This window comes from Mirounga leonina, unplaced genomic scaffold (assembly GCF_011800145.1).
Source record: "Mirounga leonina isolate KUSES-001 unplaced genomic scaffold, KU_Mleo_1.0 Mir_129, whole genome shotgun sequence".
Classification (NCBI taxonomy): Eukaryota; Metazoa; Chordata; class Mammalia; order Carnivora; family Phocidae; genus Mirounga; species Mirounga leonina.
This window is the reverse complement of record NW_023270323.1, coordinates 2086168-2158256: the sequence shown is the minus strand read 5'-3', so window position 1 is coordinate 2158256 and position 72089 is coordinate 2086168.

Sequence of the window (72089 nt, the reverse complement as noted above, 5' to 3'; positions counted from 1 at the left end):
CTAATAAGAAGACCCTATTGATTCATATTTGCTAAAATGAATTTACTTGGATACTGTTGTTTTGCGTGTGTGTTCTAAAGGTGGTTACTTCACACACACACACATACACACAAATACAAACACATACTCCAGAGGTTTACCTTTTATTAACCACTTATGTTTATTGGCTACACTGAGTTTAAATGCATATTCCATAGATTTGAAGTTTTTCTGTTTTAGATTTAGTTTGTGGTTTTGCTCTAATCTACTAAAGTATTAGTCCATATCATTACTCATAGCCAAATCTATATATGTATAGATCATTTGGTTTGAGTGATTTCCAGTTTTTAAAATCAAATGACTTTTATTATTCTATGCACTTCTATACTTTTTCTCTCTATCATCAATTCAATCCAATGTTTATTTTTTCTGTACATAATAATAGTAATAATTGGGAAATTATGATTTATCATAAAGAAATGCTATCCTAAGGAACATTGAAACTTTGCTGTGGATTATCTAATATAGTCTATACATAATTTTTAAAGCTCTTTTACTTTTTTATTTATTTTTATTTTTTTTAGATATTTCATTTATTTATTTGAGAGAGACAGAAATAGTGACAGAGAGCACTAGCAGGGAAGAGAGGGAGAAGCAGCCTCCGGGCTTGATTCCAGGAGCCTGGGATCATGATCTGAACCGAAGGCAGACGCTTAACCGACTGAACCACCCAGGCGCCCCTTTAAAGCTCTTTTAAAAAACACTTGGTAATGGGCTGTTTTGCTTTATTCATCCTATATGTTTATGATAGATAGGAAATTTCATGTTTTAAATAGGTTTTCGTAGCAGAGTTATATTCATCTAAACAGTTAGCAGCCAGTTTAAAAGATGACAAAGAGAAATTTTGTGAGGGGGGGAAAAACAGGTAGTAAATAGACAAATAATATTTAAAAGCTATTGGTAATTCTTGTCATCTTATCTCCTATTTTTAGGACCTTAAGGTAAACTCACTGATACGAAACAATAGGATACAATGTCATGTTTCTTTCCCTTGGACATTTTAAACAGCAGGAGGGATCCAAATGATTGGCAGGTGGCTTTTGTTGTTGCTGAATACCAAAGAAGTAAAGAACTGTAATTTAAGCTAAATTCAGTTTCTAGAAGCCAAGTCCATTTTCTTTTGCTATACATCTAACGTCAGTATCTTCCTCCGTTGCCTCTGATTTTCTTTTCAAGCCTGGCAGATATAATGGTACTGAATTTAGAACCTCTTCATTAGGAAGCTGGTTTACCTGTATTCACAGATTCCTTCTTTGGTCATATAGCATGACACCTTTAAAAGATATCCAAACACCTGAAGGTGTTATAACATTATCCCCATTACTGAGTCAAATCAACCATCCATATGGTCATTTGTCTTGCCTTTATTTGCTTCAATTATTACCCTGAAAATATTATTTGGACATCATATCAACCAAACAAAATACATTAATGCCAAAATGTGGTCTCATTCACTTAATAGCTTTCTGATATAAACTTATCTGACCAGAGAAACAGGGAGATTTTTTTTAAAGGAAGTTTAGGGTTGTCTGGGTGGCTCAGTCAGTTGAGCATCTGCCTTTGGCTCAGGTGGTGATCCTGGAGACCTGGGATTGAGTCTGGATCAGGTTCCCTACTCCACAAGGAGCCTGCTCCTCCTTCTGCTTCTGCCTCTCTCTCTCTCTCTCATTCTCTTTCTCATGAATAAATAAATAAAAATCTTTTTTTAAAAAAGGAAGTTTAGCCCAGAATTTTAAAACTCAATCTTCCCATTTCTATGCATCACTGAAAATGGTCATTTCATTTTTCTAGGAGTAAGTTCCTTCATTTGTAAAATGACATAGTAGGACTTGATGATCCCTGACACTCCTTTCTAAAAGGCATATCAACCCAACATTCAATAGAAAATACGCATTTAAAATACATTAGAAAGATCCATTTTTACTTAGAATTTAGAACTAAAGGATTATATCAAGATGCTACTTATCAGGAAGAAACAAATAATGGCAGAATTACATTCTTAAAATATCTTTAGTTAGATGTAAACAGGTACTTTTATGGGGAATAATTTACACAATGATCATGTGTTTAAAGAGAAAGCTAATGTACAGCAATATTCCATTCATAGAGTTTAGTAGGGATCCTTTCAACTAAAAATTTAGGGGTTCCACCCAAATAACTTTATAATAAAATTTTTATTTGTATGCTGGAAATCATAGCTTTATATATTCTATTGTATAAGAAATGGGAAATAGTGTTTGTGGAAGAGTTTGACTTAAAGGGAAAACTTGAGTAATCACTTTACAAGCATGTTTGCACATTTAATTTTATCTTTTACAATATTGATACTTGATATTCTTTTTTTTTAATTTTTTTTTTTAAGATTTTATTTATTTATTTATTGGAGAGCGAGCGAGAGAGAAACAGCATGAGAGAGCAGAGGGTCAGAGGGAGAAGCAGGCTCCCCGCTGAGCTGGGAGCCCGATGCGGGACTCGATCCCGGGACTCCAGGATCATGACCTGAGCCGAAGGCAGTCGCTTAACCAACTGAGCCACCCAGGCGCCCTGATACTTGATATTCTTAATTTTAGACTCACTGCCATAATTTTTCAAGGATTGTTATTCTTGTAAAAAGAGACTACATGCATGCATGCACACACATACACACACACATATATGTACATATACACACCTGCTAAATATTCCTAATTTGTTTAGCTATAAAGAAAAACTCAACAAAACCAAAGATGCTGAGTTGCTACATAAGTGGTTTACCCATGTGACATTTTTCTTGCATCTTGTTTTGAATGGAAAAGACTCTGCCTGTAATACACTCCCCTGGGAGGGTATTGTACAAGAGTTGGGAAAGAGTCAAATGTTCTTGTACTGCTCATCTTTTACCTTGGGCTTTTCTTCAACCATTCCAGATGAACTCACACCAATAATCTAAGTGTTAATCCTCTTGAATTTCCCTTAAAAAGTTTATTCTTATAACAAAATTAAGATAAATAAGACCCAAATATTTGTTCTGAAAAATGTTCCTCCAACTTTCAAGATTCTAGAAACACTATCTCATTACACACACTATAACATAGTTCAAAGACAAGAAGAGTTTTAACATTGATTAAAACTTTTAACATAATTAAAGATTACATGTTCTGTTCTGCTTCTATTTATTTCCCAAATAATAATTTAGTTTCTATCTTTCAGGCATATTAGAATTGAAAGGTTTAAAAGAAAAACAAAAATACTATAGGTAGATTGACAAATACACGCATCTGGGGGATATTTTTACATATTTATAATATTACTAGGAAGTCTATACTGATATGTAACTTCTATATTTCTAACATATCCTTTTTTGTTGGGTATTCATTTATATTAAGAAATTGTCTCTATATTGCTATAAATAAATGTTCTGTCTATATAAATGTATGTAATGGAACTATATAAAATCAATTATTATCTAAGATAGGGATTATTTTGTTACATCTGAGAAGTAAATTATATCCCTAAGGTTACCTGCATTTTTTGTATTTGTTTATCCATTAATTCACTCATGCATTAATTTTCCATTGAACACATAGGGCCCACAAAGCACTGTCACTCCTGTTACACCAATGACTAAAGAGGGGCTGAGACAGACTGTAGGAAAGTCCAACCATGTGAGTCCTCATGAGTTACAGAAAATTCTAGAAGTTGCAGTGACCAATGACTAGAGAAATTAAGTCACAATGTCCAAGCCAAAAATACCATCTCTACTATGTCTGTGACTCCACTCGTTTTCCCTTTTGCATAGGCCATGATTTCTATTTCCTCTTTCTTTTTCCTAAACACAGATCTGCTTTCAACTTATCCATATATTCATTTCTGACTCCTAATTCTGGCCACACTGACATTGCCCTCATTGTTCTGTCCTATGTATAAAAGAAAAAAGTTTAATTAGCTCTATTTTGTATATATCAGTATTTATCAGTTTGTCACCCCATTTGTTCTGCAGTATTCCGTGCCTACTCTATTGTAAAATATACTTTAGCTGTTATATATACCCCATTATCTTTCAGAATACAGTTTGCCCTCCTATTTTTCTTCCTTGTTTCTTTATGTTTTCCTTCCCTCTCCTCTTCCCATTCCCTCCCTCTTTTGAATGTGTTTTGCTACAGAAATATCTTGCTGATAAAATGCCATATTAGAAAATGACCAACCTCGGGGCACCTGGGTGGCTCAGTCGTTAAGCGTCTGCCTTCGGCTCAGGTCATGATCTCAGGGTCCTGGGATCAAGCCCCGCAGCAGGCTCCCTGCTCTGCGGGAAGCCTGCTTCTCCTTCTCCCACTCCCCCTGCTTGTGTTCCCTCTTTCACTGTGTCTCTCTCTGTCAAATAAATAAAACCTTTAAAAAAAAAAATGACCAACAAAAATAATCACTTTTATGTTGTTGTTGTTGTTGTTGTTGTTTTTTGACAAGTTTTGGACAGAAATAAGAATTCCACAATAAAAATGGGAGGGTTAATTCCATCTATCCTGATCATTATTATACTATTATAATTATCTATCTATCTATCTATCATCTATCTATTATAATCTTATCTGCCTATTAGTTCTTTAAATTTTCAGATTTAATTTTAATGGATCTTACTAGAATTTTACAACTAAAATATATCAAATGAATCGAAAAAAATAACTTTGAAATATGTTAGAGTCTTTTCTATTCCTGGCTCCACATAAATAAAAAATCTATTCTACTTTAAAAGAACCTGTTAATAAATTATATTGATATTGAGAATATTTTCATGTTAGCATTTAGGACATTAGCTACTGTATGAGTAATTTCATCTAACAAATCTGAAGAAAAATTGTAAAGAATAAAAATGGATAAGTATCAGATTTTAATCTAGTTTTGACATAATGTAGCTGTGATCTCTGAAGTCATTTAATCTCTCTGGCCTGGTTTTCCACTGTATAAAGTAACATTCTCCCATACTGAATGATTTAAATAAAATTATAAAATATCCCATTAAAAATCTTATTCTAATATTTTGACTTTTTGACCACCACCCTCATGCAAAGGAAAATAAAAGCAGGGAAGAATAAGGAAAAAAGATGCAAAAAATATTGAATACCTACTAAGTGGTTCCCAGTGTTCAAGGTATTTTATAATTATTGTTCTATTTAATTCTCATATCTGCTTTTTGTGGTAAATGTTATCTGAATTACAATGTTGATAATTTCATTGCTTGACCAGATAACTTGACTAGTAAATAATGGATTGATGCAGGTATATACTTTGTATGGCTCTCATTCAAATTTGCCATTGACTGTGCTACTCAATGTGAACAAGTTAAAAGCTTGTCCTACCTTTCTACCTTTTAGGACCGTCTCTTCTCCCTGTAAATGGACATGCAGTCCCATAAAAGCTCTTTGTAAATAACACCCTTTTGTTGACAGAAACTACGTGTTAACCATATACCATCATCCGTTATGTCCCCAAGGAATTCAGACACTTGTGTCACCTTGCCGGGAATGGCCAGCAATCCCTGTACCGACAGATGAAAGATGACTCCAAACTTTGCTGTGAAAGAGAGGAGAAGGCAAGGGTGTCAATCCTCAGAGACAAAGACCCTTTGACCTTCTTCGTTCCCACCTTTATTGGTCCTTCAGGATAATCGCAAGCATGGGATGTGTGGCAAGGGGTCTTACTGGAACTAGGAGGATCTGTTTTCAGGAAAGATACAATATGCTAATTTTGCATGTTCTACAAGTTCTGCTAAACATAGCCTAAGGGAAAATGCATACATCTCTTAGGTCACAGGGTGGCTGTTTGGGCTAAGAAAGCTTCCAGAAAGGCAGCACCCCCCCGCCCCGCCCCGCCTCGGCATTCCTACGGCAGAGTGGTCCCGCGGGCCTCGGCATAGACCTTCCAAAGGTCTATGCCCTTTCCCAAAACCTTCCATTGCCCCCAGCACCCTCTGTGTTACATTTTGGCAAGCTTGGTCTTATGGCTGATTTCATGCTCTACATTAACCCCAAATCACCTGTTCTTTAAGAATTCTGTGGTTCCAGGGCACCTGGGTGGTACAATTGGCTAACGGTCTGACTCCTGGTTTTGACTCAGTCTTGATCTCAGGGTGAGATAGAGCACTGCGTCAGGCTCAAAGCTCAATGCAGAGTGTGCTTGAAATTCTCACTCCCTCTCCCTTTGCCCCTCTCACTCATTCTCTCAAATAAATAAATCTTTAAAAAAAAAAAAAAGAATTATGTGGTTCCTCCCCCATTATTACACCTCAGATTCTAATTTTCAGATTCCTCTATTAAAAAAAAAAATCTCCTTATTGTCACACATATTTTAAAGTTGTTAATTTTGCTCAGTGGAGAGAAGGCAACAATTATCTCAGACTATTGGTAAGGTGAAAGAATATAGCAAGACCTAAATATTGTTCACGTTTATTGGCATTAAAAATGGACTTGGCGTTTAACTGTGGTTTGACTGGATCTCATTACCACTTATTTAACCTTATCTTCTTCCAAACCTGAAGTTATTTTATATCCTCCACTTGAATTGCATAAAAGCAAAGAGCGTTCATGCCAATCTTTTCAACCACGTTCCATAGAACATACAATTTGTTATCTTCTGGTTACTTTAGCAGACATTTAGATTTTGAAAAAAATTAAATTTACCAGTATCTACCAACTTTTTATTTGCAATGGTTATTATATGAGAACAAGACACATATTATCAAGAGAAATCATAGACAAAAAACTAATCTAATACAACAACAATGTAGTTAATTCTCTTTGCAAACGATGAAAGAGTGAATACAATTGACCAAAATAACAAACCATTGGCCACATTTTATAGTATGTAATATATCATAAAAATGAATGGGGGTTTGCAAATAAATGTTTGCAAATTTGTTCATGTTGTTTCAGTATTTGATGTAATAGATTATGATGATCCATTATGGAAATAAATAAAGAGATATATATATAAAAACACTTGAGAGCCATTATTCTAAAATACAGGTTGTTATGTGTCGATTAAAATAAAGTTAGAATTTTATAGAAAGTTGACATAGGGTTATTGAAATATGTACTATAATTTTTAAGATATTGTGTATCAGAGACCCTCATTTGCACTTATTCATTCTAATAGCCCATTGATCAAAACAAACAATCCAACACTAACAATGTATCATAACTGTGAGAAAGAAAAAACACTAAATAATAATATAATTATTTTGTCTACATTTGAATTGGCACGCATGGCATGCTTTTCCTATAAAATGGCTAATTGAACTTTCATAAAATGAGGATAATTCTATGATAAACTCATTGTATTCACAATCTTGTTCATTAAATAATATTTATTAATTATATCTCTGCCTTAGTAAAGAGACCAAAATATATACATTTAATTTAAGAAAAAAAAATCAATGTGTAATTTAGAGAATTGGTAAATATTTGTTGAAATAAATTTTGAATCTATTATAAACTATTTAAATGGTTCTTTATTTCTTATGAAATACATATACTAAAAACATCTAATTCAGTACATCATGGACCAGTAAATTTTAGGCTTAAACAAAATTTAATAAGAAGTTTTAATATTTGTGATTAAGCATTAAACTTTAAGAATATGACTACACAGAGTAGTCAAATGCTGTTTCCTTACAAGAGTATTTGATCCAGAACATTGAGTTTTGTATAATTCTACCTATGTAAAAAAATATAGTGACTCCAGGTTATAGCATCAGGGAAACATCCTGTATTTTAGTTTAAAAATTGCAATGCAGCAGATAGCATAAGCTAAAATAAAAACTGAACTTGATTTTTGAACTTTTTTATTTAATCAACAATACCAACTTTATTAACTAATCAACATAAAATGCATAGAAGAGCACAACTCTAATACATGAAGACACTAAAATAAATGGAAGGAAATCCAATCTGAGCCCTTGTTTAAATTATGTAACGTTGAAAATAGTCTTTGTGTATCTGTGGTTGTGTAAGTTCCCCTCATTTCACACAAATAAACTTCAAAAGTAGCAGTAGCATCACATCTCATCATTTTAGAACAGCTAGCATAATTTGACACTGCAACACAGCTATATTTCACATTATAAATAGCCAGACAAACGAAACAGAAAAGAAAGTGAAGTATTGAGATTGCAAATATTAAGTCATGAAATACCTGAGGGTAAATATAGTCCTACCTAAGCACAACATTTAGCTAATGATGTAGATCATTATTTTAATAGTTTTCTCCAAAGTCACTGAGAGTATAGAACTTAATTGAAAATGCCTAGTGCATAACCTTCTTGAGAAGCAGTAGCTACCTATGTTAACTTAATCCTTTGATGTTGTTGCAGAGAGTTCTTCACTATTTATATTTAATTTCACAGGTTTTTTAATCTTATTTATATCTGAGTTTGTGCAGTGATTTTCTGATTTAGGATTTTGGGTGATGTCTCTTAAGAGTTGGAGGTCAGATAAGAAAGGGAAATAATACAATAATTTGTACTATAGAGTTTGATGTTACTTCTGTAATTGGGTTATCTTCTGTAAGTAAGCACTGTCAACCTTAAAAATAAAATAACCAACAGATGAATGAACGGATAAAGAAGATGTGGTATATATATACCATGGAATATTATGCAGCCATCAAAAAACCACGAAATCTTGCCATTTGCAATGACGTGGATGGAACTAGAGGGTATTATGCTGAGCAAAATAAGTCAATCAGAGAAAGACACGTATCATATGATCTCACTGATATGAGGAATTCTTAATCTAAGGAAACAAACTAAGATTTGCTGGAGTGGTGGGGGTTGGGAGGGATGGGGTGGCTGGGTGATGGACATTGGGGAGGGTATGTGCTACAGTGAGTGCTGTGAATTGTGTAAGACTGTGGAATCACAGATCTGTACCTCTGAAACAAATAATACATTATATGTTAAAAAAAAAAAAAGAAGATAGTAGGAAGGGAAAAATGAAGAGGGGGAAATCAGAGGGGGAGATGAACCATGAGAGACTATGGACTCTGAGAAACAAACTGAGGGTTCTAGAGGGGAGGGGGGTGGGGGGATGGGTTAGCCTGGTGATGGGTATTAAAGAGGGCACGTATTGAATGGAGCACTGGGTGTTATACGCAAACAATGAATCATGGAACACTATATCAAAAACTAATGATGTAATGTATGGTAATTAACATAACATAATAAAATTAAGTTAAAAAAATAAAATAAAATAACCAGTTATTTTACAAACAAAATGAGATTACTAAGGAATAGCAGAGAGATTGCAATTTGATACAAGTAAATTATGGCAAACCATAGGCATATCTGAAGAGACAAAGAGAAGGGCAGCTTTTATTAGGTTTAAGGAGAAAATTGGGAAGTGTTGTTTTGAACATAAGTTCATTGAGAACAAGAATTTGAGGTTGTAGCAGTTTCTCATTGGCTGCCAGTGCTGGTTAGTGCACTGTTCCTGGGGCAGAAAGGGACCTCCCTTCTTTTTCTTAAAGCAAGAGATAAAATTCCTGTGTGAAAATATCTTCCCTTACCAAAATAATTCTTATATTCCTTCTTCCTGCCAATGATGCAGGCGGCAATCAGTGGCTTGTGGGTGAGAGCTCCCCCTTTAGGGCTTCCTGAAGCCATTTCAAATGAGGTTTCCTTTACTAATTTTCACAATATGTTACTTAAAAGTAGAGTAATGAAAGTCTATTGTTTGGTTTCACTATTGTTACCAGATACATGACCTTAGAACAAATAAATAATTGCTTTGATTCACAGATTTCTCATTTATAAAAAGGAGTTAATAGTTATAAATTTAATAGTTACCCATAAGGTCGACATGCAGATGGCAAGTAGATATACAAATGGCAAATAAAAATGTGAGAAGATGTTCAAAATCTTTTGTCATTGAGAAATATAAAATAAAACCATGAGATGTGAGAAAACGCTATTCATCAATTTGGTCAAAATGGAAAAATAAAAACTGCTATTAACAAATGCTGGTGAAGATGAGGGACAACAAGAACTCTCTTCCATTGGTGATAGAATTATGAAATGGTAGAGCAACTTTAGAAAAGAGTTTGGCAGATTTTTATAAAACCAAACAAAGACTTATTACATAACCCAGCAATCACACTGTTAGGTATTTATCCAAGAGATTTGAAAACTTATATTCACAGAAATATATATGAGAATGTTCAGAGCAGCTTTATCCATAATGGCCAAAACTTGAAGCAATCTGTATGTCCTTCAATGGGAAATTGGTAAATTGTGGAAGAGCCATGTAATGGAATATTATTTCAGGATAAAAAGAATGAGCTACTAACTCATGCAACTTCATGCATGATTATTAAATACATTTCACTAACTGGAAGAAAACAGACACAAAAATCTGCATATTGCCTGATTCCATTCATACAATATTCTATAAAAGGCAAAAATTATAAGGACAGGAAATAGGTTAATGATTGCCAGAGGCTGAGGGAGGGAAGAACAATAGACTACAAAAGAATGAAGGCATTGTTTTGCATAGTACTGGGTGTAAGATACATGACTCTCTGCCTGTTTTAAAATCCACAGATCACACACATCACAAACCATACACCACAAACTACATATCACAAAGAATGAAGGTTAATGCATGCCAGAGTTTAGTTAATAGTAATGCATTTATGGCAGTTTCTTAGTTTCTGCAAATGTACCATAAAAATGTAAGATGTTAAACTGGGTTAGAGGTGTACAGGAATTCTATGTGCTATCATTGTAATTTTTCTATACATATAGAATATAAATATAAAAAGTATGATATTATTCCAAAATAAAAAGAATAATATGTTCATCATAGGATTGTCAAAAGGATTTAACGAGTATAAATTTCATAGATCAATACCTGAGTTATAAACATGTAATGTTGGCTACGATCAGTCTTGTCTCTCTCCCTTTTTTTTTTTTTCATCCTCTTCTAAAAAGGGAACCCTTTCTTAGGGGAAATTATTAATGTACTTCACATGAGACTGACAACATCTTCACCTTTTCTCTGCTTCCAGTAAAAGGAATGAATATATATGTCACAGATACCCAATGAGATAATCCTATCCTCCAGCTTCAATAATTATTTTTGGCTAGGACAAGTAACCCAAACCAGGATTTCAGAGACCTCAGGCACTGTTGGGAAATAATTGTTTTATCCTATTGAAGTTGTTAAATTTGCAGGATATGAACATGTGGCTCTTGCTGAACCTTTTGCAACTAAGTGAATAAAGCTTTACTAAATGTAAAACGAAATAGATGTAAGCAGAAATATAGAAACTAAATAAATCCTGATTATATGGACTGTATCCATGATTCATCCCATAAATGGGGCTAGAGTCATCCTTTTGTATCCAGTAATTTATGTCAATACATTAAATTCGTTGCTTACTATGAGATTCAGTCCCTGGCAATAGGACGAATCATGACTGTTGTAGTTTTAATTGTTTGTAGTTAGACAATGTCAGCTCTATGAGATCTTGAGAAGACATTAAGTGATTCTTTGAGTAAAGAACAATGAAATCAAAGGCAGGCCCAAGCATCAATCAATAAATGATTAAAACATTAATTTAGTCAACCAATGCATATTGTGTAACCTTGTTTTAGAAATTCATATCATTTAATGTGAATACCTCGGAAGCAAGAGACAAATAACACATAGCTACAGCCTATATCTGAAAACCGGTTTTAGAAAACAAAACAAAACAAAACATGGATTGCTTATGCCCCGCCACTAGAAAAGAAATTTAGGGAAAACAACAACAACAACAATAACAACAAAACAAACAAAAAAAAACTGTGTGAAAAAGAGAACCAGTTAAAAAGACAATTGGCAAAGGTTTTGATAAAGTTGTATACATAATCAGAACAAAAGAACAAAAGTAACAGGTGATAATACTTCCTTTCCATTCATATTATAGTAAAGGAAAAAGGGCAATGAAGGGATTATTCCAGTAATGCAAGAACAATGCAGTATTAGAAAATCTGTCAATAAAATTAATTACATAAGCAATACAAGGGAGGAAATCTAAATGATTAGTTTAATTAATGCCAAGAAAAACAAATTAGGAATAGTAGAAAACTTCTTTAACTGAGCCAGAGAATATAATAAATATGACACTTAATAGTGAAACCAAAAAGCAGTTCCATTAAAGTGCAAAATCAAGGAACTGTCTACTACCACCAGTTTTTTTTTGTTTGTTTTTTTTTACATTGTAGTGGCAGGTTTAGCCAATACCATAAGACAAGACAAAGAAATGAGAGATGAAAACATTTGTAAATGATATGTGAAATTCATTATTATAGAAAATCTAATCTTCCTGTAAATCCTCACATAGTAAATAAAGCAGCAAGAACTAATATGAGAGTTCAATAAGGGTTGGATATAAGATCTCACAAAAATCAGTTGCCTTTTGAAGTATTACTTAAGAAATAGAAAATCTCATAGAAAAATATCATTATTATGCTTACTATATTTAAATACTCAAAAATAAAACTAACAGGAAGTATAAAAACTTTTTATGAAAAGTAAAAACTGATAGCCAGAAAACATTATTGAAGAACATAAAATATAATGAATAATTGAAGAACTATCCAATGTTCATGCATAAGAAGAATCAGTATTATAAAGCTGGCAGTTCCACTCAAGTTAACCTATATATTCAATGGGTTCCAAAAAGACTGACAATAGTTTAGATAATTTGATATGGGGCTTTAAAATACAAATGGAACCATGATTTGTAAAAATAACGAAAAAAGTTTTGATTAAACAAAGAAATATAGTAAACTCGATTATGACTTACTATAGCATCTTATGAAATTAGAGTAAATATAATAGTGTCATTTGGTTGAAAACAAAGAAGAGATAATTAAAATATATTAGAAAATTCAGAAAGTCACTTATAAACACACAACAAAAAATTTAGTAAATGACAAAAATATTTCAAGTTAATAAAGAAAGGATGCATTATGTTTTAATTTGTTTTTTAATTGATTCTTTGGAAAAATATATAATAAAACTTTTATTTTTTAAAAAAAGATTTTATTTATTTATTTGTCAGAGAGAGAGAGTGCACAAGCAGGTGGAGCAGCAGATAAAGGGAGAGGGAGAAGCAGACTCCCTCCTGAGCAGGAAGCCCAATGTGGGGCTCGATCCAAGGACCCTGGGATCATGACCTGAGCAGAAGGCAGACGCTTAACTGACTAAGCCACCCAGGTATCCCTATAATAAAACTTTTATATCATGCCACTTATAAAAATAAATTTCCAATGACTTAAATGTTTAAATATATTTTTAAAGTCTAGGAACATATTGACAGTATAAATATTGCCATTGGAGTAAGAAAGGTTTTCATAACAGAAAAAAAATTGTATATTATACTATCAAATTTATTATCTACATGGTAAATGGCACCATGGAATATTAAATCATAAAAAGCCAAATGATTTGTTTCCAGAATATATAAAGAATTAATATAGGGGTGCCTGGGTGGCTCAGTTGTTTAAGTGTCCAGCTCTTGGTTTCAGCTCAGGTCATGATCTCAGGATTGTGAGATCAAACCTTATGCCAGTCCTGCGCTTAGCATGGAGTCTGGGGTTTGTCCCTTTCCCTTCCTCTCTGCCCCCGCCCCAACTCTGCTTGCACCGTCTCTCTCTCAAATAAATAAATAAATCTTAAAAAAAAAATAATTAGTACAACCGAATAAAAGAAAGATAAAAGTGGGAAATTAGGAAAATGAGCAAAATTAAAGATAGTCATTTGCAGAAAATATTTATATATTGCAAATAAACATATAAATATATTTTAGCATTTTACATACTAAGACTGTGCAGCAGTTTTAAAAATGAGGGATCTCCATTTACTAATATGTAAAGACTGATAGTATAAAGATTACTTGTCTCAGAATTATGCATGGAATATGATGTATCTGTATAAAGAAAAATACACATGGAAAATTGCATTTATAGCATTATGCATTGGCAATATGGGTGGATGTGTCTGTAAATGTATTGAAAAATATCTGAAATATTATGCACCAAACTGATAAAAGCAGTTACTTCTGAGAAGGGACACAACTTGGAGATGAGACAAGACTCAAGCATAACTGCCAAAGGAAACCTTAGCTTTATTTGTATAATTTAAAGGCTTTAATTTTTCCCAGGTAAACCACTTTCATAATTAAGAACAAAAATTAAAGATATATATTATTGTTTTCTAGACTGTATGTTTCATACAATCAGATTATACACACACACATACACACACACATAATATTACCTAATTACAGGATAGGTGCTCAAGTACCTTGCAAATGAATCAATGAAAAAATTCTGAGTATAGAAAATTAAGAAGTAACAGAAAATAATACATATAAGAGCAGCCTGAGTTTTCCTTAAAAACAATAACGGAGCTTGTGCTTTTCCTTTCTCCCTTTTCTTCAGGAGCAAGGAGAGAGGACAGATACAGAGGTGACTATGGGACTGGATGAGCAGGCAAGTGGCTTTTTGGTAGATGAGTACATGCAGAAGGAATGAACACATAGTATTGAAGGTAATGGGTCCAAGTTTCTCATTATTAGAAAATGATTTATAAATGTAGAAAGAGAGAAAGAAAGAAAGAACGGAAGGCATTAAATCAGAAATAGAAGGACAGCTATTATATTATTATGAAATAAATAAAAGATATAAAATTGATTCAAATATAAATATGTATATATTTCTGTGTATCACACACATGGATGTGCACACATGCATACATACATTTCCTTAGTCTACTAAGTCACATAAGCAGTGACACTACAGGTCACACTAGACACTCAGAACTTGGTGTACAGATACCATCCTCAACAACAACAAAAAACTAGGACTCCTTGTAAAATGTCTGGTATTAGGTCTGGAGTAGGAAAAGAACAAAAAGAGCCTGGAACATTGTATTGGGCTAGAAAGTGAAGAAGTACTCCAAGAATGATGAGGAAAAACATGAAGACACAAGACTCAGCCTTAACGGGGTTTTCACTGGCCAAAATTGGGACGATTATAGCTTTAAATAAATATTGAAAATAAGGAGTTAACACTCAATAAATAAAATAGAAATCTAGGACTCCATTAATACAAATAAAATAGTATACAAATAAATAGGGGAGAAGGAAAAGCCCTTACTTAGTAAAATGCCAAATAATGAATGGAGAAGGAACGACCAAAGTAGAAAACCACCTTTTGGCAACTCTCATTTTGGTGTGTAGTTTTGGCAGAAGTCATGAATAGTGCTGGAGTTGGTGGGTAGAGATTTGATAAGAAATAGGTATTGCATTGAAAAAAATGATAAGATTTTCTTAGGAATATCTTCCCACGCAGCACTTATCAAAAGGCTATGAAATATGAAAAGAATATTCTCTACAGTTTTCAAATTCACAGAAGACAAAAGATTGATGAACTCTAGCAGTTTGAAGGGAACTAAAGAAACAGGATAACCTGTCATATTCAGGATCCTGAACCAAACAAGAAAAATATACTCATTGGAGCAGTTGGCACAATTTAACAGCAGTGTATGAACTGGATGGTAGTGTATAATTTTCTAGTTTGGATAAAGAAGAAGTGTTATAGATATACAATGGAATATTATGCAGCCATCAAAAGGAATGAAATCTTGCTGTTTGCAACGACGTGGATGGAACTGGAGGGTGTTATGCTGAGCGAAATACGTCAATCAGAGAAAGACATGTGTCATATGATCTCACTGATATGAGGAATTCTTAATCTCAGGAAACACTGAGTGTTGCTGGAGTGGGGGGTGGGGTGGAGGGATGGGGTGGCTGGGTGATAGACACTGGGGAGGGTATGTGCTATGGTGAGCACTGTGAATTGTGCAAGGCTGTGGATTCACAGATCTGTACCTCTGAAACAAATAATATATGTTAAAAAAAAAAAGAAGATAGCAGGAAGGGAAAAATGAAGGGGGGGAAATCAGAAGGGGAGATGAACCATGAGAGACTATGGACTCTGAGAAACAAACTGAGGGTTCTAAAGGGGAGGGGGGTGGGGGGATGGGTTAGCACGGTGATGGGTATTAAGGAGGACTGGGTGTTATACGCAAACAATGAATCATGGAACACTACATCAAAAACTAATGATGTAATGTATGGTGATTAACATAACATAATAAAATAAAATTTAAAAAAATGTCAAGTTTGAATAGTTGCATTGTGGTTGTTTGTGGTTAAGAGGTGGAGTGTCCTTGTTTTATTAATAAATAAACAGGGATGCTGGGGATTGTGTCTATATCATGCTCCCAACTAAGAGGGAGAGGGTGATGAAGCAAACAAGATAAAATGTTAACAACTGAGGAATCTGAGTGAATGAAAATGTGGGGATTTGTTAGTTCTTTGTACTATTCTTGCAATTTTTCTAAATGGGTAAAATTATTTAAAAATAAAATATAAATAAACCACATTTAAAATAAAAATTGATTAAAAAGATAAATTAGAATAAAATGCATAATATTTAATAAAGAGAGATGAGTGGCTTGATCCATATAATAAACTGAATAATATTTACTGTGTGCTTATGATTATGTTAAGACCTATAAGATAGCTGGAGGAAGAACAGTATATGGTTTTCAGCCCCAAAACCTTCCCTACTCTGTGGGGAAATAAAACTAAATTTGTTGTTAATTGTTATATTTTAAAATACCACAATCTTTTTTACCTACCTAATTTTTTATTTCTTGTTTTATGCCAAGTGTGTTTATAAAAGTTTATAAAAAATGTGATAAAAATAAATCAAACTGTAAATTAAAATAATAATAAAATAATATAACATACAATTATGTAATATATAAATTTTAATTAAAATAGGAATTGGATTAAAAACTAATAGCTTAACAATGTATATAAAAGATACAGTTTTGTAGTTTCTATCAAATACATCATTGTAGTTTAGAAGAGGCTAAGATAATTAAAGTCTCTGGTTAAATATTAAAGGATTCAAGTTTGAGTTTTGATTTTAAATATTTTAATGTTTAAAATACTTTTGGTTGATTGAAATTTCTGGGGGCATTTTGGGAACTAATAGGAAACAAGGTGGCCAGGTTAGAGGCCTTGACAATCAGGTTTGATTTAAAAGAGATATGGTATCACAATAATCCTGAGATATGAAAACCCAAGTCAGATTCCTGAAATGAAGCAAAGGATGCTGTTTATTCTTTAAGTCCTTTTAAGGCAGAGTTGCTTTGTATTTTTCACATCTGAGGTCCCGATTTTTTTCAGTGGGATTAGTTAACAGTTGTATGTAGCAGGCATAAGATTTTGAAAATTGGACTATTAATGAATGAGTTGTTTTCCTGTCTGGTTTTAGCAAACATAAGAGTATATATCTACAATCATTCCTTGTTGTTGTATACAAAGTGACTTCTGTGCCTATTCTTTTTGCCCCACTTCCACAAGGCAAAAAGCAAAGAACAAAGTGGACAGAATTTCCATGTGTAAAGGCTGCTTGAATTACCATTTGTGTTTAACTGTAGCATGTGTAGAAAAAGCATGTGTGTTTGCTGCACTCAGTGCCCCCTTCTAGGTTCCTAAACTATTGGAATTGTAGTGCACCTCCCCTCTGTTGTTTACATCCCATTTTTATGTGTTGCTGCTTTTATGGAGTGCTAAATTGCTTAATTAAATTTTACTGGTTTATTCTGCTTGCTAATTCATCTCCTACTTAATCCAGCCTACAACATTTTCTTTCTTAAAATGAACATATGAACCTTATCATGTATATGTAGCAGTGCATTTGGGCTGTGAGAATGGATGAGTGGTTTAGTGTGTAAGGTGCTATTTGTTGAAAAAATAACTGAATACTCCACTTCAGTACTGAAGTCATAAACAGCATGTTGGGTTTAACAAAGCTTCTGAAGGAGAAAATATTGGAATAAATATTTGCTTTCACTAGATGTTATTATGGTTTATTTGTAAGCTTTTGTTCTATCTCATACATTCAGAAAATTCTTTATTCCTGAAACTAAGAACTGTGTACAAAATCCTCCCTATAATAAGTTCCCCATTTACAGTCCATAAGAAAAGGAAGCACTACTGTTTGCTTTATTAGAATCTCTTCATAAATGTGGGGGGCTGGTACACTAGGAAGGGTTTGAAATGTTTCCACACCATTCACTTCAGTACTATTTCTCAAACTTTCCAATTCCTCTTGGAACTGTTTCTTCTCTTTTCAAATGACCTCTATCTTCACATTAAAAGACTATAAAAAAACTATAACAATTTAAAAGGAGTCCCTTCGTTGTTTCTTCTTCACATATTAAGGATTAACTGTAGCTTTGTCCAAATTAGTTTCCTTCACGCCCATCATCAATGATAATTTTTCATGGTACTGAATCATGCCTCACCTTCTGGTGAATTAGCAAGAATTAAACCCACCTTCTGGGCGCCTGGGTGGCTCAGTTGGTTAAGCGACTGCCTTCGGCTCAGGTCATGATCCTGGAGTCCTGGGATCGAGTCCCGCATCAGGCTCCCTGCTCGGCGGGGAGTCTGCTTCTCCCTCTGACCCTCCTCCCTCTCATGCTCTCTGTCTCTCATTCTCTCTCTCTCTAATAAATAAATAAAATCTTTAAAAAAAAAAAAAAACCCACCTTCTTTCTATTCCTTATAATTGTGCTTAATATTTAACATATTCATTCTTTTTATTATTGACTACTCACTTTATTATTGAAAATTCACTTCTTTGAAAGCATATATAAATGGGTTGAACAATCTTCCAGATGAGAATAGAAATAAATACACAAGTTGGGGCTTTGCCGCTGGCTGTTGGCATTTAAGTTGAAACTCTGTCATTTAAGTTTTTAACTCTCAATATAGCTCAGCTTCTCATTTGTAAAATTACAGTTCTTACTATAATTGAGTAATTGTAGCACTAAAATGAGCTAACACATGTTTAGGGCATGCCCTAATGTTGGGTATCATTTTATTAATATATTTAATGGTATTGGTAGCTGAAAGGGTTGGGTGTTCTGTAGTTTAATCAGTACTTCCCAATTGCCTTAAGTAGCATTATTCATATTTGGTGCCTTGTCAGCTGATTACCCCCTTCCAGGGCTCCCTGCACTGGGTTCCTGCAGGGCAAGGGCCAGTAGCCCATTTTCTATGAACACCTATCAATAAGAATGGACACAAGTAACTCAGAGAGTCAGGATATAGGTAACCTGTTACTGATCCAAGCTTTAACCAGTTATTAGGGTGCTTGATACTAGGGAAGTTGGAATGTGGGGTAGAGGCAGCTGACACGTAAGTTTGTGTGGTAGGGACCATCCTTTGAGGACTCAAAGCAGAAACAAATGTCCAACCAATAAGAATGTATTTCATTATTTTAAGAAGTGATCCAGGGGTTATCTGAATGACTATCATCCTCTCTTTTCCCTACTGCTAAGCCTGATCTTAATGTCCGGGCAATAACCAGATGAAGGGTCATGCCACATTGAAGTTTCTTCCTCTTTCTCATGCAATTTGAGTCAAAATCATTGTATCAGATCATTCCTCTCTCCTTCAAAATTGTAGAGATTTTTCTAATAGGAATACAAAAAAAAAGAAAGAAAGACTCTTCAACCACTCAGATTGATATCTTACTAACTTACTCCTTTTCTGGGATGGCAGAGTTTATTTTTTGTTTTTTTTTTTCTCAATATGCTCCCTGGGCCAGGTGACAGTTGAGCAATAACCAGGCAGCTCTTAGGAGTGGGGTATTCCTTTTAGTGAACTCATTCCGTTGAGTACATACGCAATTTAACAGAGCCAATAAAATGTGGAACTCTAGATCCATGGCCCAACTCTTTTCTTCATGCACATAGCTTCCAAATATTTAATTCAAGGTTTAGCATGCTGAGGCCCACTTTTATACATACACACACAGACACAAAACACAGGTATATTTGTATATTTGTCTAAGTGTATATATACACCTTTTCATCCCTTCATATGAATATCCTGTTGTTATTGCTTCAAACTCTCTATTTCCAGAGTATATTATGTATACACTTAAATGTCTTCCTGCTTTTTTTTTTTTTTTTAATCTCCGTTAGTGTATCTTTATTCTAATTATACAGGGTGGAAATTTTAAAGTCCTCTCTGATTGCTCTGTCTTTCTCCCTGTATAAAATTAGTTTTATCTTTTCAATAGTTCAATCCCTGAAATTTTTATTTTTAAAATTCTTACCTCTATGAAACCCCAAACTTCTGCTGGGGTAAGAATACACATGGCAGCCATTTACTGAGCTGAGTCAAGAAGAAGATTCAGGGCTTTAAATACTATCTAAATAGATACTCAATTTGTTTTTCTGTTTTTATCTCTACATTCACACCAATTTTCAGAAATACTATGAATTCTTAAATGTTTGAGGGTCTTCTCCAGGATAACTAGGCTGCTTCTCAGCATTCCTTGTTGTGTGTTCAGGAAGCTACATTTTCAGACGTAGGGTTATGGTCAGGTTTAAGATTAGTGTTAGGGTTGTGCCTGGTATTTTGTAGTTCAGAGACATCTCGAGGCTTAGGCATAGCATTAATGTTAGTGCTAGGGCTAGGGTTACATTTAAAGTTAGTGATTAGGGTTAGGGATTAGGGGTTGGGGTAAGGGGCTAGGAGTTCAGGTTCGGGTTAGGGTTAGGGTTGTGCTAGCATAAGGGTATGTGCCTGGTATTTGCTATTCAGAGCCCTTTCCAGATAATTGGTATTTACCTAAAGAATACAAAATATTAATTCAAAGGGATACATGCACCCCAATGTTTATAGCAGCATTACCAATAATAGCCAAACTATGGAAACTGCCCAATGGTCCATAGATTGATGAATGGATAAAGAAGATGTGATATATATATATGATGGGATATTATTTAGCAATAAAAAAGAATGAATTCTTGCCATTTGCCATGACATGGATAGAGCTAGAGAGTATTAAGCTAAATGAAATGTCAGTCCGAGAAAGACAAATACCATATAATTTCACTCACGTGTGGAACTTAAGAAACAAAACAAACAAGCAAAGGGAAAAAAGAGAGAGGCAAACCAAGAAACAGACTCAAAATTATAGAGAACAAACTGATGGCTACCAGAAGTGAGGTGGTTTGGAAGGGGTGGGTTAAATGAGTGAAGGAGGTTAAGAAGTGCACTTGTTGTGATGAGCACTGGGTGATGTATGGAATGGTTAAATTAGCATATTATACACCTAATATAATACTTTACGTTAACTAAGTGGAATTTAAAAAAAACTTTAAAAATTAAATAGAAAAAAAAGTAAACAAAATTCTTACCTCTAATCATAGTTTCAGATTCTCATTAATGTTTACTTCAACTGCTTAATATTCTTCTAACTTATTTGCATGTTCCTAGTTTATTTCTCTGTTAATGCAATACAGAGCTTTCTTGAGTCCTAGGCCTTCCGATCCTGCGTATTGCATATCATTCAAATATCTCAGAGGCAATTCAGACACATAGCAAGGCAAAACTGGAAACCTGAATTCCTCATCAAACACACAAACACACACACTCTCATATATATCTGCCAAATTTGCCTTTCCTGTAGTGTTCTCCATCTTAGTACAGAGCACCTTCACTAACCCTTTTGATCAAGGCATACAATCTGGGAGTTGCCCTTGAGTCATCATCACCAATATATAATGTCCACCAAATTTACATATCTAAGACATGTCTCATATTGGGATCTTATTAAAATGCAGATTCTGATTAAGTGGGTTTAGGGTGTGACTTATGGCTATACATTTTAATAAGATCCTGAGGAATGCCAGTGCTCATGGTTTGGAACCACGCTTTGAATAACAAGATCCTATGGTGTCCTACATAATCTGGCCCTTTTTGCAGTTTCTTAGAATTCATCACATAACACTCTTCTCTGATTCCCTCAGTCCAAGCCCCTCGGCTTCCTACCTTTCCTGAGTACATCAAGCTCTTCCACATGTGTCCATACTGTTGCATGTAGTTCGTTTGTCCAGACTGTTCTTTACCACATTTTTTTAAATTTTATTTTATTATGTTATGTCACCATACATCATTAGGTTTTTTTTTTATTTTATTATGTTATGTTAATCACCATACATTACATCATTAGTTTCTGATGTAGTGTTCCATGATTCATTGTTTGCGTGTAACACCCAGTGCTCTTTACTACTTTTTATACTACCAACTCCCCTCTTCCTTTAGACCTCAACTTCTCTTATCTGAAAAACATTTATTGGGTGAGATGGTTAATTTTATGTGTCAACTTGACTGAGTCACAGGGTAACCAGATATTTGATTCAATATTATTCTGGGTATGCTTCAGAGGTGTTTCTGGGTGAAATTAACATTTGAATCAATAAACTGAATAAAGCAGATTGCTCTCACTAATGTGAGTGGGTGAATACAACAAAAAAGGTGGAGTAAGGGAAAATTTGCTCTCTCTAACTGACTGAGCTGGGACATCACTCTTCTGCCTTTGGACTTGAACTATAACTTACATCATAGGCTTTTCTAGTTTTAAGGCATTCTGGCTAGAACTATACCATTAACTCACCCAGGTTTCCAGTTTGCTGACTACTGATCTTGCGACTTTTTATCCTCCATAATCATGTGGCCACTTCCATATTACACACACAAACATACACACACACACACCCAGACACACACAGACAGACAGACAGACACACATTATTCGTCCACTTTCTTTAAAGAATCCTGACTAATACTCTGAGTGGATATTACCTACTGATAAACACCCACATAAATATTTGGACAGATCAACAGTTAGGGCTATAAAGGAATAGAAATAGAATGCTATGAGAGAAAGAAATATATGTTATATAGTTACTCAGGGAAGGCTCCTAAAAGGAAATGACATTTTAATTGAAAATTGAAGGTATATTTAGTAGATGAAGGGTCAGGGAAAATCATCTGAGGTAGAAGGAACAAGCTTTATGAAGGTGTTGAAACAGGGAACAGCTAAGTGTGTTCAAGGCCTGAAAGGAATCATTGCATCTGGAGTAAAGTGAGCAAGAAGATTTTCACTGGATGATATTGTAAAGGAAGCAAAAGATAAACTATGTAGACTCTAAGAGCCATTGGTAGCAAATATGGATTTAATCTTAGTACAATAAGTACTCAAATATTTACTCAAGAAAGAGATATGATCTAATTTGTGTTTGTTACATGTTACTATGATGGGACCCCTGTTTCCAGTCATGATAGAATAAATGCTACCAGACTTGATGTCTTCCTGGAAACCACTATAAAACAGGGTAAAGTGTATGAGACAAAACATTCCAGGTATGGGACAATAGACAGAGGAAAACTGTGACTGTGGAGAGAAGGGAATCACACGAGGTGAGCCAGAAGATTGTGCCATGATGGCTCCAACTTTCTGCCTGGGGACATTTCTGTGCGACAAAATATGGAGGCAAATCACTGGTGATATTGCTGAGTTGAGGAGGAAGATAGCAGATTTCTAGGCTTCTGGAGCAGCCAAAATGTATAGCTCTGGGTATCTGAGAAGAAGGAGCTGTCAGAGGGGCATTCCATAAGGCTCTACAGGGAATCATCATGAGTCCTTGGAAGAGGGCTAAGTAGTTCATTTCAGATAGACGTTTGAGTCCCAGACCAGTCAGAATGCAAAGCCCACAAGCACGATGAACATTCACTGGATAGAGACTGCCCAGGTTTAGAAGTAATGACCACACCAGGGGGCAAGTGGCAAGCCCTAATACTAAATACAAAACAGAAACAGAGATCCCCTTAACACAGAATAAGATCAAGCCTATAGGACCAAGGTATAGGCAAGTAATTTAAATACCCAACGAAACAAATGCAATGCCCTTTAACAGGGGAAAAAATAACCCAAATACTCCACAGTATAGTCCACTATGTTCAGCATAAAATTAAAGAAAAAGAAAATATTAAATATGAAGAAATAGGAAAGGTCATCCCATAGACAAAATAAAGAACAGGAAAAAAATATCAATTCCAAAATGATCTGGGTGTTGTAATTAGTAGAAAATAATTTTAAAAGAGCTGTTGATCCTTTTCTTTTATTAAGTTATCAAGTAGATACTAATGTTTCAGCAGTGTAGTAGAAAGGGGAAAGTGCAGGAGCAAAAAATAACCATGCTGATATAAATAGAAAATTCCTAGGCAGATGAACATATGGACAGAGAACTCTAGTCCTTTATGATTCTGGATTTAAGTCATTAATATATTTCTATTTACCATTTCCTTTATTTTTTGTAGGAAATAATAATGTTAATTACAGTGGGTCTTAATCTTAGCAAATTAATTGAAAATTCAAATAAAAATTATCTGCTTGTTTTTAAATATGAGTCCCAATGGTAAAATTGGGCATTCTTGACTTTGAGAGTCTATGGGAACTAAAGAGTTCATTACTAATTCATTATTATTACTTCTTAGAAGAAGTAGAATGCTAAGAGAAAGAATTTATTAAATGATTTTCTATATGACAGTTGGACTACTTGAACAAGCTTTACACTCTCTAAGCTTTCATTTCCTTACACGTAAGTTTGGAATGATACAAAATTCAACATGCAGATCTCTTTTATTGTAAGGAAGGAAGTGTTCTCCTTCCAGCTCTCTCCATCCTGGAGTGGATAATGGGACCCTATTCATTTATTTTTGAAAATGCAAATGTGGTCGTATTCTAAAAACTGTTTTCCACTCTGTTATTTTTATTTATTTATACAGATAATAATATGTGACATCATCAAATATAGACCCCAGCACCCAATTATCCTGCTTTTCTCCTGATCATCTCTTTTTCTAGATCAGTTAGTCTTCTCTAGACAGAGTTCTTAGAAGACAAAGTATTTCTTGTCATGGGATAGTTTTAGCCATAGGTTTCCGAAATCTATTTTGAAATTCATAAGCCAGAAATTCATCCATTGTTTTGGCCCAACATGCCTGTTATGCCATCATTCAGAAAATGTCATACAACCCAGTGCTGGAGCTATTAGTTTGGGTTGGAGACAGGGAGGAGATATTTCATTAATGTACCAAAAGAATTGCCTTACAATTTTATGGCCATGTTGTTTATTTCATACGTAAAAGATGACAAAATTGAATTCAGAAGATCATAATCCTCACTGTTTCTTTACTTACTAGACATTAACAGTATTGCTCCTATTTCCTCACGATAAAGTGTGTGCACACACCCAGCCTGGTTCAGAGAGATGTGGTGAAAATAAAGTCAAACTAGTTATGGTATATGAAAGCATCATATGATAATAAGATAATGGAATTCATTCTATCAATCATTATAAATAATCAGTCAAATAAGTAATATTAGTTAAAATGCCAACAAAAGTTGTTTTCATAATCTTTGGATATATAAATTTTATATAACATCCAAGGCTATATGATACTCTTTGAATCATGGAATCAATTTCACTTTTACAGTTTTAGTTTCTAAAAAAAATGTCTTCTACTCATTTCATTTCCTCTAACTGCATATTCTAAAATGTACAAACATAGAAAACAATCTAAGGAGATTCATCTACCCATTAAATATTAACTAAGCATCTGCTATATAGCAGGCACTGTTGAACATACTTAGTATACGAGGAATGCAGCAAGACCAGAACAGCAAAAATAAAAACAGAAACTCTCCTTTCATGGAGCTTACATTCTGATGAGGAGATACCCAAAGACACTTCACCAATGAAATTAGTGTTAAAAAACAAAATTCAACTGAGTAAATTTGAAGATCTAATTGGCTTTATTAAGTGATTCATGAACCAGACAACCTCCCATCTAGCAAGTGGAGACATTCCAAAGAGCTATACAAAATGGAAGGTTTTTATAGGAAGGAGAATGGGGAAGTTAGAGCAAAAGAAAGGATTGCTTCAGGCCAGGACAATTTCTTTTCGTTGGGAGGAGAACAGCAGGGTTTTTATCCTACAGATTACCTCACTGGTGGTGATCAGGAAATTCCAGATTGACTGTTAAAAAGTCACATTCCTGGGATAGTTTGAAACTGTAATTAAGTCTTGGTTTGCTGTTGCTGGGGCAAATGACCCCATTTGCGGCTTGTTGTTACTCTTTTAACAGTGTGCATTTATATACTCAATACATTTCTATATCAATTGCTCGTCTTCCAAGCATGATTGTTTACCTTAAATTTCATTTCATCATGCAACAAATAAAATATATTTAGTGACATGATATTAAAGCCTGTAATGAAATTCCCAATATTGCCTAATGCAAGGAAATATATTTAAGCATTATTTTATAATCAACAAAAGCATTTATTTAGTAATATTTTAGTGTAGTGTTTTATTATTTATGGTAAAAAAAAGTCTTCGTTTTACTGAAGTTTACAATCTAAGACTAACAATAGTAACAGGGACACAATGTTAACACATTTTGCTAACAAACCATCTCTAAAATTCCTATTATGTAATATTGCTCCAGAAGCCTGTGGTCGGGTTATATGAATCAAAATGGACACAGCTAATTAGTCACCTAGAACCAAATAATTCAATATTCATAGCTTCATTGGGTGAGTTCTAGAGTTTGTTTTGTTTTGTTTTTGCATAATCAGAGCTTTGTTTTAATAGCCATTCCTTCAGTCATACTTTACTCAAATAATCATAACCCTGATGCTGATTTTTTTCAGAATTCTAAACTTCAAATAATGTAATTTTGGAACAAGAAGATCTAAGAGCTAATCTAATTCAACCCCTCCATACACGTTTAATAGAAGAAAAAGAATATGGCTGAAGTGGTTAAATATTTATTATTTTTTAAACTAATTAGTCATAGCAGAACCAGGACTTAAATCATTCCCAAATTTCCCAATTTCACACACTTATAAACTCGTAGGTTTCATTTAACCTCCTTTATTTTTTATTACCAACATTTTAAATCAGTGTAAAGGAGTCCTTTCATCTTTTAAGAAGGATTACTTTGTGGTTACCTTTGAATGGACTTTATCCTAATTCTTTATGTCACCAGGAGACTAGATGACTCTTAACATAATAGGAAGCTTTCTAGGTTGACTGATCTTTTAAATTTTAACACAAAATTGTTGGAAATAGTTTTATATATACTTTATAGCTGAAAACCACTCATGGGATTTCTAATTCATAAATACATTCAGATATTCTTATCTTTCACAATTACCTTTAGTGCTAATACAACAATGAATTTTACTTCCTTCTTGCTTATTCAACAAAACAGACAAATTTAATAAACACTTAAACAGGCAAGCAGGTATACTAAACTAGCAAATAGATAATTTCTGTTTCTCTCTGTGTATGTGTGTTTCCATGTACATGTGGGATCAATGTGGCGTTCAAAGTAAAGACATCTCGGAGATGTTTCTGTCTATTCATGAAAATCATTTAACAACTAGAAAATTAAGCTGTATTTTCATTTATTTTGGCAATGGGTTTGACCAACTTTACTAGGTAGGGGCCAATGCCTTACTTAAATTGTAAAATTTTAAGTATGCATGCCTTTGGCTTGAATCTCCTTCAGAAGCATCACATCAGTTGTCAAAAGAATATTTATCAAATGAAAGACATAAAACCTCTAAAAATAAGAGAACAGGTTGTTTAATAACAATACTTCCTATACAGAAGAATATGACATTAGGTAATAAAACAGTCTTTCATCCTGTGACTCCTCACCATGCAGTCTTGGCATGTCTGTGAGAGAAGCAGGCATTTATTACTTCATATGTCCTCTGATAATTTGGGATTATCACTTAATTAACTCGGTATAAATAGATTGAACAAGTGGTGTAAATCCCAGTGGACACAACACTTAGAATTCTATGATGGATCCTTGCAAGAAATCCTGGAAAATGAACTAACAAGAAATAGAGAAGTGACACCTGCTTCAAATCAGACTTTGAGTTTATGACAAACATTTTTTATTTTTCTGCATGTATTTGTTAAATTTGGCTGGCACATTTAGAAGTTATAAATAGGCAGACAGACATATATTCATGGAAATATTATAGGACCTTCTCCATGCTTCTCTGTTTAGAGAAATATTAAAGAGAAAAAGATTAGTTTAAATTCCAGATAAAATTTTAAATACTTGCTCTACGAGGTTGAATTCAAGAGAATTCAGTAAAACCATTAGTTGATGATAGAAACATAACTTCATGTTGTAGGAAATAAAGAACCTTTGCGTATTATTTATTGTAAAATTATAGGAGTGTAAAACTAAGGTGATTAAGGCTTATTATTCTAAAGCTATCCTCAAAAGTGAATTTAAACCCTTTAATCCAATCTCTCTGTGACTCTTAAGAATCTGATTCAACCCTTTTTAAGGGTATCATGCAGAGTATATTTTAGAAATTTGTTAGGTAATATCAAAACTAGTACCTAGATGTTTTCGCCCAAATTGCATCTAAAAGCAAGTATTGAAGAAGAAGAAGAAGAAGAAGAAGAAGAAGAAGAAGAAGAAGAAGAAGAAAACTATAATGCAATTTTAGCCAAACTATATCTTAGATGCATGCTATAGCAGTAACTTTTCCTGGACTCTGTCAGCGGACCTTTGTAAAAGGAAATAAATTTTCATATCAATTGTTATCAAAACTGCACTGGACCGGGTGCCTGGGTGGCTCAGTTGGTTAAGCAACTGCCTTCGGCTCAGGTCATGATCCTGGAGTCCCTGGATCGAGTCCCACATCGGGCTCCCTGCTCGGCAGGGAGTCTGCTTCTCCCTCTGACCCTCCTCCCCCCTCTCATGTGTTCTCTCTCATTCTCTCTCTCTCAAATAAATAAATAAATAAAATCTTTAAAAAAAAAACTGCACTGGACCTTTTATAGTTTAATACATTTTAGACCATATAAAGAGTAACAAACTGAAGTATAATTTTGTTGACCTTGCCCACAATTATTTTGGAACTTAAATAAAATACATTTGTGTTTGCATCTAAAGGTAGAAAATGAAGCTTTCAGTAAGGGACATCTCAGCTCCATGAAAGTCACTTCTAAATCCTTACAAGATGTGTCAGAAGCAGATCAGTTGAATACATCACAGTCAATTATGCAGAGATGTTTTTCCCACTGACATCAAAAAATTAAAAACAAATAATAATAATACTCAGTTTTAAAAGCTAACATGCTTAAATAAGGGAGTCTGAGTGTCTGTTTGCTTGGTCAAAAATTCTGGTATGCTAACACAAATGGACTTTGGAGATATCCATTTCAATGATCTGCATGCATTCATTCTAATGATCACAGGCTTTTATTTAAAGTGACTGTAGGAGCCATCTATGAAAAACCCACAGCAAATATCATTCTCAATGGGGAAAAACCGAGAGCTTTTCCTATAAGGTCAGCAACACGGCAAGGATGTCCACTATCACCACTGCTATTCAACATAGTACTAGAAGTCTTAGCCACAGCAATCAAACAACAAAAAGAAATAAACAGCATCTGAATCAGCAAAGAAGTCAAACTCTCACTCTTTGCAGATGATATGATACTTTATGTGGAAAACCCTAGAGTCCACCCCAAATCTGCTAGAACTCATACAGGAATTCAGTAAAGTGGCAGGATATAAAATCAATGCACAGAAATCAGTGGCATTTCTATACACCAACAAGACAGAAGAAAGAGAAATTAAGGAGTCGATCCCATTTACAATTGCACCCAAAACCATAAGATACCTAGGAATAAATCTAACCAAAGAGGCAAAGAAACTGTACTCAGAAAACTACAGAATACTCATGAAAGAAATTGAGGAAGACACAAAGAAATGACACAAGAAAAGACACAAGAAAAACATTTCATGTTAATGCATTGGAAGAACAAATATTGTGGAAATGTTAATGCTACCTAGAGCAATCTACACATTCAATGCAATCCCTATCAAAATACCACCCACTTTTTTCAAAGAAATGGAACAAATAATCCTAAAATTTGTATGGAACCAGAAAAGACCCCAAATAGCCAGAGGAATGTTGAAAAAGAAAAGCAAAGCTGGTGGCATCACAATTCCGGACTTCAAGCTCTATTACAAAGCTGTAATCATCAAGACAGTATAGTACTGGCACAGAAACAGACACATAGATCAATGGAACAGAATAGAGAGCCCAGAAATGGCCCCTCAACTCTATGGTCAACTAATCTTTGACAAAGCAGGAAAGAATGTCCAATGGAAAAAAGACAGTCTCTTCAACAAAAAAGTCTCTTTTTTTTTTGAACTGCTCTTACTTACATATGACATTTATTAAGGAAACCATCCTGAGGGACCAGGACCATCTTAATCTGCCAGCACATCAGACAGATGAAATACAATATAATAGAAACAAAAATTTTCTTTTCCATAAAATCAAAGTCTAGGGATGCTAGTAAACTTAATGCAAATATAAAGGCTGCCAGACCAATCTTCTACATAAATGCCTTCCAAATTTCCATTTCAGACACAGGGATGAAGGATTTAGGGGAGACAATCTTTGAATCAACATTTTACCTTCAATTCTTTGCTTCACTGACTTCTGACAGTTTGGCAAATTGGGGGTCATCACATTTAAAAGAAATACCAAAGCTTGACAAATGCAATCTAAAAAAGATAGTATAAATTCTAAATGCCTGTGCAATTTTCAGTAGTTCCCAGCATTCTACCTCAAAAAGTTATCAGATTTAAAACTTAAGTCATTTCCTTTAGATTGTATAATTTTAGCAAAAAGCATTTTTCAAATTATGGGATAATTAAGGTAACACTAAAATCATATACCCAAAATTCAAGTCTTACACCATTTTGTTATTCTGAGTTATTTGGTGTGTGGGTAGGAGGATGTATGCAAAGATTAACTTTGTTTTTGAAAATTCTCCAGTATAATCCTATCTCAGTTTCTTCAGTACATGTTCAGGAATCTCCCTCTTTGGAATTGGATATTTTGGGCCACCAAGACAGTCCACTTAAAAATAGGTCTCCATCCCTCATCCTCCCTAGTGCCATAGTCTAATGAATAATGTGCCACCTTCCACAGTTTGGGGCCTACTACTTCACCCAAATAATGTGGTGTTGGGAAAATTGACAGCCACATGCAGAAGAGTGAAACTGGACCATTTCCTTACACCACACACAAAAATATATTCAAAATGGATGAAAGACCTAAGTGTGAGACAGGAATCCATCAAAATCCTGGAGGAGAACACAGGCAGCAACCTCTTTGACCTCAGCCGCAGCAACTTTTTCCTAGAAACATCACCAAAGGCAAGGGAAGCAAGGGCAAAAATGAACTATTGGGACTTCATCAAGATAAAAAGCTTTTGCACAGCAAAGGAAACAGCCAACAAAACCAAAAGACAACCAACAGAATGGGAGAAGATATTTGCAAATGATATGTCAGATAAAGGGCTAGTATCCAAAATCTATAAAGAACTTATCAAACTCAACACCCAAAGAACAAATGATCCAATCAAGAAATGGGCAGAAGACATGAACAGACATGTTTCCAAAGAAGACATCCAAATGGCCAACAGACACAAGAAAAACTGTTCAACATGACTTGGCATCAGGGAAATCCAAATCAAAACCTCAATGAGATACCACCTCACACCAGTCAGAATGGCTAAAATTAACAAGTCAGGAAATGACAGATGTTGGCGAGGATGCTGAGAAAGGGGAACCCTCATACACTGTTGCTGGGAATGCAAGCTGGTGCAGCCACTCTGGAAAACAGTATGGAGGTTCCTCAAAAAGTTGAAAATAGAGCTACCCTACAACCCAGCAATTGCACTACTGGGTATTTACCCCAAAGATACAAATGTAGTGATCTGAAGGGCTACATGCACCCCAATGTTTATAGCAACAATGTCCACAATAGCCAAACTACAGAAAGAGCCAAGATGTCCATCAACAGATGAGTGGATAAAGAAGATGTGGTGTATATATACAATGGAATATTATGTAGCCATCAAAAAACATGAAATCTTGCCATTTGCAGCAAAGTGGATGGACCTAGAGGGTATTATGCTAAGCAAAATAAGTCAGTCAGAAAAAGATAAGTATCATATGATCTCACTGATATGAGGAATTTTTAATCTCAGGAAACAAACAGGGTTGCTTGAGTGGTGGGGTGGGAGGGATGAGGTGGCTCTGTGATGGACATTGGGGAGGGTATGTGCTATGGTGAGCGCTGTGAATTGTGTAAGACTGATGAATCACAGACCTGTACCTCTGAAACAAATAATACATCATATGTTAAAAAAAAAAAAAGAAGAAGAAGAAGAAGATAGTAGGAAGGGAAAAATGAAGGGGAGAAATCAGAGGGGGAGAAGAACCATGAGAGACTATGGACTCTGAGAAACAAACTGAGGGTTTTAGAGGGGAGGGGGTGGGGGGATGGGTTAGCCCAGTGATGGGTATTAAGGAGGGCATGTATTGAATGGAGCACTGGGTGTTATATGCAAACAATGAATCATGGAACACTACATCAAAAACTAATGATAGCCAGAGGACTAACATAACATAATGAAATTAAATTTAAAAAATAATAATAAAGTAAAAAAAATAAAATAAAATAAAAATAAAGTGACTGTAGGGTTATCATGAGTGATGTCACAAGATTGTTCTGGTCATATACAAAAAATGAGTAAATAGCAAGATATTGTTTCATTATTTTTCTGGATAAATATCTAATAAAATTTTTCTGCACATTCATGGATTCTGGTACTCTCTCATTTTCCCATATCCTACTTTTTGACTTATATATCTAAGTTATAAATAAGATGGACTTTATAGAGTTATTTAAATTACTAACATAGTAAACAATGTCAATTTTAATTTCTACTTTTATTAAGTGCCTCAAGGGAAGTATCTGTGGGACTACTACCTATAGAAAAAGGCACTTTTTATAAGAAATGGCATAAGGAATCAATTTAGGATTGCAAATGAGAATGAAGCCAATCCAGGAGGAAATTCTTATTTTGATTTCATTACCCAGAGGCATGTGTGTCTGGAGGAGAGAACCCAACTGCCCAGGTTGCTACTTGAATACTAACAGACAAGCTAAGGGCCTGGGCTGGCACCCAGAACATTGATAAAATCCTAAAGACATTGTGATTGAAACAGTATTTTTCATAATAGCTTTTTGGACGCTATGCCCCTGTAGTTCTTAAACTCTGACCATTAACCAAATGGATTGCTTTGTACAGATTCAGACCTGCCACAGGAGATATGTGCAGTCTTAGTTGTAGACAGCCAGTAGGTCATTTTCATGCACCTGTAGTCCTCTCTATATTGACTTCCTATGAAGTTTATTTCTCTGGTGAATATCTTTTATTTTTTCTATCCCCAATACACTGCTGGTGGCTATGCCTATTTCTGACAATATACCTGCCTGAACCTTAACAAACTGTCCACTCTCACTTTTGAATTGCCACTTAGATTATTAACTCATGACAAGATTTTGACAAATAGCAGCATAATAAGTGTCATGAGCATAAAGAGAAATAACTTCTCATAAATATCAAGAGAATAAAAAGAAGTAACTCTGTTTTTGGGGTTTTTTTTTTTAAGATTTTATTTATTTGTTCATGAGAGACGGCGGCGGGGCGGGTATGGCAGAGGCAGAGGGAAAAGCATACTCCCCGCGGACCAGAAAGCCTGATGCGGGACTCCATCCAGGACCCCAAGATCATGACCTGAGCTGAAGGCAAATGCTTAACCAACTGAGCCACCCAGGAACCCCAAAAGTAACTCTTTAATAATTCATGTAAAATTAAATATTATATTTAGTATTCTACTTTATTATCCTTGGGATGATCTACATATTTGGAATTAGTTTCTGAATTTCATTCACATACAGTCTTCACTTGAAGAACTAGCTTAGGTTTTCCTTCTACCTTTTTACTATTTGTCCTCAGCTGGTCTGTTGTGTCTTCCCAATTTTTGGTCCTATTGTTATTTATCTGTTCAACATGTTTTCGAACATGTTTTGCTTATAATATTTTGAAATGACACATTTTAACTACTAATTAAAGATGCCAACCTCTTTTATTTAAATACACAGATTCTTGGAGATCAATGGGCATAACTACTAGCCCTGCTGCTGTTAAAGGGTAAGTCCATTTTACCTCACAAAAGGTAAACATGGTTTTTCAAGGATTTCTCTATAATAAATAATAGACAACCCAGTAATTTGTTCTAAGATATAGGGGAACTATTGACCCATTCCTGAAATAGATCAATATCCTATATTTATCACTTACTGTCAAAAAGGTTATTCCCAGTTGAATTAATGGCTTTTGGTTTTTTACTGTGTTTTTCTGGACAGGCACATGGATTTTTGACTTAATTTTAACCAGGCTATTACCTTAAAGTAATAACGGTTGTTAAAAAATGAATAAAGTCTATTATTTATTTGAGTGTGTCTACTAAGCATCCATGCATTGTGTTAGGTGATTGATAAACAAGTGGGTAGATAGATACATACATACATGCATAGATGGATAGGCTAATATCTTCACAGTAATTTTATTTTTGTTGTTATTATTTTATTTTTATTACTGTTATCATTATTATTATTATCTCTACTTCTCAAATGAGGAAACAGAAAATCACTTAAGTTTAGAGACATGAAATTTCACATGAATTATAGGGAGCATTGCATTTTAGATCTATAGGACTCTCAAAGAACCAAAATTTAGGTTCCTTCTACTATCCCCAAAATTTCAAGTTAGTATTTAGCCACTTCTTAATTAAGGGTGTGGAGGCAACTCCTATGTGACAATAAATTAAGCCAAAATTGAGGCTACAAGTAAATATGCCTATAGCCACAAATGTCAAGAAAATCCACATCTATAAGAACTATTTAGTACTGGAATGGATTCTTGCCTGAAAAAAAAAAAGTTGCATTTCTGTTTTCAGCTTTGAGGAACTTGGCAACAGAAATGAGGTAAGGAGTTTTATGAGATATGGATCTACTAGTTGTTTTTCTGCAAATACAAAGAGTCTAATCAATGAACTCACAGATTACCGGTAAGTTAGTTAACTTGTTTGCTGTAATAAAGTTAATTCTTCATTATGTACACATTTCTCATTACACTTTTTTTTTTTTTAAAGATTTTATTTATTTATTTGACAGAGACAGAGACAGCGAGAGCAGGAACACAAGCAGGGGGAGTGGGAGAGGGAGAAGCAGGCTTCCTGCCGAGCGGGGAGCCCGATGTGGGGCTCGATTCCAGGACTCTGGGATCATGACCTGAGCCGAAGGCAGCCGCTTAACGACTGAGCCACCCAGGCTCCCCTCTCATTACACTTTTTATAAGTCTACATTTTAAGATAAAGATTGCGATGCCAATATACTACTATCAGAATGATTTTTTTTTGAAATGTTGGAAGTTTTGAGAGGAACTACTTACTTACACTTCTTTTATGTTTTGAACCAGTTGAGAAGTAGACATAGTAATGAAGTGAAAATTTGAATTATATATCATTTTTATTGCTGTTAAACTTGGATTGAAAAAGCAGCCTGGGTTAAGGTTTAAAATGAACGTCTACAAGTCTACCCTGTGAACTGTACTTAAACATTAAATTGCAAGTAGAGCAACTGTTGAGAGGGAAAGAAAGAAAGAAAGGAAGAAATACACAGAGAGAGAGAGGACATTCACAAGTTAGTCTCTGAATGAGTACTCTTCTTTAATGCATTAATTCCATAATAGGATGGTCAATGAATGTCATTTTTTCTTTCTTAAAGTGGAATAAGTGGGGAAAATATGCAGAATGCCTAGAAATATTATCTCATTACTGCTTCTGCTTGGAGAATGGAATGACCACCTATGCACAGAAATATGACAAAGGGAAAATAGTGTTTCCCTAACAAATTTGGTGGGAAACTAAAATAGTTCAGATCAGATCTACAGTAAGTAAGAGTTGAAGTCATATGCTGAGAATAAATAGACTGGGAGATACTGAAGATTGAGGACCAAATAAACTGAAACAGGCAATGAACATATTGATCTTCTTAATTAGTTGTGATACACAGAGATATCACAAAGGCTTAACTGAATGTTTTGTGATTCTTAGAAGTGGTAGTAGAAAGCGCTAATACCTGAGAGGTCCACAGAGCCATGAAAAGCCAGAAACATGGCAGGAAGTATTTCAAAATGACATGGAGTAAAACAGAAGGAATGTACCATGGACCATTAATATAGTAACAGGGCATACTTTCTTAAAATCACAAATCCGTGGGGCACTGGTAACAAGTAATTTTCACCTAAACATTTAATGTTAAATAAATAGCAATGACTTGTACAAATTGCAAATAGAAAAAGCTCATGATGCACAGTGATGGAGAGGGATTTTCATACCAGACCAGATGGACTTAACTCAAGAAATCTAATACTATGGCATTGCTTTAATTTCTTTTGGTCCAGACTTTGTGCTTCAGTGTCATAGACTTAGAAACTGCCATTGTCAACTCACCAAGATTATATCCATCTTTCTAAGCCTACTTAAGTTAATAAAAAAGAAAAGATTTATATAGGGAAAACATCCAATTGGCTAGTTTAAATGAGAACTATGGAGTATATAACCAGATGGCTATATCTTCCAGCCAATTCACTTTTCCTATGATGATGAAAAATCACATTATCATCAATAGGTTTGTTGTCTGGTGAGAAAGGAAGAATTAGAGGACTCAATATTTAATGGCATCAGACTGAAATTGCCTGACATATACCTCTCCTCAGGATGAAGGTAGGGGATGCAACAAGGTTTGAAGTTCAGATCTTAAATCAAGGCATGGCCTACTGTTATTTCTGTAATATCTCTCCATATAAACAAGTATACTCTCTCCCATAATGTGTTGATTTTAAAATTTAACACTGAAGATATTATCCTTTTCCTTCCTTTTTTATTTATTTTTTTGATCTGAGATCGGTATGTAGAGATTTACACACATTACTCAGAATGCTGATAAATTCTTGGCTAGACTCTTAAATAATTGATTCTCTAAGTTAAGAAAAAGATAAAGACAATGGTTCTTCTAATTCTAAATCTGAACATAAAGAACTGCTGCATGAATTGGACCTTTAACTTTCCCTTCTAGAAAAATACCCGGTACCCTACATTATATTAAATCATGCAAAAGACTTTAGTAGTAAGAACTTCTCAAAGAGAAAATGGATACAGAGTTACAATAGAGGCACTACATAATTAAATTCTTATAATTTGAAATGCTACAGAAGGGGAAATAAGAAGTCTGTGAAAATCAAACTGGCTGCTTATAAATTCATATTCTTGGGATATTTAAAACAAATAAAAGGAAAAAGGGGATTATATGTACCCTCACTGGGAAAATTTAGGGCTTAAGACAAATTGCATAGAAATTTGAATCATGGTCAGAAGAAAGATAACATCTGAAGGTAACAGAACCTCAAATGGCCAGGCTACTCTCCTTGCCAGGTTTGATTTCCCAGTCAGATATCCTAAACCCTTACAGGTAGAGAGGAATAGGTTATGAAATACAAGTATCCTGTAGGCATTTACTATTAAAATATTCAGACAGTCCAACTCATATTTGACTGGGTAACTAAACAATTCTCAAAAAACAAGGACTCAAACCCACATTTCCTAGAAACATTTGCCTGAAGATTGATCTGCCAAATGGTCAGTTAGCTTCAGCTTCCCTTGAAATAATTTTGGAGCTGTTTTTGAGACCTGTTGTTTCTGTTAATACTGTATTACTTTGAATTATTGACATCCCTGTAGAATTTTAGGAATTATTTAATCAATAAATCTAAAAGTATTTTTATACCTATTTTTTGCATTTTTCATATAAATATATCAAAACATTTTCTGATTTTTTTTTCTTATAGGTACATTTTTTTCTTTCATCTCTTCAATCTCTTTTGATGATTTTGAGACATTTTACTTCTTTAGTTAAAGATTCTCCAAAGATATTTTATTCCTAGTAATTCACACTTAAGAAACATTTATAGTAGTCTTGAGAAATTTTTTACACTGCATTTATGCCTTTGTTCTTATTGTTTTGTTCCATTGTGTGCATCTGTGTTTACTTCATGCATTAAACAAATTAGTACCTGCCAATATTCATTTCTGTTAGTGTTTCCTTAGGTATTGATATTCTGACAGGGAAAAAAAAGGGAATTGAATGAGTCAGACTGCTATCAAACTCCATTAAATCTTATTTTTCAATATAAGTTTTAAAAATGTAAATGTGAAACAAAAGGGTAATTGAACTTTGGTATCACCATTATGGCTAAAATTTCACTGTTTTTAAAATTTCTTTTAATTTAAAAGCAAGTCATGATTGCTTTGAATAGTCAACAGTTAGTTGATTATCAAGCATAATCATATATAGCACACCATTTAAGAACTGTAAATTAGCAGGGATTCCTCACTTAGTAATGCACGAATGTCAGCTGTAATTAATTTTTTTCAGTGATTAGTTGTACAAATAGACTTTGAGTTAGACCTAAGTTAAAATCCCAACCCAACCACATTAAAGGATTAACTTTATCCACCCCACCCCACCCCAACTCTCCATTTGTCCTCAGACTCACCAGGGAGTCTATTATATGTAAAACATTCAACTATTGACCTTACTACATGGGTTTGATGAGCTATTCACTTTGATACCAGACTGGTTTCCACAAAACCCACCACTTTTAATGCAGCCAATCTCCCTAAGGCTAGCAAACCAAAAGTATTAATGATACTAAGGCATATTGACAGTAGATGAGATAAAAGATGACTTTCTGGGTCAGGCCACCTAAATTTGGTTGTATTTTTAGATGTCTCAGTTGTATAAAAAGGATTCCCAGGGACTATCACCAAGAAATTATGTCAGGCTACAGGGGCGTGGGGGAGAATTGAGGTTTCATTACCCAGGCAATGAGAGCTGGGAAACAGGACACATTTAGAAACTGGATAGGAAGTACAAACATAAATAAAGCAGGAGAACCCATCCTCAAGAACGCATTTAGTTGAGCCAGTCTGGTATGAATTCAATAGCATTTTACGGTTAGAAGGCTTTATAAATCCAGAGTGTTTGGCATACACCCTGTAGATTGGTTATGACTCCAACCTTTTGTGGACTATGCCATGTTTTCCTCAGGAAAATGTACAGAAATGAAGTGAGAGCACTACGAGGCCATTATCTTCTTATCTATCACCCCTCACATGCCAAACTATACCTTAACTACATTTAGCCTTTTCTAAAATGGCAAGAAATATAACTCCTTTTCTAAACCACTTGAGTCTTCTAAATAGCACTAGCCAATCTGGACAAAGATTTCCAGAGCACAAGTTATCTTTTTTTTAAATGCATAAGAGGAAAATATGGATACATAGCTTTATAATTTCAAAGTAGTGTTCTATGAAGAGTTTGTCAAAAGTCTGAAGCTTAAAGCTAGGGAAAAATAGAAGGTGTGAAGATTGGTCATTTTGAAACTGGAGTAATAAGAATTCAACATAGCCATTGCTGAGGATGGATAATAATAATAAGTTCATAATTCATTCAACCACAACTTATTTTCAAATTGTCTAATATCTGCCAATCATATAGCCATGTTTTAGATTTTGAGTATATAGTAAAGGATAAAAACTAAGGCAGAGAGAATACATAACTTCTGATTATAATTCTTTACATCTTTGGGAACAAGGATACTGGTCTTCAGTTACAAAAGAGTATAACAAAGAGAACCTTAAATATGTGAGGAGTGGATGAAGAAGGAATTAACTAATTCAGTGTTTTGGGACTCAGGCAAATTATAACCCAGAACCTGTTAGCAATTTGACAACGAGAAAGGTATCAAAACACTACCATCCTGACTTGTAGTTTTGTGTGTGTGTTTTTTTTAAATATTTTATTATTTTTTACTTTATTTTATCTTATTATTTTTTTTAAAGATTTATTTATTTATTTTTAGAGAGATAGGGAGGGAGAGCGAGCACAAGCAGGAGGGACAGATGGAGAAGGAGAGAGAATCTCAAGCAGACTCCATGTTGAGTGCAGAGCCCGATGTGGGGCTTGACATGGGGCTCGATCCCATGACCCAAGATCATGACCTGAGCCGAAACCAAGAGTCAGTCACTTAACCGACTGTGCCACCCAGGTGCCCCATTTATTTTTTTTAGTAGGCTCCACACCCAGCATGGAACTTGACATGGGGCTTGAACTCAAGACCCTGAGATCAAGACCTGAGCTGAGATCAAGAGTCAGACGCTTAATCGACTGGGCCACCCAGGTGATTCTACCATCCTGACTTTTAATTAAGGGAAGGGAAACATATTAAAATATATATAGATAGATTAATAACTTCAACTTCACTAACTGAGCAAATATTTCCATATATATTGAGCAAAATAACACAGGAACATGCAGAGTTTACCATTTAGTGGGGACATCATTATGTTAAACGTTAATTAGACACTAAGGTGAATACTATGATGATAGTATGTGCAGTGTATACATAAGGTTAAAAAGAAACATGCCTACATCTCCTAGAAACTGCAAAGAAAGTATATTTAGTTAAGCTGACAACAACAGAATCTTAAACTAAACATGGCATAAACCCAGGACATTTCTCACATAATTTAAAAAGAATCCCAGGTGTTTCAGCAATGTTATCAAGTACTTGTGTTCCTTCCACTGGTCTGCCCAACCATGTCTCCCCTTATAGTCAAAAGATGATCCACACCTAAAACCCCTAACTGACAAAAAAGAGTTGAATTTCCATGATGGCACTGGGCCAGTTATGGTCTATTTCTTTGTATTGGGGACTAGTCTACCCCTTGAGCCTTTTACTGCCTAAAATCTAAACAAAATGTCATATCTGTTAGCCAGGAAAAGAAGGAAAATGTTGTTATGAGGCCTTCAGCAAGATCTGCCATTGGAAACTTACACAGAACTGTCAACATTCTGCCTCGATATGGGCAGGACCTACTAATCTGTTAGGCACAATGGGTATAGCACCTAGGATCCACAATATCTTTGGAGCTAAGAAAAGTTTTCAAATTTCCTTCAAATAAGAAGAAAAAAATAAATTTTTAGGTAGAAGAAAATGTTTTAACATGTAACATCATTATGTTTGTCTTTATATCAATGTAATTGTGGACCATAAATTTTAATATTTTTCTATAGAAGAACAGGCCAATGGAAATCACAACACAGTCCTGGTTGCATGCATCTAGCATGCCAGGTGCTCAAAGACAGAAAATGCATTCAAGGTGAAGGGAATAGCCCATGCATTTCTCACGGGAAAGATGAATCATCCCATTTCAGAGGAATGGATATCCACACTCTCAAATTCTCAAATGGTCCTAGAATCATTACGTGCATGAACAGACATCTGCAGTGAGGATACTCAGATTAATGTATTCCAAGTCAGTTTATAATTAAACTGGACATAATAAACAGATTTTCCCAGGGGTGCAAATGAACATAATGCAGCCACAGAATTTTAACAGTTTTTCCTTCCTGTTTTTCAAAATGATAGATCAATATTTTCAAAAAGAAAGGTGTGCCCTTCTTGTGACTAAATCTGTGTTCCATAAACACTGTGCCATATAAAAAAGTGCACAGCATACACACATATTTTTACTTCTTGACATCTTTTCCAAACTGATAAATTTGATAAGTGGCTATCTCTGTATTTTTGCTGTCAAGGTCCCTTATTTGCCAGCTGGTTAGGAAAGAAAGAGGCTAAAGTTGATTTGCTTTTCCCCAGGAACAAATCTGTCATAGCACTGCTGTTCCACTACAGTAACCTATAGGACTGAGGGATGCCAGTCCTCCTCCTTCAGGGTACTTCCTGCTCAAATACACACACAAATTTTCTTCTAGATGAATCAGACATCAGAGTGGCATTCAAGGCTGTTATGTCAGAAAATAACTTAAGTCACAAAAACTTGCCTAGATATTTCCAACAGGGTACTTTAAGAAGGTTTTTATAATATATGTGCACACATCAAGGCTTTCTGGCCTTTGTAGGCACAAGAGTCTTATTTTAGAGAGCAAAACTACAAAGCTTAGTGATCAAAATCGCCAGAGTTTTTCTGGCAGAAGTAAATGTGGTTCAAACATTAGTAAATATGTGTGCTGTAATGAAAATATCTTTTTATAATACATTTTCCCACTCTCAGTTGTATTTTCGTGGGAATTATTTCCAAAGACAAGCTGCAGGGAAAACATCTATTAATCTGCTGAATGAATTTTTGAATCCATTTTCAATGCTGAGACCCCCTCCTGGTGCTTGGTAATTACCCCAATATTTTCTGCACGCTTGTTTAAACGGCTTCCTCTTGGGCTTCCTGTGAAGAAGGCCTTTCTCTCTGCTGATGTGAAAGTCAGTGTGCCTTATCGCTCTGCCTCATTCCATCTGCAGTTCATGGGGGGTCCTGCTAATCACTGTCATTGGAACATTGGATGAGCAGTCTGGGGACATAGATAGATGTGACACCAAAGGAGACTAGGGACTTTCCAACAGAGTGCTCATCTCCATAAATGCATCATGCCCTCCCAGATTCAAAGCAAGAGATGGACTCTTTCCAAGCAAAGGCCTGCACCTTAATTATACAAATACAGTGATCAAAGTTATTATCACCCTTTTAAAAGGCCAGGGATTTATGAGAATGGTGTTTTGTTACCTTTGACAGAAAATATTTGGTCCTTGTGAAGAGCAAAAGTGGCAGAGAAAAATACAATAGGGGAGGAAATAAAGTAAGAAGAAGGGGAAAAATGTATTTTTGTTTGTTTGTTTGAATTTTATTTTTTTATTTTATTGTTATGTTAATCACCATACATTACATCATTAGTTTTTGATGTAGTGTTCCATGATTCATTGTTTGCGTATAACACCCAGTGCTCCATTCAGTACATGCCCTCTTTAATACCCATCACTAGGCTAACCCATCTCCCCACCCCCCTCCCCTCTAGAACCCTCTGTTTGGTTTTAAACAAAAATGCTATTGAGATGGGGCGCCTGGGTGGCTCAGTTGTTTAAGCGACTGCCTTCGGCTCAGGTCATGATCCTGAAGTCCCGGGATCGAGTCCCGCATCGGGCTCCCTGCTCAGCGGGGAGTCTGCCTCTCCCTCTGACTCTCCCCCTCTCATGCTCTCTCTCTATCACTATCTCTCTCAATAAATAAATTTAAAAAAAAATCTTAAAAAAAATGCTATTGAGAAATACAATTTGAAAGCAATTGATGCAAAAGAAAGCTAAAAGTTGTGAAGTGTTGGATTGTGAAAGAACTTCAAAGTGTATTCAAATGTCACATTGATTTTTCTTACATCTTTAAGTAAGTTTCAAAAATAAATGTGATCCACAATTTATTCACATGTGATTTATCTATAAATAGAAAATAAAGCACGGTGATATTTTTCACATGAAAGAATCTTCAGATTGGACATATTTATCCTTTATTTTTCTTAAATAAAGATGAATTTCATACTTTTGGAGACTATGACATGTGTGAATAACATTTTTAAAATAGTTTAGAGTTTCCTTCAAACTCTGTGAAGTACCTGAAGACAAGTTATGCTACTTTCCTGGGTGTGTAATAAGTGAATGTGTATTCTAGTTCAAATATAATTTAAAGAATATGAGTGGTGAAATGTTTTTGATGGAGAAGTATCTGAACAAAAGAAAATTATGTAAAAGTTTAAGGGAAAACAAGTCATTCCTTTTAGTCTTAGGATATGAAATCTCAGTTTAATTAATTTATTTCTGCACTGAATCCCAATATCAGAAAAGTTTAAGATAGCTTCTCATTTATAATGCTAGTTGATTTCTAGGACATAGACTTGGAATATCACAAGCACAATCATTCTACTTGCTAACACCCAAATAAAGTAAAATATTTAGAAAACCACTATATTTAGAGTATTTAGAAAAATATTTAGAAAACCTCTATCCATTTTATTTTAATGCACTATCTATACATCGTAATTCAAAATTTTACCCATAAAATGGAAGAGCCAGTAATAATGATATAATGGTGTCTGAAAACCTAGAACAAACCTTGGTTAAGATTCAAAGGTCTATATTAATCTTCAATTTGTCTCTTCTTGTTTTCTCTTAAGAATCCCTGCTAATCAGAAATTACTTCCACCATTTCACCAAAATGTAGCTGTTATCAAGTTGTTCCTTGTTGCTAAAACCAATGGTCAATTCTCAATTTTTGGTTGACCTATTAGTCACATCTGGCATGGTTTCTCAGGACCTTCATCTTGAATATTTGCTTCCTGGACTCCAGTGCACCATTCTTTCCTGATTTTCAACCCACATCACTGACCAATTCTAGATTATTTTGATTTTGTTGGTTTGTGCACATTCTCCTGATTTCTTCTTTTTTTTAAAAAAAGATTTTATTTGTTTATTTGACAGAGAGAGACACAGCGAGAGAGGGAACACAAGCAGGAGGAGTAGGAGAGAGAGAAGCAGGCCTCCCACGGAGCAGGGAGCCCGATGCGGGACTCGATCCCAGGACCCTGGGATTATGACCTGAGCCGAAGGTAGATGCTTAACGACTGAGCCACCCAGGCGCCCCTCATTCCTCTGATTTCTAATTATTCAAATATCCTACTGCTTAGTCTTCAGATCTTTTCCTCTCTACATAGGTCCCCTTAGAGATCTCATTTAGTCTCATAGTTCAAAATACCATCTATATGCTTATGACTCTGAAATTGAAATTTTTGTCCTACATATCTACCCTGTACTCCATACTCTTAAATCCAAATTTATACTCATAAAAATCTCATACTTAACACAATCAAAACAAATCTGATCTCTCCCTAAATATGCTCCTCCTAAGGTTTCCTAAACTCCATAAATGGAAAATCCATTTTATCATTGCTGAAACAAAAAACCTTGGATTCATCTAACTCCTGTTTCTTTAATTCTCCATACCTGAAATATCAGCAATGTTGAAGTACAAGAACAAGAATGATCTTTTTATAATTCAAGGCCGATCATGTCACTCTTCTACTCCAAACTGTCAATGGCATCCCCTGTTGCTCAAATGTAAAAAAAAGAACAAAAAACAAAAAACAAAACAACAAAAAAAGCAACAACAACAAGACATATCTTCTTCCAATGGACTGCAAGATGAGGTTTACTACTGTTTCTGAATTTGTCATCCCTTACTTTTTCCTTTGCTCATTAAATAACTATTACTTTATATTACTGCTGTTCGTAGGTCAGGCCCAACATTCTCTCATTTTTGTTTCCCGGGTCCTTGTGTCTTGAAAGCTCAACCCTGGCATTTCTCCTTGGGTTATTCCTTCATTTTCTTCAGGTCTTTGTTCATATATTAACTATACTTTTGTTAGTGGCTCTGTGTGACCTTGTGTAAACTTTCTTAACTTTTTGGTATACATTTTTTTCATATGTATAATTTTGATAAAACTTATTTTACAGAGTCATTTTCAGACTTAAATGAGATGGTACAACAGTATTAATAAAACTGTATGAATGATACACATCTCAGTCCACAATATAATACGCCATTAGAGATATATAGCAGCAGAATCTATAAAAGCTTAAATTATGCTAAAATAAAGTTTATACCAGCTCTGCCCACCTCTTAAAATAAAATGATAGATTTACCTAATCTGTCTAGAAATCAACCAAGAAAGATTAGTAATGATTCAGACAACTAGTCAAAGTATCTTACTAGAACTAGAAAAATCCATGTTATAGGTAAAAGCAAAGTGAAGAGACCCTAAAGAGGATCTTCTTCAAAGTGAAGTGTCGCTATAGTACTATATTAGCTCAAAATAAAACTTTTGAGAATGTTTCAGAACCAATACTGTCTCCAAAGTCATCTCATACACTGACAGCCACATTTGAGAAACAGTAGTGTAGTTGATGCCGTGGACTTTGGTGTTTGGTTGTTTGAGCTCAAATCAACAGTCTTCTACTGATTAGTTGTAAGTGCAGCATGGATCCACATTGGGCTAGTTATTCAATCTCTCTGTTTACCTAACTTCTCTTTGTCTAACATTCAGATCTGAAAAGTGGTAAGGATAAAATTACATACTATATTTGTGCAAATTAAATAATCAGTGATATCAACACTTAGATCAGTGCTTGATTCATAGTAAGTGGCCAGTAAATTTTAGTTACTAGTAACATTAACCCCAAAGCAAATTTCTTTATAGAGCCCTGCGTGGAGAATCAAGTAGCTCTAAGAGCATTGTATAGGTGGAATCTAATGTAAATAGATGACATCTCCCAGAGTTAGATCTTTCTACCTACAAGTGTGCTATATGGCTTCGGTAATTCCAATGGATCAAAATCACTATTGGGAGGGAAGATAAGAAGCTGCCATGTTGCATGTCAACAATCTCCCTTCATTCTCCCTGGAGTCTCCATTTCTCAAGGATGGACAAGTGGTAAACTGGAGTCAAAAGTTGAGCTCTTTGCATTGAGTGACCTAGTCCTAGATGTAGATCTGAACTAAATCCCACTGTGGGAGGGACCAAGAAATGTCAAAGAACCTGCATTAGTTTTGAAGTGCCCTTGAAATTAAAATTACATTTTAGACCCTTGGAAAAATTAGAACTCTTTAAGTACCATAGCTTTCTAATGAGGCACTGAAATCAATCTGCTGTCCTAATAATTTCTTAAGGGTAGTTCATTTTCCATGAGTCTGTTTCACTGGAAAGCAATCAAAATGATATATTTTAGTATGGGCCAAACTGTGAGGACAATGTATAAATCAGCTGAGTCCTGAAGTCAGTGTTTCTCACTTGTAACTGAATTTTGATGAAAAGAGAAAAGAGAATGGCTGACATCTGTGGGTACAAGAGGAATGTTTTCTTCTTTTTTAAGCAAGTCTAACATGGACCCAGTCTCTCTTCACCAACCATGTGTTTGGAAGAAATCCAGATCTCAATTAGTTTAAGATCACATTTTATATCTAGTATTATATAAAATGCAAATGGTTTCATTTCCATTTCTTATAATGCTGATGTTTTAGTATGCTGTTGCTTTCCTTTACATAGCGTTCACGTTTTTTGGCTGGAACTCATGGTACTGGGTGTATGTATGAGTGTGTATGTAACAAAGTGTAGAAACATAATGCATCACTACCATTTTTGCTTTCATATAAACCACATACCATTTTAATTCAGAATAAATTATATATTTAGTTGTGCTTTATATCCTGTAATTGGCTTTTGTCTTTTATATGCGTTACAAAAATTTCTCTTTTATAATTTCTTACCATAAAGGACAAAAATTAAAAGCTAAAATGAAATATTCACAGGTCTATCTACAAATCTCTAATGGATTTATAAACTCCACTGACAAGCTGAGGGTAAGTCTGTTGATTTGATCAAGTGAGTATATCATTTAGGCAACTTCATACACTGGAATAAATTCAGGGAAACTCTAAAATGGTGAATTTGAGCGACATAATGGCTGTCGTGTTTCCTTTATTTCAGTTAATTTTACTCAAAGGAAACTAACTAGTTCAACACTCCATAATTCTCATATTAATAATCTTTTATGAAATATTGATTCAGTCTTAGATGACTTAAAAGTTTTTTCTCTCTTTTTAGCAAATAAGGATCTCTCCAAAGATGTCTCTTATCCATTCCAATAATGCATATAATTGGGAACTTGCAGGCTATGAGTCCTCCTTTTTCCTTAGAAGTTAAAAGCTGACATTTGATAGTGAATTGAAAGAAAAGTGTTATGTTAAATTCATGTCCAAAGAAATCTTTGTGAAATGTTTTTGAGAGGTAGAGAAATGGGAAATGAAAACATTTTGATCACTTGAGTTGCAGATGACTTTTATTACATATACATGCCATACATATACATCATAAAAATTAACGTGTTTGTAAGCTTTATGATTTTCTCTTTTTAAAATGTAAAATGTTTCACAAAATGCCTGAAACCTTTCTGAGTAATGAAGGAATCTCTGATGATGATAGACTCAGCTAGAGGTTACATGCAAACAAATTATCAATAAAACATAAAACAAAAAAAAAAATGTCAGTTGTATAACTAAAAACTTTTTGTTCAACGAAACGAGGTTCAGTAAAGTTAACTTACAGAGAAGTTAGAGAATTACGTTTTTGAATGTTCAGTTAAAGACCCCATGCTTTCTTTCTGTTGTTTTCTTCTCTCCAGTGCAATTTGTAACTTACCCTGTACAACTTTGTGATTTCAATTATACTTGCATACATTAATTTCATGCTTTCTAAGCTATCATTTTGTGTTCCACTTATACAGATGTGATTTTTTATCTTCATCATTTTGATACAGTTTGAAGAAACGTTTCCATGGGAGAACTTTTTCTTAAATGTTGAATATCATTTCTTTTGAAAACAGAAAACACTACAAAGGGAACAAAGATATGTTCCCATTTATTATTCATTCCATTAACATTATGCAGCATCTGCTATAAATATATAGGATGGTCCCTTATGCACACTGGGGGATGGAAAACTGTATAGACCTATCCTTTTCTTCCAAAAATCTTATCAGAATGATAAAATAGTTGTTGCTGATTTCCCCTACCTCCCTGGGCTGGCCCAACACTGCCCACAGGCTGCTAAAATCACACCAGAAGCACTCCATCTCTCCATCTCTGTCATAGGTCAAGATACTTGCTAACTTGAACTGCAGACCTAGTTGTTTCATTATTGCATCTTTTGAAACGTGTGTGCTCATGCATACACGCACACACACAGGCACACACTTTACCTCTGCTGGACACTGGACATTGCTAATAGAACACTGACAGTGTAATTTAAACCCATTTTGAGAAAGAAGTATTTCTTTTATTTGCTTACATTCAGAAAACTATATTATAGTCAGAAACCATTTATTTTCTTTTCTACTGTGGATGTGCTGAACTAAAAATTAGGCTTTGCTATCTTTTAATTATGATCCTTGACTCTCCAATGAATGTTTTGAGAAACTCATATTATTCAAAACTCATTTTTGCAAAGAACCTTTTTTCTTCTTCTTGAGTCTTTCTATTATACACAATGCCAATGAGCGCAATAAATGAAACAATGTGGGGGATAAAGCTGCTGTATGATTCACTGTCTATACTAGTTTCTGAATTGCAAATGGTTTACTGTGAAGCATTAAGCAGGAATCTGGTAAAAGAGACCTGACATAGAAGCCCAATGACCAAGACAGTACTCTTCTTCCCCTAGACATGGGACTTGGGAATGTAGGGTATCATCGATTATCCTTCTAAAAGCTCAGTGATTGGCTTAATCCCAAATGTCTCAAAATTGGGGGAAAAAATGTACTGCTACAGAAATAGAGTAAGATTTGCATTTCTATAAATGTGGTGGCAATTATTATAAGAGTGTTTCACAGTTTAGACTTGAGAAAAGAAAGTCTGTACCTTATCAGAACAGTTGGAAAAATTGAATGTGTGCTCATGTGGAAACCTTTTGATGAAGGGCTCTAATTTTTAGATTCCTTTTCTACAGACTCCCAGGAAAGTTCACCTTAGGGAACAGCATGCTAGTTGTACAATGGGCAATGGCCCATGGCAAAACTACACACAGTAGAAAAAGCTCACAGTCCTGAGAAAACTTCAAAGTGCACAAATTGGAAGACTTAAAACCAAACCTACTCTGCTTACCCTAAAAAGCAAAGGGAGCTGATGTTGAAAGGTAAAAAAAAAAAGAATTACAGATCAGATAATTTACTTACTTAAGCTGATCATGCTAGCATGATATAGCTCTGATAATCACTATCATATCTCTCTTTGCTGTTCACCTGGGAGAAGGCCAAATAAAGAGGTTCATATGCTAAACAATTTCTATCTCAAATTAATGACTGTTAACTTGAAGAGACTGTCTCCTCTACCTCATGATGTTGAATACATATTTGAAACCTAAATTTAGGACTTTGCCCACATGCTGATGCTGTAATAAGCAGAGAGAAATACATAAAGATGTAAATACATGTGTATGAGCATAAAAATTCAGATACATACCATAGATTTGCAATTAATACTCTGTGATCACAATTATCTCTCTATATTATATATTTATTTTCAGTGACTAACTCGGAAAAGTTGAAGCTATTTTTATTTAGATAATATATTTTAAATGTATACATAATTTATGTTCATTATAGTGGAAGATGGTGTGACTGATTAGCACAATTAGATTTCACTGCTATAGTACTAATGGACAGAGTCAACCAGCTGCCATAAAACCTGAATTAGGATCTGTACTCCATCTGGCAACTTACAATGATATACAGTCAGATAAATAATTTTTATTTACTTTTACCACCACATTTGTGTACTTCCTGAAGGCAACTTTCATATAGAAAGAAAGGTGAGTGGCACCCAGTGAAATTGTGCAACAGGGCAGGGATACAAATTACATACTTTGGCAAGATGTGACAAGGAATTTTCAATATAAATAGTTTATCTGATGAACTGAGAAGAGGGACTTTTTTTTTTCCTGAGTGATCAGTCTATGACCAAACTTTTTCAAGTGCTCTGAAACTGCTACTTCTTTAATTGAAGAATATAATATATATAAACATATATAAACATATATACATATTTATAAAACAATTCCAACAGAAAGAGACTTTAAAAGAGTTCTTTTGGCTAACATTAAGTGATTTCCTTGAGATAAAAGGATTTCCCCACTCTTTTCAGTAAAAACATTCTACAACTAGCCCCACAAATTTAAAAATGTACCCGAATTGTCCCACAAACTTTTGTTTTTGGTAAATTGATCATATTACATAATCTTTCTGCAAACATTATAATTATTACTCTTTTTAAAATATTTCTTATTAAAACACAATTTACATTAAAAAGTGTTAATAATGAGTTTACAGGTTTACTAATTTTCATGAAGTTGACACATCTCAGAACAAAATTGAAAAACAAGAAACAGGACACTACCCATATTTCAGAAGCTCCCCTAAAGCCCACCCCCTTTAGCAACCCTCCTTCTTTTTTGAGGTAACCACTTTCCTGAAAATTAGATTGTTTGTAAACATTATTTCAAATGGACTTTTACAGAATGTATCCTTTTATGTCAGACTTCAAAATTATGATTATGACATCAATTCCTATTGTTACAGGTAGCTGCCTTTTTTTCCTTTTCATGTCTATATCCATTGTATAAATACTATAGTTTATTTATTAATATATTCATGTGAAAAATTGTGTTGTTTTCAATTTGGGGTCATTTCAAAGAATGTTGCTAGGGACGTTTTTGAACATGTTTTCTGGTACACAAATATAGATATTTCCGTTGTTTTTATACTTATGAGTAAAATTGCTTAGTTATGGCATGCTCATGTGTTTATGTTTAGTAAATAACTGCCAAAAGTTGAACAAAGTCATTATAATACCAGCTTGAAGTTTATAGTGCTATCTGTTGTTTGATATCTTGTATCATTTTTGCAAATTTAGTACTTTTGTTCTTCAAATATTGCTTTTGCCCCATTGTCTTTCTTCCCTTTGTGACACTAATGACAAACGTATATATATATATTTTTTTTTTTTTTTTATCATGCCCCATATGTGTCTTTCCCTTTTTTCTGTGTTTTCAAAACTTTGACCTCTCTGTGCTTCAGTTTGGGTTTTTTCATTGATTTATCTTTCATATCAGATGTCCTTATTTGGGCTGTGTATAGTGTACTATTGCACCAATTTATCAAGTTCTCAATTCTAATAGTATGTTTTTCTCATGCTACAGTTATTTTTGAACTATTTTCTATAATTCTAATTTCTTGCTGAAATTCTCTATCTTTTGATATATTTTCTTATATATATATATATTAATTTCAGTTTTTTTTTTTTAACCCATGTCTGATATCAACAATATTTATTTTTGTTCTGTAGTTTCATTTCTATTTTCTGGTTTTTCAGTTAGTTTTCAGTCAGTTTGCCTTATAGTGTGGTATTCCTGGGGTTGTTTGTTTGCTTTTGTTTCTAAGTTTTTATTTAAATGCCAGTTAGTTAATATACAGGGTAGTATTAGTTTCAGGTGTACAATATAGTGATTCAACACTTCCATATGATACCTGGTGCTCATCCTAGCAAGTGCCTTCCTTAATCCTCATCACCTATTTTACCCATGTCCCCTAAGCCCCCCAACCTCCCCTCTGGTAACCATCAGTTTGTTCTCTATAATTAAGAGTCTGTTTCTTGGTTTGCTTCCCTTTTTTTCTCCCTTGCTCATTTGTTTTGTTTCTTAAATTCCACATATGAGTGAAATCATATGGTACTTGTCTTTGACTGACTTATTGTGTTTAGCAGAATACTCTCTGGGTCCACTGATGTTGTTGCAAATGGCAAGATTTCATTCTTTTTTATGGCTGAGTAATATTCCATTGTATATGTATACCACATCTTCTTTTTTCTTTTTAAAGATTTTATTTATTTATTTGAGACAGAGAATGAGAGAGACAGAGAGCACATGAGAGGGGGGAGGGTCAGAGGGAGAAGCAGGCTCCCCGCCGAGCAGGGAGCCCAATGCGGGACTCGATCCAGGGACTCCAGGATCATGACCTGAGCTGAAGGCAGTCGCTTAACCAACTGAGCCACCCAGGCGCCCTGTATACCACATCTTCTTTATGCATTTATCAGTCAGTGGACACTTGGGCTGTTTCCATAATTTGGCTATTGTAGATAAATTATGCTATAAACATTGGGGTGCATGTATCCTTTTCAATTAGTGTTTTTGTATTTTTAGGGAATATTTTCCCTCTTGCACTGTTGGTGGAAAGGCAAACTGATGCAGCCACTCTGGAAGACAGTATGGCGGTTCCTCAAAAAGTTAAAAATTGAATTACCCTATGATTTAGCAATTGCACCAATGGGAGCTTTGTGTTTTTTTTTTTTTTTTTTAAGATTTATTGTTTATTTTAAAGGGGGGAAGCAGAGGGAGAGAGAGTCTTAGGCAGACTGTGCTAAGCGTAGAATCTGACACAGGGCTCGATGACCCTGAGATGAATCAAAAGTCCAGTGCTTAACTGACTGCACTACCCAGGCGCCCCACTAGGTGTTTATTTTTTTATTTTTTTATTTTTTGTCTTTTTTTTTAATGCCAGACATTGTGTATGAAAATGTGTACAGGTTATTTCTAGGTCTAGAAAATGGTATTTCTCTCTCCCTTTACTCCTAACGGATTAAGGGAAGATTGTTTTAATCTTATGTTTTGAGGCTAGGTTTTAGTCTTCATCAGAGTAACTGCATTCTGTCCAGCTATTCTCTTTGGGCACATTTCTTCAGGGATCCCAACTGAAATCCTAGGATGTATTCCAGAGCTCACTACCTATCCCATGTCCCCATAAGACTTCTAAATGCTTTTCTCAGCTTCCAGCATTTCTTTTGCTGCTTAGACTAGGAACGGATCATCATGATACAGTCCGAGGTAGAGCTGGTTGAAGTTTCAGACATGGCTGCAACTTGTAGATAGGCAAATAACTCCAAAGTGAGACTAATTTCCAATATCAAGCTTGTTTCTTTTTGTTTCTTATCTCTTTAAGATATTGACCTTGAAATTTTTGGATGATTTGACAGTTTCTGCTGTTTTTAAATGGATTTTTTAAATGGATTTTTACCCACTTTTCTAGCTTTTCTCAACATGAGAGCTGTTCTGATAAACTGGATCTGCCGTAACCAACAGCCAAAATCTAATATATGTATTCTTCACATGAACCATGCTACATTCACAAATGTATTATCTAACAAGAACAGCAATGTTGTGGGAGGTATAATGTATGATTCTTGGTTTAATTTATAAACATGTCTTTTGTCAGTTCAATAAAACATTGTATTTTATTTTTTAAGATTTATTTATTTATTTATTTGACAGAGAGAGAGAGAGAGAGAGCACAAGCAGGGGGAGTGGCAGAGGGAGAAGGGGGCCCACCGCTTGCCCACCACAAGGAGCCCAATTAGGGACTCGATCCCAGAACGCTGAGATCATGACCTGAGCCAAAGACAAGTGCTTAACCAGCTGAGCCACCCAGGCGTCCCTCAATAAAACATTTTAAAAATAAGACCTAACATTAAAAGTACAAATGTATTATTCACATATATGGACCTTTTAATGTTCCTAGTACCATGTTTGGGCTTTGTTTCTAAAGACTTATTTAGACAAATTATTATAAAATTATTTAAGATTGTAATCTGAGCATAAATATAAGAGTCAAACAGTATTTTCATAAGTGGTCTGTATTGGGTATACAAATACAACCATATGAAGTTACTAAGTTTTAAATGGAAATACAGAAATATTCTATATAATTTCAAATCATTTTTGGTATGACTATATTTGTCCCTTAGGTAAAGACAAATTGATTGAATAATTATATAATCAAGTAACTTATTTTTCCTTTGGGTTGGTTTTAGAAATAATAATTTTGTTAAATTAGAAATAATTATTAAAATAATAAAATCTTTATTTGGTGGTCTTATTTGACCATGCATATGGAGAATTATATATGTTTTTAATCATAAAATCTGACTTAATTTTGAAGGTGGCTTAAAGTTTTTAATTTACTGCTCACTCAAAAACCTGAAAACAACCATTTTCTTCACAAATTAATATTTTTGGTGAAAGCATAATACAGTTATGGATTTTCAAATAATCATGGAATAAAGAAAATAAACCCATCAATTAGAATGCAATTATTTATATGCATATACATTGATGTTTACTGAAGCACATTATCTTCTCGCTATTTTTCTGTTTGCATTGGTGAAAATGGAATAACAAAATATTTACACTAATTTGATATTGAATAAAATAAAGAGAAATATGCTTTATTGATTAAACACTTCAGTCAGTTCTGCCTTGTTTATGCTCTCATATCCCATCCATCCCTAGAAGACCTGACACTCCTAAAGACTTCCTTCTGATGGACTTTTAATAGTTCACTAATTTTTATTCAAAGTATATTTACCAAGCAGCTACACTATGCTTCTCTTTCTTAGGTTGACTGAGGAAATGTACGCCTGTGCTAAACAGGAACTCTGGAACTGCATGGCAAACCACAGAACATACCCTCTCTCATCTTTCTACTCTGGTTCTGTCATTCACATCCCAACAGCCCTGCTCAAGTCTCTGTGCCAGCAGCCTGGCTAATTTCTTAATGAGTGATGAAAGTGATCTGGATCTGTCTTGAGAATCTGGATCCCATTCCCCATCTGGATCCACAAACTGTCCTTGCTCCAACTCCTACAAGCATTGATACAGATTCATGGCCAGATTTCTGAGTATCAGCTTCCTGCTAATGTATGATAGTTCTGCACCTATGTGTTATGACAAATCACTACTTTTCTTCGCTCCTCTTTCAGTACTTTTTTGCCATTTGCTTTAATCATGACCAGAAATTGCCCATCTTACTTGAGAATGTCTTCCAGACTGGAACTCCTTAGTCATCAAGACCTGAGCACTGGGCTTGTTCCATGGCTTGTCGGACAACAACCTCTTTCTTGCCTCTACTGCAATTTGTTATAAATTAGCTACCATACTCTCTCAAGAAATCAGAGACACAACAGGTCTTACATAAGCAATCCTTTACCATGTCATAGAATTGACTTGTCTTTTTTCTCCTCTGTAAAGAAAATAATTATTCTAACTATAGGGACAAGTTCATTACTTTAAATTAACAGTCAAATATTACTTTGTCAATCTTAAAAATAACCAAACATAATATATAGTATCTAACATACAAGGAAAATAGAAACCTTGAGGAAATGAACTTTCATTTAATCATTTTAGAAAATATTTATTGAGGATAGGCTAGCAACAAGATCCTTGTATATTTATAAATGTTGCTATTACCAAACAAGAAATTGTCTATTAGCAATCACCAAAATTTAGTCTGTAAAACCAATCCCATATTAAAAATCCGATATTAAAAACTGACTATAGACAGTTAACCCATTTGACTCAAATCATAGCTTCAGGCAGGATATGAATGAAAGAGTAAGGAAAGAAGAGTATGCACACTGAGTTTACACTGATAATCAAGAACAGAGGGTGCCTACGTGGCTCAGTTGGTTAAGCCTCTGCCTTGGACTCAGGTCATGATTCCAGGGTTCTGGGATCAAGTCCTACATTGGACTCCCTGCTCAGCAGAGAGTCTACTTCTCCCTCTCTCCCCACTCGTGCATGCGCTTGCTCTCTCTCTCTCTCTCTCTCGCAAAAATAAATACAATCTTAAAAAAAAAGAACCGTTTCTTTAAAAAATAAAAACAGAAAAGATTTTTCAATAAGATCACCTTCACCTATGAAACATGAGACTTAATAAATTATCCCCCAAGAAACCTGTGAAAAATTGGCTTATAACAGAAAAAAACTCTTCTAACATGTATTTTCACTAGCTCTTTTGATACCAGAATTCATTTCACTTAACTTTTTTACGTGATCACTCTGAATAGGGATAGTTTTGATGAGGTAAATAAAGACAACTAAGCTTTATCAGTTTTTATTACCAAGTAATATGGAAAACATATATTCTCACCCTATGTCTGAATATTACCTTATCACTACATCTGATGTGTTTAGGATGAGCTGAGACTCAAGAATTAGCCAAACAAAATATGAGAATTCAGAACCATAGACGGGATTAAAATGGAGAAAATCTTAAGAATGAATCAAGGATAGAGTGAAGTTCAGAATAAGTGCCTATAGGACACTAGTTTTGTTACAAAAATAGCCTTTAAATATTACAATGTGGTATGCACAAACCATTGCAAAGTAATTTTATTGTACAGTCAACCATATTGTATGTCTTGTGTCATCATAAACATATTTATAATGAGAAACCCTCTAATAATTCATTCTCTAATAAAAATAAGCATAAAGATTTCTGTATGAGTAACTGTAACTAAATCAGTATCTAAATATAGAAGTACCAACATTTAGCCAAGATGACCTGGTAGAAGTCTCATTAGAGCAGCATGAGAAGGTGATTTTATATAAAGCTTAATTGTCATTCATTTTACTATTCTTTAGAGAAGACTGTGTTAACAGAAAGAATGTTTCAAAGGAGTCCAGAGTCATTGCATTCAAAAGGCTGGGCTATGACCATGTGACTTAACATCTATCTAGTCTGGGAAAAGGTCCACATGGCCCAAAAGGGAGACAGCTGCCTCAGGCTAACCCAGCTTGATGATACCAGCCATTGCAATTATAAAACTAGTTATCCTTGTACTGATTCTGTACCCATCAAACTAACTCCTGTTTAAAATTTAGCTTCTCAGGCAAGACTTTCCTACAGAGAATGAATGTCCTGGCTAGTCACCATGAACATCACCGTTATACTGCTCATTACAAATCATTATCTTATGACTCTGGTTACAGTTGAATCTTTTAAAAATATAATTATCATGGGTTAGTTCTCAAGAGACTATACTATTTGAACTATATGGACAAAAATTATGATTTTGTCCCAGAAACTTGAGAAGTAAACATATCCAATGTATCAAGTCAGAATTTTTAAATACGTTTTATTCAGGTTTAATGCATAGTTATTAAATGAAGAGATCTGAAGTGTTCACTTGATGGGTTTTGACAAATCTATACACCTCTGTATACAACACTCAAAACAATGTTTCTACACCTGAGAAAGTGTTCTGGTCTTTTTGAGTCAATCTATTCCCACAGGCGCAGCCACTGTTTTGATCCCTATCACCATGGATTATTTTTGCTTCTCCTAGAATTTTATATAAATGAAATCATAGGGCAGATATTACTTTTTTGATGTTTTAATACAATATAATAGTTGTAAGATTAATCCACTTTGTTGCATGTATTAGCAATCATTTTTTCTTGTTTAGTGTATACCAGTGTATAAACATATCAAAATTTGTATATTTATTTTCCTGTGGAGAGCTGATTCTTCCCCACTCCAGTTTGGAGCTATTATAAATAAAGATGCTAAACACTTCTTCATATATTGGGGGGGGGGGGATATGCATACATTCACTTATTTTCATTATATATCTAGAAGTGGAAGTAACAGGTTATAGGGCAGGTGCATGTTTACCTTTATAGGAGAATATCAAACACTTTTCCATTTTATATTTCCACCAGCAATGCATAGCATGAGAATTCCCAGTTGCTTCACATCCTTATAACATTTATTTTTTTAATCATTCTTAAAACTTAGTTGTTGTAGCAAAAGTGTAGCGATATCTCATTGTAGTTTTAATCTGCATTTCCTTGATGAACCATGATGTTGAGGCCCTTCCACATGCTTATTTTCTTTTGTGAAGTATTTATTTTTTCAAGTCTTTTAATTGAGTAGTTGGTATTTTCAATTATAAAATGAAGGAATTGTTTATATAATCAGGATACAAGTCTTTTGCCAGAAAACTTTGAAAACATTTTTTTTCTGGTCTGTGTCTTGCTTTTAAATTACATAATAGTGTCTATTAATAAGAGAAGTTTTCTGTTTTAATGAAACAATTTATTACCTTTTAAAATATATTGTTAGTGCTTTTGCATCCTAAGAAAATTTTGCCTACCCTAAGGTTGTGCTGATATCTTCCTATGGTTTCTTCTATATTCTTTACAATTTTGCTTTTATATTTAGGGCTATGATACATCTTTGATTAATTTTTGTATATTTTTAAGATATAGAAGAAGTTTCATTTTTCTCAGTTTCAATATTCAGTTGTTCCTGCACCATTATTTGAAAGGACTTTGACTTCTTTCTGAATTGCTTTGTCACCTTTGTTAAAAATCAATTTTCCACAGTTATGCGAGCTTCTGACTAGGCTTTATGTTCAGTTCTATTAACCTATTTATATATCCCTATTAACTTTTGTCCCTTTTAAGTGCTTCTTAAAGTCAAGCAGTAGAAATCATTCATCCTTTTTTCCCTTTTTAAGTTGTTTTGACTATTTTATGTCATTTGCATTTTCAAAGAAACTTTAAGTTTACCAGTCATTTTTCTCTAGAATCACTACTGGGATGATGATTGTGATTATATGCTTAATATGGTATATATATATATATATATATATATATATATATATATATATATATATACATATATTGCTATTATTTTCTATTCCAATTCTGTTTTCATTAGAGAATACATTCTGTATTATTTTGACACTTGAAATTTATAGAAACTTGTTTCAAGGTGCCAAATTTGTTGCATGTTAAACACATGCACTTGAAAACAATGTATAGGCTACAGTATAGAGTGTGATATTCTATAAGTGTCAATTAGGTAAAGGTGGTTTATTTTGTTATTTAAAGCTTGTTAAGTCCTTATAGATTTTGTATACTTCTATAAGTTACTGAGAGAGAACTGCCAAAATAACTCTTTGTCATTTTCTGCTTTACACATTTTAAAATTGTTAGCAGGCAAATGAACATTTATAATTGATAAATATACTTCATTATTATTATGAAATTTATCTTTTCTTCTGAAAATACTCCTGGAAATACAGAGAAGTGTGGCCTGTCTGATATTAATAGAGCCACATTAGCTTTCTTATGAGTAATGTTTTACTTTCCACCAGGCTCTATCTTTATGTTTAATTAGTATTTGTCTCTTACAAAGAGTATTTTGTTCTTTTTTTATCCCAGTCTGGCAATCATTGCCTTTAAATTAAAGTGGTTAGTCCACTTAAAATTTATGTAATTTTTGGGTTTAATATACCACATTACTATTTGTTTTTCTTAGGCTTATCTTTTGTTTCTTTATTTCTTTGGTCCTTGTTTCTTGTTGCTTTTTTTTATTAACTCAGCAGTTTTGAATTTATCTCTTCTATTTCATCTTGGATATTTATTTTATGTTACTTTTATAATACTTATTCTAATGATTATAATATGCATCCTTAACACTGTCTAGCTGAATTAATATAATACTATCTCATATACAGTGTAGGGCTATTCCCACATTCCTAACTTTCTGAAACTCTTTCCATGTATTTACAATTCCAGATGTTATCAACGCCACAAAACAGTTATTGATTTTACTTTAAATGGTTTATCTTTTAAAAAGATTAAGAAAACAATGTTTTATATTTAATCCCAAATGTATCATTTCCAATGTTCTACTCTCCTTAGTTTAGATCCAAGTTTCCATCTGGTATCATTCCCTTCATCCTGAATAACTTCCTTTAACATTGACTTTAGAGAAGTTTGGTGGTGATAAATTTCTTCATATTTCATTTAGTTGAAAATGTTTGTCTTCATTTTAGAAGAACATTTAGAAGAACATTTTTACTATAGAATTCTGTGTTGATATTTTCTTTTAGCACTTTAAGATTTTATTTATTTATTTGAGAGAGAGAGAGAGAACAAGCAGGGGAGTGGCAGGCAGAGGGAGAATCAGGCTCCCTGCTGAGCAGGAAGTCCGGTGTGGGACTTGATCCCAGAACCCTGGGATCATGACCTGAGCCAAAGGCAGACACTTAACCAACTGAACCACCCAGAAGCCCTCTTTTAGCACTTTAGAGATGTCATTCCATGTTTTTTTGTGCACTGATTCAAATAAGATTATCAAGTCTTGTATATTGCTGCTTACCCCTCTGCTACATTTTAGTTTTCTTTGTAACTTTTGTTTCTAGTATTTTGACTATGATGTGTCTAGATGTGGTTTTGTTTGCATTTATTCTATTTGGGATTGCTTGAGATTCTTCAATTTGTAAGTATATTTCTTTCATAAAATTAGAGCATTTCCAGATATTATATCTTCAAATATATTATTTGCCCCCATCTCTCTCTATACAGGTTCTGTTTACACATAGGTCAGACTGTTCAATATAGTTTTATAAGTCCCCTCAGGGTTTGTTGAATTTTTTTCTTTATTCTTCAGACTAGGTTATTTCTATTGATCTGATTTCAATTTACCTGACTTTTTTTTTTTTCTTTTCTGCCACCTCCAATTTGCAATTAAACACATCTGGTGGAATTTTCATTTCAGATTTGTAATTTTCTACATTCTATTCTTATTTGTAACTTTAAAAAACAGCTGTATTAAGGTATAATCCACACAGCATACAATTCACTAGTTGTAGGTATGTAAGTCAATGCTTTCAAATAAATTTATAGAATTGAGAAACTAGTTTTAGAACATTTCCTTCATTTCAAAATGATTCCTGCTTGCAGTTGATACCCATCCCTACCTTCAAATCTAGGCAGCAACAATTCTGCTTCCTGTCTTTAAAGACTTCCCTCTTTTGTACATTTCTTATAAATGGCATCATACAATGTGTAGCCATTTGCATCTGATTTTATTCACTAAAGATAATGTTTATGAAATTTAATCGTATTACAACATGTAACATTTTGTTCCTTTTTCATATTTTTTTTCATTCACCACTTGATGGACATTTGGATTGTTTCAAATTTTTCTTTTTATGCATAATGTTGTTCTGAAACTAAATGTAAAAGTCTTTGTACATAAGTTTCACTTACCTTGTATATATTTCTATGAATCGTATTTCTGTGTCATATAATGAGTTTAGATTTTACTTTTTATGAAAATAACAAACTGTTTTCCAAAGTGACCATGCCATTTTATATTCCAGTCCTCAATACATGAGTTATAGTTTTCCACGTCCTTATCAACACTTGCAATTTTCTGCCTTTTTAAAATTATAGCCATTCTAGTGGTTGTAAAATGGTATCTTATTGTGGTCTTAAATTTCATTTCCTTAGTTACAAGTATTAATTCTCTGCTGAGAATCTCCAGACATTAATTTATTATGACATTATATTCCTCTAAGTCAGAGTTTCTAAGCAGTATTACCATGTTGAACTAGATAATGGTTTGTCTGGGGAGGATGTCATGTGCATTGTAGGATGTTTACCAACATCCTGGGCCTCTACTCATTGGATGCCAGCAGCAGCCCCACCAGTTGTGACAATCAAAAATACCACTATACACTGCCAAATATCCACTTTTGGAGTCAGGCATCACCCCAGGTGAGAAGCACTGCTCTAATTCTTTGATAGTAGCTTATATTAGTTCCAACATCATGGAATGGATTTTTCTGTTTCTTCACATGTACAAGGATTACTATAATTATGGATAATACATTGTAGAGACTCTGGCTTCTGTTATCTTCTTCTGAGGAATATTAATTTTTGTTTAGCACTCAGTTAAATTGCTGGTTTATTATGTTGTAAGAATGGGAACTTTTTTTTGTGCTTCATTAAGGTGGCCTGTTTTAGATTTTCCCTTATTCCTAGAGTGAATCCCTTAACTAGCCAAATACGCTATAGGATATCTCCTGTTCAAAGTCTTTATCATGTGACTTTGCTAAATTAGCATTTATTAAGTAAATTCCTGGTATGTTGGATGGTGAGCCAAGTTCAACAGAAGACCACAAGAGAATTGAGATAGAGACATATATTACTCACAGGTACTGGAGGAGGTGTACACATGCTTTGAGGGTCCACAGAGAGAGATCAAGGTGGAAGTGTAGAAACAGGTAATACCTGGGGCAACTAAGGTTTTTGGGATCTTTGAGTGGAGTATTGGGGTTCTTTGGGAAAGGCCAGGTTGGTCAATTCAAACCAAAAAGTGTAGGGATTTGGTAAGCTCTTCGAGGGTTTTATCTAACAAATGTACAAGGTTAAAGGCCTTGGGAGGCAGGGAAGACTGTTTATCACAAGGGATTTGGGGAAGTCATTTTAGGAATTTAAATTTGCTTCTGACTCCCAGTGCTGCTGTCAACAGGATGCATTTGCATAAGGGGAAAGTGTCAGTTTAAGATCCCTGCAGGCCACTTGGCCAAACAAAATGGATGTTGAATTGGACAACCACATGCAGAAGACTGAAACTGGACCATTCTCCTATACCATACACAAAAATAAACTCAAAATGGATGAAAGGCCTAAATGTGAGACAGGAATCCATCAAAATCCTAGAGGAGAACACAGGTAGTAACCTCTCCAATCTCAGCTACAGCAACTTCCTCCTAGACAAGGGAAGGGAAACAAAAGCAAAAAATGGACTATTGGGACTTCATCAAGATAAAAAGCTTCTGTACAACAAAGGAAACAGTCAAAAAAACTAAAAGGCAACCTATGGAATGGGAGAAGATATTTGCAAATTACATATCAGAAAAAGGGCTGATATCCAAGATCTATAAAGAACTTCTTAAACTCAACACCCAGAAAACAAAGAATCCAGTCAAGAAATGGGCAGAAGACAAGAACAGACATTTCTCCAAAAAAGACATGCAGATGGCTAACAGACACATAAAAAAAAAATATTCAACATCACTTGTCATCAAAGAAATACAAATCAAAACCACAATGAGATACCACCTCATACCAGTCAGAATGGCTAAAATTAACAAGACAAGAAACAACAAATGTTGGTGAGGATGTGGAGAAATGGGAACCCTCTTACATTGTTGGTGGGAATGCAAGTCAGTACAGCACTCTGGAAAACAATATGGAGATTCTTCAAGACGTTAAAAATAGAGCTACCCTACACCCCAGCAATTGCACTACTGGGTATTTACCCCAAAGATACAGATGTAGCAGAAAGAAGGGGCACCTACACCCTAATGTTCATAGCAGCAATGTCCACAATAGCCAAACTGTAGAAGGAGCTGAGATGTCTTTCAACAGATGAATGGATAAAGAAGATGTGGTTCATATATACAATGGAATATTACTCAGCCATCAGAAAGGATGAATATCTATCATTTACATCGATGTGGATGGAACTGGAAGGTATTATGCTGAGCAAAATAAGTCAAACAGAAAGTCAATTATCATATGGTTTCACTCATATGCGGAATATAAGAAATAGCACAGAGGAACATAGGAGAATGGAGGGAAAACTGAATGGGAAGAAATCAGAGGAGGAGACAAACCATGAAAGACTCTGGACTCTGGGAAACAAACAGAGTTGCTAGAGTGGAGGTGGGTGGGGGGATGGGGCACTGGGTGATGGGCATCAAGGAGGGCCCATGACGTGATGAGCACTCAGTGTTATATGCAACTAATGAATCATTGAACACTGCATCTGAAATTAATGATGCACTATATGTGGGCTAACTGAATTTAAATTAAAAAAAAAAAAAAAAACGGATGTTAAGGCAGAAATACCATGGAGTAGCTGACCTACTTTGGACACCTTACCACGGAATTCTCAGTTTTTTCTTTTTATTCCAGGAACAGTAGGCAATGCTTCCACATTGTTTCTCTGAGTTACATGGGTGTGTCTGAACTTTCTCCATAATGACCAGTGTTTTCCTGCTCTGAACATTTCTGCTCGGATATAGAGGTGCCAGGCAGTGGAAAAAGATTCTTTCTGCTTAGACTTTGAATTAAACTTGGGTTCCTCATTTGCCAGGGTCAGGACACAGCACTTTTAATTACCTTCCTTCTAGTGAGATGCTTATTACAAAAGCAAAGGTTTCTGCTCTGGCCTTGAATGAGAAAATTGGAACAATTTCTATTTTGCCTGTTTATTGAGAAAATGATATAATGTGTAGTGTAATAACATTTATAGATAACTATATTATTAATAATATAAACATACTTATGTTCCTATGAACATACTACCTCCTCAGAAACTTTCTTTTTCTAAAGTTAGCATTTCTCACAGATCAGTTGGGTACAGTGAGGATGAGATATAAGATCACAAGCTAATCACAAAAAATGGAGCTTGCAGTTTTTTTCTTGACTTTAATTTATAGAATAAAAATGTTACTATTTCAGTGTTTTAGGAAAAAATAAGCATTAACTTATATATTTGTGTGTGTGTGTGCTGTCATAAGCATAGTATATATATATATATATGTGCTATATATATATGTATATATATGCTATATATAAAATTCATTTCAAGTACATATTGTGCTTTATGGTCTATTATATTTTTATGTTTACCCCTTCTTCTGGGTGGGGAAGCATAGAGTGCAGTTCTCCCTTGTTCACTACTATTTCTAAACACAGCTACAGGAATATTTCATTCCCAGGTGACAAAGATAACTAGATAATAAATTGCTTTCATTTAACAGTTTATTTAGTATATTTAAATAAACTTATTATTTAATAAGTTTTACTTAGAAATTTATCTTATAGAAATTTGAATATCACTTCTAATAAAAAATCCCTGAAATTTTAATTTCTATTTCTTTAAAAACAAAGCAACTTAAATTATCAGAAAGAGATGTCTACTCTGTGTACAAATAACTCCCAAATGCATTAACATGGATCCTGTGTTCTGAATTGTTCTGGATGATTAAATGTAGGTGTTTCGATGATCTGTGTTTAAGATGAAATATGTGAGATAGATGAATTCTGATTAGAAGAGGTGTTCAGCAGAAATTTAGCTTGCATTAATCAGGAAACAAAAGCCCTTAACATAGCCTCATTGGGGCTAACCATATAATTCTAAATTCCTGCCTTCACATGCATAACTTGTGAACACAGAAAATTTTCTAGCCAAAATATAGTATAGTCTGTTTCTATAAACTATGTGAGTCTTACCAAAATCCTCTTAAACAAATATTTTTAAAATACCAGTTACAATACATGTGAAGTATCTTAAAAATGGAAATGGGAAATTATATACTTGAAGGTAGGGCATGAAAATCTGAAGAAATCATTTGGGAAAACTTCCAACATAGCAACTTCTGAAGAGAGCTTTACTGTCATAATAGTAATGATGAGCTTAATTCCTCTGGGTGCATAAAATTCACATAAGGATAGTATTGTAATTTTAGATGAATGAAAGTGTTGTGAAGGGGTGCAAATTGGCTCATGCACACATCTCCACAGCCCATGGGAGAAGAGATGAGCCTGAAGCAAAATCCTACTTGAGATTATAATGCTCAGCTTATGAAGCTTGTATTTCTTCTAACAGGAAAATATAACTACCAGAAAAATCTTTTGTTAACCTTGTGTTGCAACTTTGCCTCACACTGGTAAACTGCGAGATGCAGTCACTCACACAGCAAGTGTTTATGTTTGAATAGAAATTGAACATTCCCAAAGGGTGAGAATATGGCTATTTGCACCTTCAAAATGGAATTGTAAGCCTGAGGCCAAAAACAAAGCTTTATAAGATAAATTTGACACAATGGACCTCCTCTGTCTCCTTCAAACTCCTCCCTAGTCTTGGAGACACTACCATGTTTTAGTATTTCTCCAGGTCTAATTACTCCTACAGTCTCTCCTAAAAGTTTTTCCTTTTGTTTTCCCTGCTTGATAAATATTGGATTTGTTATATTTAACTGGCAGTTTGGCATTTTCATTTAGAAGTCTTAGGCTCATTAACTAATGTAAGTCCAACTAAAACTGCAGTGTTTCAAATTGCTCATTTCTCCAGATTTCACTGTCAGTATCAACTGTACTATCATTTTTCTCGTTACACAAATTCAAACCCTCAGAAATATGTTTGAATTTCTTTAACCCACTCCTTAACTTAAGATATATCATTAGGTCAGACTCCAAGTTGATTATTTTCATACTGGTAACATTGTTATTATCTCTTCCTCTATTATTTTTTTCTTCCGTATTTTTATTACCACATTTCTAGATCAATTTCTCCTGCTTCGATAACTGAACTAGACTTCAAACAGGGTTTTCAGCCTTTATTAAAACAGTCTCATTGTGCATCACCATCAGATTGATCTCCCCTTGCAGTGTTCCCAACAGGGGCTTATTCTTGATCAAAACAAACTAAAAGACTTCTAGAGAACATTCAAAATCATGACTCTGTGTCCTCCCTGGCCAAAACACAGATCTCTTTTTTTATATAACTCCTTCTCCCTGTATTTCCGGATATATTTATTCCCATTATACACAATACCTTCCTCAAAGCCTCTCCATTTCCAAAACTCATCTAACTTTTGAAATCCAGCACTATTTTCAGCACATACTGATCATCGATCATTCAAATATTGAACCCCTAGTGCACTGTCTACACCAAGGGTCAGTAGATGACATCCATGGGCTAATTTTACCCTTCCACCTCTTTCTGTATTTCCTATAACCTAAAAATTATTTTTACATTTTTTAAAATTTTATTGAGCCCCAACCTATAATAGTATTTGCAAACTGGTATATGAATACATGGGTTTCTGGGTTCTTTATCAGATTTTATTTAATTTATGCTTTCATTTCATTGTCTAAGAATAATAAATATTTCTGGATCATCTGTGTAAACTCCTTATAACTGAATATTGCCATGTGGTCTTATTGCTTGGGTTCAGATTCCAGTTTATAGTCAACAAAATTCAGCCTAAGTGGCAGTATTAGATTTTAAATAATTGTACAAGCATGTTATATTTACAATTGGGCATACAATCATTAGGAAATAAATACTGCCAGCATTAGGTTGGCAAGCATCCATCTTCAAAATTAATCTTCACATGAGCATCTGAACTTCATAGTCATAGCATGAGACTTTAGATATTTAAGTCAACAGCAATGCCCAGTTGGAATTCATAATCACAAAAAAGGTTTTAGGTTCTTTAGTAAGAACTTCTTAAACAGAATTCTGTGGAGTTGCCTCCTTCAAATATATTCTCAAGGTCTAGGCTTATTCAAATTGGAAAACTCTCCCACTCTTTAGACATATATATTGTCCAAACTTTCTTAGTTCTTGGAATAGCTAGATGTTGTCTTCAAGGAGATTACAATATTAAATTCCTTTCAGACTCTAAAGACAAGTAACTTTACCTATACCATTCCTGTAACAATTTTATTTGTTTTTTTCTGATTGATTTACCCATATTCAGGTAAAGGCAATGGGGAAAAGCAGTTGGTTCTCAAGGGGACACCTTCTATACATTCTCTGTGGTAGCTCTTTGAAGGAAACTTCAGGGCTGACCCTTGGCACAGAGCTCATTACTGCCATGGAAGTCTTGGGATGGAGATGGACAGGCAACTTGGAAGGGAACAAAGAAATCTCATTATATTTTTCTTGGATAGTGAACACATTCCTCTGTTTCCCAAATGTAAAATATAATATCCAGCATGATGATCTACAATCACTACTGAGTCTTTATTCTATGTCCAAATGCAAATATGTCCTATACCCAAATCTAAGGGAAATAAAAATGAAAACTATGTAAATAAGGGAGGTTTTAAAAGGTTAAGAAGACAAATGAGGAAAGCATCCAAATAATGGATTGAAGAGATAGGACTATGATATAAGAGTTTGAAAGATTTCCTTTTTCATCTTAGGATTTGCAGGGAAGAATTTTCACTAGTGAATAGAATAAAAAAAAATGATTCTATGAGAGGAAATAAGAACTATAAATAAGTATCTTGATATTGCTTTTGGGGAAAAATATATAGCTTCATTATGATTATCCAAACTTACTAGCCAGAGTGTAATTTATACACATCTGTACTAGTAAATCCCAAAAGAGGAGGTAGAGAATGTTCTTGTTCTTTAAAAATTTGCTTATCAAGCAGCAATATTTACAATAACAGTTTGTTAAAAATGCCGAAATACAGATCCCATCCAAAAGTACTGAATCAGAATTGAATTTTTTTTGAAAGATTTTATTATTTGACAGAGAGGGACACAGCAAGAGAGGAACACAAGGGGGAGTGGGAGAGGGAGAAGCAGGCTTTCCGCAGAGCAGGGAGCCCGATGCGGGTCTTGATCCCAGGACCCTGGGATCATGACCTGGGCCGAAGGCAGATGCTTAATGACTGAACCACCCAGGCGCCCCACATTTTTAATACATATTAATATGTATTTTATACATATTAATCTTTGAGAAGCAGCTCTTGAAAACACGTAAATCTTAGTCTACTTATCCCCTCTTTTATTGAATTTTGTTTGTAAAGTAAAACAAAATTTGCTTCCCCTGATAAAGTCTTTTAATAGCAATAGCAATAGCAAGAAAGAGGAATTTATTATTTAAAGTGATAGAATTCAGTAAGAATAAATGAGAAGTTACCATAAAGGTTATATTCCATCAGCAGTCATGTTGCTGTATTTCTGTTGTGGTTTTTGATATATATGCTTATACACTGAATGTAATATTGATTGTCACCTGTTTCAATTTGTATCAATCATGGGGATTAGCTTGGGATAGATAGTGTAATTATAGTGAATCCATATAAACAGTGTTAATCAATACCAATTATGTCTTTTCTTCACATACAAGAAATATCTACATAGTAAGGGTCAACTCATTTTTATCAGATACAACAGTTAGTATGAATTATTAAAAGTATTTAAATGTTGATTATGTAAATATGTTTGACCTGCTATGTTTCCCAGAAAGTTTAAATATATATATTTCTATGCAATTAATCTACTCAGTTGGTAAAGTAAAGGTTATTTCTTAGTGTAAATTCATAGCTTTCTAGCAATTTTTAAGACAAGAGGGTACGTACTGAATGGAGCACTGGGTGTTATACGCAAACAATGAATCATGGAACACTACATCAAAAACTAATGATGTAATGTATGGTGATTAATATAACATAATAAAATAAAAAACCTAATTTTTATTTTTATGACATTTCTACTAATTCATTTTATCTATTAACAAAAACCATTCCATCTGGAAACATAGATTTAGTTAAGGGCAGTGCAAATTACTTCAGTCAAAGTGACATTCAAATACAAATTAAAAGAACATGGTTTCAAAGGATCCCAGAAATTATACCAAAATGAAGATCATACCCAATTTAAGTAGTATGAGTCCAAAACACTGTAAGTGGTAGGATTGCATATGTAGTAATATAAATGATTTATAAGAAATACACTGGAATTTATAAATAAAATATTCATTTCAAAAGAGTCAACTTAGATGTCTATAAAGTGTTAACATTATTCAAAAATATTTAGAGGGCCTCATTTAGAATTATCTTTACAGATAATATTATATAGTATTAAAAATCACAAATGGTGTTCTAATATTCATCTTTAAAAAAAAAAGATTTGACTTTTGAAAGGATCTTTGGTACACTAGTTGAGATAGCAATTTAAGATTCAGTTTCCTTCGGAGCATATTTGTAGCTGAACATGCTGGGCAACGACTTGAATAAAATAAATTATCTAAAGTAATAAAGATAACACCTCAGAGGTCTTATACTGTCTGTACTGCTTTAGTAAAGGAAACATCATGTATTAAGAAATTCAGATAGATTGACCTCCAAATACATGGGAGATCAATATAATTTTATTTTCTATTTCCTTTTTTCCTCTACTTAGTACCTAGTGCTCACAAGGAAAACATGGTACATAGGGATATAAAGTGAATTCAATAACTCTTAAAACATATAGAAGTCCATTTTTTAAAATCTCTACAGACTTTCAATAATTTAAAGAGCCAAATCAAGTTATCAAAGGTAAGAATATGTGAATCTTTCAAGTAAATTAACTTTTTTTCCTGTCATATGTTTGCTTTTATCTGGGAGAGAGAGAGGGATTCTCCCAACACAATAATCAGTAAAACATGGAGTTAAATATTCTGAGAACCATGCCACATTCCTTTCCTAAAACTAGGTACAGATTTTATATCAGAACAAGAAGGAATATACAGTTGATAGTACTTACACCCCCTCACATCCCCCATTCCAGAAATATATAAAAAATAAATAAAACGTTTTCTCATATTTTTTGTTGCATTTCTTCCTTGAAAAACAACTGATAGGTCTATTACTAGAGCAAATCTTTAATGTTTTTTCTACTAATACACTACCAAGCATAAAGTGTAATGACATATTTGTTCCAGAAAAGTATAATTAACTCTCATTGTGTTGAGATTATTATATGCATTTTTGATATAGAATCAAGTATTTCCAGTCTTCTATTTTCTCTTTTGGAGATGGAACAAATCAAACAAACTAAAATTATAATACATGTTATAAATATAAACAAAGAAATGTCTAATTCTGCCTCCTGGAGGCAACTTCCTACAAGAGGTCATATTTGACCTAGAAAAAGGAGGTGTCTTCTTTGTAAGATATGTTTTTTCCATGCCAAACAACAACGAAAGATGTATGGATGTGAATGTATTCAAATTTATATGATTGTAAAGGAAGAAAATATTTATCAGCCTCAGCTAAAAGCAATCTAAACAGATAGCTTCCCCCAAGCTTCACTTCTCACTAATGGACAAAGTGAAGCTAGTTTTCCTGGCTGGCTGGAGCTATTCTAAAACATTTTCAAGAATGCTGATCACTCTGACTTATACTTTTCCCATCTTTTAAATTAATTCCAACTACATGCTTTAAACTGTCAATTTATATAACAAATGTAGTACTTGACTGATACTGATTCACGTTTCTAAACAGGTGTATGCTTGATGAATGTGGCATAATAAATGCTATCTCTATTTGCAAAAATAAGACAAGGCATGAGAAATAATTTATATCAAATATTTTTCTCAAACAATTGTTTTTATTCAAGTCAATGCCAGAGTCTAAATAAGTTACACAGCAGGTTGTTTCTTAAATTGCTTAACAGCTACAATCTTTCTTTTGCCTCATTTGTAGTTTCTGTAATTGTCATATCTGCAATCCACTTTTTACAATTGAAAGAATACATTGAAGGGAGAGAAAACACAATACTGGAGTGTATTTGAAATTAAGAACTAACCATTTAAGGTCAGAGAGGTTATAGAAATTTTATTATGTGCTAGAATCTCTTATTCAATAAGAACTAACTCAGAATGTCACATTCTTCATGTCTATAAAATTATGAGACAAATATTGTATGTTTCAAGAAAATAGTCATGTATTTTACATCATGTGTAAAAAGCACAGGTGTGTGCATGCACATGAATGCACACTCCTACATCAAAATACTCTCAACCATCCCAAATTTAGTGGAGGTATTGAAATTTACCTGCTTCCTGTATTCCTCACACATACTGTTTCTGATTTTCTCACTAGTATTCACAAGCAGTATGCTAAATATCTATTGCTTCATAACAAATTACCCAAAAATTTAGCAGCTTAAAACAATACACATTTGTTTTCTCACAGTTCCTATGCATCAGCTTTGCTGGTCCTCCTACTTAGTTTCTTAGAATGCGGCAATCAAGGTACTTGCTGAGGCTACAGTTATCTCAAGGCTCTGATAAAGAAGGATGCTCTCCCAAGCTCA